Raw genomic sequence first — 50,976 nt, forward strand, 5'->3', positions numbered from 1 at the left:
GCCCCACCCGGCCCCACCGGGCCCCATCCACCGCCCCTCCCTCAGGTCGCCGCCGCCTGAGCCCTACCCGGTGAGACCGTCTTCTCCAGGATGGTGATGAGCTCCATGGCGGCGGCGTGGCGGCTCCGGCGCCGGCGGGAGAAGGGAGGGGAAGGGGGGGGGGGGGGGGGAAAGCGGGGCGGGTCGGGGCCGGAGGAGGGGAGGGAGGGGAAGGGAAGAAAGACGGGGCCTGCCCCGCGGACGCGGCCGAGGGAGGGGTCCCGCGCGGAGGCCTGGCGGGGCGGGGGCGGCGGGCAGCGGCGGCGGCTCCTGCTGCTGCGGGCGGCGGAGGGAGAAAAGGGCCGCGCGAGCGGGGCGGGCGGGCGCGCGCGCGCACACACACACACACACGCGCGCACACACACACCGAGCGGAGCGGGCGGCGGAGGGATACCAGCCGCTACCCGCCGCCCCGCGCCGCCTCTCTCATTGGACGACGGTCCTCGGCGGCTCGCGTTTCCATTGGTGAAGAAGGCCGGGACGAGGCCATTGGCGGGTAAGTAGGGAGGAAAGTTGAAGGCGGGGCTTCCGGCGGCGGCGCTCGTTGATTGGGCGGTGCCGGGAAGGGCGCCCCGGTGGTGCTGGGGGTGGCGGCCACGTGGGGGCCGCGCCGCGGGCGGGAACCGGCACCGACGCGGCTCCGCCGGCGGTTCCCAGCGCCGCCCGGCCCGGGGGCGGCTCTGCCGGCGCAGCAGCCGTGGGGAAGCTCCTCCTGCACCCCCGGAGCCGACCCGGGGGGGGGGGAAGCCACGTGCTGAGCCCGGCCCGGGGAGCGGAACCCCGGGAGGAAACCGACCTTCGCGCCGGTGCCGCCCCCGCCGGTTCAGCGCAGCACCGCGTAAACCGGGGGGGGGGGGACGGGGACGGGGACGGCAGCGAGGGGTGCTGTCCGGCCGCGGCCCCGAAGAGCCGCGCTGGGACGGGTCCCCCGCAGGAGCTGGCAGTACCGGACACGGCTCGGTGCCGTGGGGTAGCGCAGGCCGGTGCCGGTAGCCGTGGGTGGAGGCGGCGGGGCTGGGAGGGGGCAGGCCCGCAGGCCGGGATGCTGCTGTGCAGCACCGGGCCCCGCGCTGGCAAAGGTGGAGCTGAATAATTAAAAAGGCCGGGAAAGGCAGTCTGTGTGACCGGCAGGGCTGCTCCCCGGGAGAGAGCAATTAGTAACTCAATCAGGGACTAAATAAATACAAAGGGCCAGAGGGAGAAGGGACAATTACCTGGCGACCCAGCCCCGTCCTCTCCTCCTGCGGGCAGGAGTCTCAGGAGGCAGGGAAGGACGCTACTGCCACCGGAGAGGCAAGCTCCGCTCCGGGCAGACGCGCCTTGCTCTGCCCTGGCACTCGTCCTTCTCCCGAATCATCATTGCGCTGAATATATTGCGGTTTCCTGGGAAAAGGACACGCTCCAGAAACGGGATCTGACCGAGTGCAGCTGTCTCTGAGCGGGTACAGAGGGGGGGGGGGGAGGTTTAGCCACCCGCAGCAGGGGAAGACTCTTTAGGAGTTGGAAATATTTGGGGATAAGTGACATCATCGGCGTGACAGGCTGTCCCGACAGCCCCGTCCCTGCAGCACACACAGTCCTGCAGCTAAAGGCACACCTTCACTGCAGTTGCAAACCACTGCATTTACCAACCGGCTGCAAGAAAGGGACATCACGTGTGAGCACCGCAGCACCTTCCAGGCTCCGGGTGCTCCACGACCTTCTCAAGCCCCGGCCACACAGAGGTGGCCAACATCACCCCGGGTGCTGAAGGCCGAGGCAGGCTGCTCTTCCCCTCTCCAGCTGAAAGTGAAAGCTGAGGAAAAGGAGCCTGAGCTCATCCTTGTGGTCTCCAGGCCTTCCCATCCCCCACTACCACTGGTTTCCCCCACGAACACAAGCCGTTGCCCGAGGAAAAGCTGCAGAGCAAAGCAAGGGCTGGCCCCTGAGGGCTGGTCTTACTCATTGCTGAGGGAGTGGAGTCACCCACAGCTGTGCAACACCAAAAAAGATTCATCATTCCCTAAAGAAATTCAGGTCACAGAGACAGACCCGGGCTCTGGGGCTCAGGAGACCGAGGTCCCATCCCTACCTTTGCCAGCGGCCTGCAGGAGACTCGGGGAAAACTTTTGTCTACCTGTGCCTCGAGCCTCAGATTTTAAAGTGGGTGTAAATCTGGATCAGCTTCTTTTGTAAAGTGCTTCGAGACCTCTGGATGAGGAGCACCACGTATCCCGCTGGCGGGTTGCACAGTTACAAGCAGGGCTAAAGAGCGTCCGTACGTCAGGATTTGAATCCCGTTTGTCCTGCTGCCGTCGCCTTGTTGCACGTCCTTACGGCGTCTTGCCTTGCATCTGTCTCGGCCACCGCAGCTGGAAAAACGAAGCTGAGACTAACCTCGGGAAGGTGGATGGGGACGGGGAAAGCTTTGAGATCTGGGAGGTAAGACGTGGAGGGAGCGAGGGATGGGGAAGCACGGCCCGAGGGGTGCTGCTCCCCGGTGAATCCGCCCCAGCGGAGGAGCCTGGGTGGGCAGAGTTGTAACCAGTTCACATCACTGCCTCCTTTAAGACCAATTACTATTTACAGCTTCACTCAGGGAACAGAACTACACGTTATTCAGCCTGAAGGGATGGAGCTCACTTCGTGTACAGCCCTCTGCCGCGCCGCAGCAGACCTCTGCTAAGTCAAAGTCGACTCACCCAGCAGCGTTTGGGTTGAAACCGGGTGAAATTTGCCCTCTTGCAGCTAATCTCCAGCAGGGAGGAGACAAGACGGGTAGAGAGGAGCCTGACAGGCAGCTGCAGTTTGCTGCTGGGGTTAGCTGAATACTGTCCTGCTCCAAACTGCCTCCCTGTTGCCCTCCCCACCCCTAAGCTCCAGGCCACAACCCAGAAGCACACGGCGCTGCAGCAAGCGCAGTTTCCCTGACGGTTACAACCCTTCCGTGTTGCTGACCAGGATGACTCTCCCGAGGGATCTGCTCCCGCAGGAAAGCCAGGGAGAGAGAGAGAGAGAGAGAACGATGAAAGGATTTTGTACAAATCTGGCCTTGGTAGCAATGAAAGCCCCCAAACCCAGTGTAAAATCAGGGTAAGTGAGACTGCAGAGTCAGCTCCCCCTGGTAGAGCTCGGGCTGGGGCTGTAAACTGGAGTTAAATGCAGTGTTTTGCTCCTCATTGCCATAAATGGCAACCTCAGCATTCACATTACAGAGGCTTATATCATCTCCTGCTTTCATAAACTGACTGCAGAAACTGGGAGAGAAACGCTGAAATGCTGCTGACTCTAGAGACGGGATTATTTCAGCGAGTGAAATGGTTGGAACAGGAACTCAAGTGACCAGGTTCCCCTTCCCGAGTCTATCGAGACTGCTCAGTACCTTCAGGTTTCTCAGAAAATCCTGCCTGAATTCCAAGGAACTGTCGGTGATTTTGTATCTATCCCGAGCTTGGAGTTCAGTGGAAACCACTAAGAGATCCCAGTGAACCAAGGGGAGGTTGGATGGTGCCAGGTTTAGGAAGTTCACTCGGGCACCCGGAATGAGACTGCTCAGACAAACGAGCACGTGCACCGACAGGACAAACACGTGCACCGGCGGCGGCCCTTCCTCCGCAGGAAGCCCAACGGTGAAGGCTGCTTAACTCAACGTTTCTCTACCCCCGAGCTGCAGCAAGACGGTGGGTTTCTGTGCACTCCAGCTCACCTCGCTGCAGCAGCCCCGAGGCTGACTTAGGTGCTGCGCGAAGATGCATTTTCCCAACAGGCAGGTGATGAAATCCAGTTTTGAAAAGCAAAAAAACCCAACCCAACCCCAAAAAAAACCCTGGATGAAATATCCAGCCGCCACAGCTGACTGAGTTACACAAGGCTGAGTAGAGACGCTCACCTGCTCTTCCTTGCTTAGAGAGAATCACGTCCAAGCACTTGGGTTATGTTCAGTCTTAAAATAACCTCATTTTTCTTTCCTGGTTTGGGTCCCTGTAAAAGAAAAGTTAATGAGTCCACCACATCAACCCAGTGAAGGCGCAGGGGAGCAGCACGCTATCCTCTTTGGCTCGGCGTTTTGGCACGTACGTGTGTTTTCCCCACACGTTTTCACTTGAACATGAATAATTTTAACCTTGTACCACACTTTTAGCACAGCAAATGGAGCTTTCCTGCAACGAAAGCCTGAGAGAGCCCAGATGGAGCTCCCTGAGCCAGCCAGGGCTCAGCTCGGTCCTGCCTCCACCGGGGTGGAAGGACGTGACGCTCGTGTCGACGTCGTCGCTGCAGGACAAGCCACCCACGATCCTCCTGCGCTGACCAGAGTCCGCTCGGTGACAGGACTTGACTCAAGCTGCTATCAGTCCTACGGCTGCCACGAGCCTTGTCCTGACCCTGGTGGCCAAGCCTCACGTGCCCAGCGCCTCTCACGGAGCGTTGTCACTCGCACGGGTATTTTTCCCCCAGAACCCGGGTGTCAAGCCTGTGAAACACAGCGACAAGCGGCTAATCACGGGGACAGCCAGCGGTGGGCAACACCGAGACCGCGCTGCAGCTCGTGGCCCTGCACAGAAACAAGTAGGTACATGTTAGGCGAGGATTTGGGAAATCAAGTTGAGGGTTTTGATGGGGTTTTGACTGTTTTTCAAAGGGTTCATGAAAAAAAAAAAAAAACTTTTTTTTTTTTTCGCTGTGCGCCATTTGATTTTACTCTCATTTAAAATACGGAGCATATTCTTAACCTGAGTATGGTTGGGAAAAGAGCCTGGCACTTGGGGAAGCAAATAGTCTTTCCAGATGCTGCAGTTCCACTTACGCTAGACAAAATTTTGGTCTGAAATCTGGGTATTTTTGGAGAGTAAACGGGATTCCAAAACTTTCTCTCCCAGCTGATTCCAATCCACCTGGCAAGCTTGTGCGTTTCCCTGACAGATTAAATATTATTCTATCCCATGTGTAAGAGTCTTGCAAATATCAAAGCAATGACTATATATAGGAATGTATATTTTTGTTATTACAAAACTCGCCTTTTCCCAATGGCTTTGGAGAGTTCACATGTGCAACTATTGTCTTCTAACTGGAGGGGACGCTTTCCCAGCAAACCTGGCTGTGGCGGGGGCAGGACTGGAGCTGCGTCAGCAGCGGCAGGGCAGGAAGCCACCAGTCCTCCACCCACCATAAGCATTCCCCAAAACAATTTAAAAAACTCCATTTCCAGCTTATTTGAAGCTCAGCATTTCGGTGTCGTGAGGCCAAACGCAGTGCAGGTGCCTGACCGTTCCATCCTGGCTCTGCATCAGCTTCCAGTCCCAACCAACACTGACTAGATTTCAGCTACTTCCATTATTTTTACTGCCCCTGCTAAGAAAAATGAACAAATGAACACGAGATTTCCTTAAAACTCAGATGCAATTATCTAAAGCTGATGGGGTAGAAAGAAAAAGGACGCATCTCCAACTGAAGATCCACCTAGCCAAGGCCGCTGCATCTAATCGTGACCAGTGCAAGATGATTAGGGACAGGATTTAGAACAAGGACAGGGAAAAAAACCCCACCTCTCCCCCAACCATGCCCCCTTCCTCCGAGCCCCCAACCATCTGCAGCACGGGGTTGTTACAGAAATTATTTTAAAGTAGGAATTAACCCTTTAATCCCAAGGCTAAACCAACAGGACACAAATCACTCGGGCATCCTCTGCTCAAGACCACGTAATTTGGTAAGTTTTTCCCCCTGTGAAGCGCTGCCTCCGTTCGCAGCCGGGCAGGAGGCAGCTCCCGCAGCACGGGCAGCCGCCGTCCCAAGGCCCGTCAGCTGAAATTCGAGTGAGCAGCTTCGGCACAGCAGGATCCAGCCTGCTGGGCAAGAGCCTGACCTGCACCCATCCCCGTTTTATCAGGCCGACGTTCACCTGAGCGGGAATCAAGCTCCTACTTCTCCTCAGGGGCATCTTTACGGCCAGGCAGCGGCTCAGCCAACCTGTCTGCAACAGAAACCGAAAGCATGGTCTGCAAGAAGTGCTGTTTCCTTAAGTTTACCTGAAACTGTGAAGAAAAAGAAGAGGGCAAGGTAACGGCAACACACATGGTTTATTTTGGAACAATTCTGCTGCCTCCTAGGCAGGGGGATGCTCACCAAAGCAAGCTTTTTGTGGTTTTGTTGGAGGGGGGATAGGGAGGAGAACAGAAGACAAAAGGACAAGGTTACTTGTAAATGCCAAGATTAAAGCCAGGGACTAGCGCTGTACCAGAAGATTAAGTTAAAGGAGCAACAACAAGGCGCGTGCAGCAAGTTTAATTGTTAACAAAACCTTTCTGTTCCGGATTATTAAAGGAGATTTTCACCCCAATGTTTTTGTGAGCAAGATTCAGTGCAGATTGTTGTCGTGCTGCAATCACCAGGACCCATCCCGACAGGACCACCTCGTTCCACCTGACAGGGACAGAAGAGACACGGAGGCAAACTCCTCCTGCTGCTGCTGGGAAAACTTGTCTTGCTTTTAGTTCCCTTATAAGGCTGTTCTAGGAACAAAGGACCCCACTGTTACCTACATAGTTTAGGTCTCCAAGACACAGAAACCAGTGAAACTGCCTGAGAGGGAAGCAGGAACAGAGCAAGGTTTCCCTCAACGTGCTGAACCCGAGCAGGTACAGCGCAGCCCTTGTCCAAAGTGAGTGTCTGTAGGGGGTAGGTACAGCCTGCACCCTCCGCAGCCCCTTCCGCCTCTTTCCTCACCCACATCAACTCCTGCTGTTCTTGTCCTGACCCTCTCCTGGGCATCCGTTCATCTCCAATGGAAAAAAAAAAAAAATTAAAATCTCATTAAGTGGACAAATCCCAAACTTACTTTCATGAAGAATTAAAATCTACTTTCTTTGCATGCAGAAGAGACTAGGACTAGTCAGTCTGCTGAGACTATTCAGTTTGTTCACTGACCACAAGCTTGTTATTTTTGTCACTCTCCTTCAACTGCTTGCATGTCATTTGCATTGTTTAAAGTCAAAACAAGATCACCTCAACTTGCAGCTACAGTACTTCTCATTTCATACATCACCAGTCATGCTGGAATCACAACTTTGCATGTTATTTTGTCAATGTGCAAGAAGCAGAAGAGAAACCAGCTTACTCTTCTGAAATGACATTGGCTCTGCAGTGCTGACAGCAGGAAAAAACATCAGTCAAGTTCACAGATATGACTCAGGATAAACAGAATTCCTGTTTCAGCCTCATTTCTGACCGTGCAGCCACACTAGCCCATGGGACACCAACCCACGCGATGGTGTTCGAGCTCCTCCACCAACTACAAACGCGCCCGTTCCTGGCGCACACCCCCGCCCCGGCTCATCGCGGTCGGCACCGGCCCCGTTGGCACAACACGATTCCCTCTCGCAAAGTCCCTCAACTTTTCAGGTGTTTAATAGAAATTGGCTTCTTCTACAATTCTTTTCCCTTTCCTTCCCCTTCCAAACTCGGTCCTGGTTAGTTCCTCAGACCTTGGCTACCGTCTCTATCGGATGACACAAGATCTACTCACGATCAGCGCTGGCTCAGCTGCCCTACCCCTAGCCCTGACAGCAGAGGAGAAGGCTGAGAGCAAGGGTTTGGTTAGAGACACACGGGGCTGTTAGAGACACACGAACTCCGCTGTTCCCTCGGGGGGTTCAGGTCCTTTGAAAGCAGCACCGCCCTTTCAGGCTTCCCACAGAACACAAGATCAGGACGTGACTTTCACATTGACATTTTTATTAACGCCAACTGTTTTAAATTTTTTTTTTTTTTTTTTTTTAAACAATAGCACAAAAATGTTTCAGGGAAGCAGTCTGACAGTTAGTCTGATGACCTTCTGAAATACAGTTAAGCCACACCAAATATGAATTCCTGCTAAAGAAAAAAAAAAATAAAAATAATAATAATGGAACTCCAACCTTTGTATTAGAGGGTGTTGTGTCTGGTTAGTAGACCACGCTGCTTTGTGAAGGAAACGATGGCACACAGCTTAGACTTCATCATCACGCCAGTCATCACTAATTTAAGGCTTCTGAATCAAATTACCATCAACATCACAGAAAGGAACGAAAAAGCTAGTGTTGCTACGGCCGTGAGGAGCTTGAACAAGCTGGATCTTTTAGACAAGTAACGGTGTCTTGAACAGAAGAGACCTGCCCTAACAGCAGCCAGGAGAACCAGTCACACAGTAGTTATCTCCTCATTTGCATGCATTTTGAGGGTGCAATTTAGTAAGGAAAAAAAAAATAATAAATTGCATGAATCTTTCTCTTATTTAATGTGGCTATGAGAGATGTTTCCTTACAATTCCGTTATCTCTAAGAAGGACATCAGCAAGTGGAACCAAGGAGAAAAACCGAAGAGCAACAGAACATTTTTCTTTTTGCTGAGAGGTAACACAAAAGGGAGGGAACCTACTATCCTCGGATTGGGGGGGGGGGTTTGCGGGAACATCTCCCCAAAACCTCGCACTTAGAATGATGCACAGACTCTATGTTATATCAGCTACCTGCCTTTCCGAGTGACCTGTTCCACACAACGCTCAGAGGCATTAACCCATTCCTGCCCCAGACTCTCCACAAAATTTCACTGACCTAGAAACCACTGGTTTCCTTTTCTTGGGGAGGGCCGGGGGAGGGTGTAAAAAACAGAACATCTGTCAATAAGAGTGTCAGGAGAGGGGTGTTAAATATTTTAACCACTGACAAGGCTTGAGGAAGTTTCACAGTTTTGTTATGCTCTATTTTATTACTATCATATTTACAGATTTTTCTTTCTTTCTTTCTCTTTTTTTTTTTTTTGCTGAATTGCTGATAATTTTAATAGAATTTAAATCTGGAGTGTGAGCAGGAACCAGTTAACTACATTCATTGTCCAATCCCCATTGGTTTGAGAAAAAGACTCCAAATTCTTGGCATATGAATCAGCTGTTGGGTAGCTCCTCCCTCTCCCCATGAGGCGGCAGCAGGACTGCAGCAGTGGCATGCACGGATTCACACCATGGCTGGCGGGGCCTTGCGCTGCAGGAAATATTGGTGGATGTTCTCGGCGTCCCGCTTCAGCCAAGCGGCGTTCAGCAGGATATTTTCACAGCACTGCTGGACAGTGCGTTCTGCCGACGGAGCCGGGTGGCTCTCAAAGAAGGCCTGCGTGAAAAGCACACAACCATCCATAAGGGGACAAACAGGCACAGGCACGATCGTATTTTTACGTGGCCGAATCCCCTCGGTTATAGAGATGCTCTTGTGAATTTGTTCCTTCTCTGACCACACCTCAGGCCATCTGCTCCCCGCCCCCCCCCGACCACAGGCAGGTCGCAGGGCGCTCGCCGAGCGCGCGAGGCAGGGAATCCCGGAGCGGGAACTGCAAAGCGCCGCCTTTTCTCGGCTGAAAGGAACCCAGGGCAGAGCCCCAACGCTGCCTCCTGCCCCGCCTTGCTCCTGCTGCCAGGGACGGCGAGCGGCACCCGAAGAGATTCGGTCAGTCCCTCGTTGGGAGGCAGCAAAGGAGCAGCAAACCAAGGGTGTGTTTCTGGACGCTCGGAAGACGACACTAACGGAAGCCCAAGGCCGTTTTGCAAAAGCATTTGTCTTGCTCGCAGACCCCTCAGCGTTCTACCTAGGCCTCTCTCCGAGCTGCGCAATGACCTCCGAGCAGCAGCAGCACTCAAGAGTTTGGCTGAACAGTCTCCCATTTCTTCCTCCAGAATCAACACTATCGATCCCCGGCGAAGAGCTGAAGAAACTGCACCAGCGGCTGCTGTGACTTTGCACTTTACAACTGGTTAAGGGGTGGAGTAAGCTGGCATAGCCCGGCGTCATCCCCACCTTCCTGCGAGCAGGCTTTTCCCGGCATTTGGCAGATCACCTCAGGCTAATGTACACCACAAGGTGACATCAAGACTCGGACACATTAACTACTCCCGCTAAAAGCCAGGTAGACTGTCCCAGGAAGTTCTCTTGGAAAGTATTTATGATTTAGTTATGGATGATGGTTCTGGTATATGTTTTCTTTAAGAAAAAAATTAACTATAGTGCAAGACTTCTCTGTAAAATCATTTAGGCTACTAAATTTTTTCTAAGAAGAGATCACTAGGTGATAAAAAAAGGGAAGATAGGGCTCATGCTCAGCTTAGCTTTGAAGTAAGAATTCCTCCTGAGCATTTTCCTAACAGGAAAGTGATAATTAAGGGCCATATATTTCAGTTTCTTCTTCCTGTGAAAGTGCGGGCAAAAAGTAAACAATAAAACCTAAACATATTCTCAAAACCCTGCCAAGACCGGGCCAAGTCGGAGGGGTGCTCGAGTCCCCTAATGACATCACATCACCTTCAGCCACCAACTTCAAGACAGACTCTCAAACCCATTAATCTCCTCGTGCCAAAGCCTTGCTCTTGGTGCACAGCACCAAGGACTGCAGGCAACTTGGAGCTGGAGGATGGAATTGAGCCAGTTTCTGCCGCGGGAATACCCCCAGGAGTCCCTGGGCGCTACTGCGGGCAGCCCCAACCATGCCCTATCAGTCCGAGGAGGAACAAAGCGCTGGCGTAAGCCTCAGCTTACTGTGGAAGCTGTAACTACTACAAATTTTTCTACAATTATCTTCAGAGGTTGTCTTTTGGAGAGCCTCGAAACCACTGCCACAAAGTGTGCTGGATTTTATGAAAGTTTAAACGAGTGAAACTAACAGAAATCACTAGAAGTTGCACATTACTTCTAGGGAAATGCTAATTTTAGACGTTTCAGTAAAATAACTCAACCTAAAGCAGAGCCATTCGGGCACTAGGCAGCAGTCAAATAGCCACAGGCAGAGCCACAGTTCAAAAACTGCACCGAAACTCACGGCTCTTCCAGCAGGTGCTTACAGTCTAGAGCACACAATGTTTGTCATAGAAGAAGTTAATCACTTCTTTAATTACAATTTCTTACCTTAACTTCTGCGGCCATTTTATCGTTTGCAAATCCGTCCACTGTTAGCTGAAGGGAAAAAAAAAACATTAACCAAGGGTAAGCATTTGGCATCCCACATGTAACAGTTCAGGTTTGGTCATGGATGTGAACAGGACTCTTCTCACCGCTGCACATACCTTTATTAGTCTGGATATTAAGAATCCACCTTGGTATCGATTATAAAGTTCCTCCCAATTGTCCCTTACAAATTTCCAAGCAGCTTTCCTCCCCTGCTTGCTGCCTCCAGCCACTCCACCAATAACAGATACCGTGTCCTGGGGACGTACCTCTTCCTGAAGAGGAAAAGGTGGACAAGGATTCAAGACTTTCACCAAACACAACACGTTGGCTTTAAACATTTCTATGCTGCCTTGGCTTTAGGCAGTTCTACACCGAATCTGTCAATGACGGGTTCCCCCCAACACCAAACTTTGAAGATCAACTCCAAGATTTTAAGATTACTGCCCCTACTCCAGCGCCTTGCGTGCGCACAGCGCTCTGAACTGCAGCAGCTCTTCCAATAACTTACTGAAAGTGCAAAGGTGAGAACTTTTTGAATCAGTTCTGGTTGAGAGATGGCTCCAAGGACGCGTTCAATTCGGTTCTTCTCCTCCTGCATGTCTGCTTGCTTGTGAAGCTTCAAAGCCAAAGTGAATAACATTAGCACAGGGTGTTGAATGCCAACCTCTTACCCAGCGCTACTGAACTCGCTCTGCAGAGCTGCTGGATTAGTCTTCAAGCCTAATATGTGACAAATTAAACTTGCTCATGCATCACCCTGCAGCTATCCACATTACGGACCTCATTACATACACCCCAGCAGAAATTACTGTTAGTAATAAACTGATCTTCACCGCTGTTTATATAAGGTCAAGTAGGACCGTGCCTCCAAGCAATGAAAAATAATCCTAAAACGAGATGCAGCAATCCACTAGGTGGCAATTTCACACTGCACGCGGGCTGAGGAACGCCAGAACGAAGCCCCAGCGTTGGCATCGTCCATAAAACACCGGATTTGAGCCCGTGTGCAGACAGACTGCGTCTTAGAGGAAACTTGGGAGGGTGGAATGGTTAGTTTTTCTTCGCATAAGCTGTCAGTGTTAACAGCAGAGCGTGCACTCACCTTCAGCATAGTGTCTAAAGTAGTACTATCTCCGTGCTTCAAAATAGTTACATATACCTAAGACAGAGCATAAACAAGGTCCTTCAAAAGCCACACTTTCAGAAAGGCAACAGTCAATTTCTACATATTCAGGGTGGGTTTCAGACAAGCGAACAGATCTGGAAGATACCGGCACTGAGCCCTTCTACCGTGTAAGACTGGATTTGAAAGATGCATCAACGCCTTTAGCTCTTCTTCAATTTCATCCCAATTTGGGTAACGTCAACCAGAACGAGAAGTCTTTGGGCCACACAACACCTAGCTAGCAAGTACCTCACGAAGGCTCGACCCACGTCCACCACAGTAAGACTTTGTGCTCTGCAGGGCCAAGCTGACATCGGCAGAGCTCTCCCACGATCCCTGCAGTGCTTTTAACCCTGGAGGACGTAGGTGGGTCACGGATGGATGTAAACGAGTAGGAGTCAGCTCGGGTTCGACACTGCACTCGAGCAGCCTCCAAAACCCAAAAAGCAACTCACTCTAGAGACCAGAGCTGGTCTGTGGCAGTCAGTGCGAGCACAGCTGAGCTTAGCAGTTATGACTAAGCGTCGGCCACAACAGACGAGGCTTACTCGAGTCAAGAAGCACGGGGATGTTTGTACCGTGCCCCCCCGTACAGTTTTCTTCATAACTGGACTTATCCAAGCTCCCGCCACCTCTGCCAAAACCAGTTGGTCTCATACCTCGACACTGGTTTCCTCTAGCTTCCCTATTCTTGGAAACACAAGAGTTCAGTGCTCACAGTGCTGAGTGAGCGGGGGCGGACTTTTGGGAAACAGAATTTACAATAACCTACAGGACTCCTCAGATCAGCTGACAGCACATGTTTGCCTTCCACGTGGTCCTTAAATCGGCGTCGGGCTTCTTCTAATGTTGCCTTGTGCCCAGCTTTTCCTAGTTTGCCCAAGACCAGACCTCTCAGAAGGGCATCTAGATGACCTAATGAGTGAGTAGGAGGGAAAAAAAAATTATTATTTGGAGATACAATTGAGCAATTAAGTGTTCTTCCATCTAGAGTGATCAGGGCGGAGCTGTATAACAATCCTTCCACGTGCTTGAGGATATCTAAAGAAACTAGGCCTTTTCTTACTCTCCTTGGTGCCAACTGGAGAACACGTTGATGTTTTTATGGCAAGAGGGTCAGGAGAAGACGATTCTGGCCCAAACACAACAGGCTCGGCCTGTAACTTGAGTTAAGTCAGTAATATTAACCATTTGCATCTGCCACAGGACTGACTAGGACAAGTAAACAGGCACGTCCACGGCTTTCCATCCTCGTAGTCTACTAAGTTCCATGCACTCCAACAGATGCAAAGCTCAAGCAGAAAGTTTTTATCAGTCAGTGACCAGGTAGGGAAAAGTTTTACCATTTTAAGTCGTGCCTGACAACAAAGGGTTGTTCTGGGTTTTGTGTTTGTCTGCCTGGTTTTAAGTACAAAACCACCCCTAAAAGCTTACTTCAGACTCCTCTTCCTCCCTTCTGTCCCCTTCCCCAGCTTCTTTACACATCAGTTTTCCAAAACCACTAATGGATTTCACAGCATAAGTTTCCTACCCTCTCCAGGTTTGGGGTCCCATCCCAGTCTCTCCCCTATTGGTGAAAAGACATCTTTCACGAACACCTGGATTTCCTCATAGAAGTCTGTGTGGGACAAGAGAGTTGAGAGAATCCCCAGGTTACAGCTGAGGTCGCTCCACACAGTATAATTGGGCTCATTCACAAAAGCTTCCATGACTTTTAGAACCTCTACAGTGCTAATGATTCCAGCTCGGGCCTGGGAGAGGAAAAGACACAGATTAATCTTACTTCCAAACCGAATTAAGACATTTAATAGCTCATCACATTATTCTACAGCGTTCCCTGTTCAGTTTGCACAGCCTGCATATAAACTCTGTTCTCTCTGTTGTGGGGTTCTGCCAAGGTGAGTTAACACCAGTGGAAGCACCTTAGCTGTCTGCTAACGGCACACAATGCTTTTTATACACAGGTAAGCACTTCACAAGGAGACAGCTACGTAATTGTAAGCACATTTTGCAAGCAAGAAACAGACAAGGAGATCAAGTGACTTAACAAAACGGCAGCACTGCTGGCAAGAAAAAGCAAACCCCCAGAGTTATTCTCAGCCAGATAAAATACCCACCAAAATCTTATTTTAACTAAAAATGGTGAAGATTTAGAGATTTAGTTTTTGCTTTCCATTAAATTGAGAGTGTAAAACCACAGAAGACATTTTTGCCTCCCGCTTCCCGTGCATTAGTACAAGAAGTATGGCCTTTCCACCTCTGCCAGGAAAATTTTACATTAACTGCTTCACAGAGTCCTGAAAACACTTCTGTGCTTAGTGCAGTTGCTAATACCTACAGTAGGTATCTCCAACCAGATTGCTCAGATTTTTGTTAATCTGGAACCAGACCAGTAATTTAAGGTACCGGAAAAGAGGTGAAGATCAATTTTTATTACCTAAGCTATATTCACCTATGAGGAAAAACATGATTAAAACTGAAACCAAAATAAACACAATGTTCCTATGGGTCTTAGTTGCTCAGTTTTTTGGTCCCATTAGTCTTGCACTATTTGGGAAATGACTCAGGCTACAGTTTGAAACCCCTTCAACCAAGCCGTGACAAGAGTCACAAGCTTTGAAGCTACAGGCACAGGGTATCAACCCCACGGTCCCGAAAGTTTCGATATACTTGTGGACTAGCAAGAATAAGAAAGTAAAATCTGAAATACAGAGCACAGTAACTAATTGTTCAGAGGTACCAACACCTGCTTTGGGGGTAATCCTTCGCTTTTAAACAGCAAGAATCCCCAACAGCCACCTCCCCCAGCGGAGGACAGCGATAACAAGCCCCACTGAATAAAGCACACGGTGCTGACAGTAGTGGATAAAGTCATCGAGGGGATCATCAAAATCTCCTTATTTTGACAACTTAAAGGAAGGCAAGTTCTCAAAACCATTCTGTGAAAAACACTACAGTACAACACACCCCTACAGAGAACAGTGCAGCAGGAGGTATGGACAGCCTGCTCCATAGCCTCTAAGTCTTATCCACAAGTTAGAACTCGTCCAGCTAATTAATAGCTGGATGTATGCAGTAATCCCAAAGGCACTTTGCCTCCAGAAACTGAGACTGACTCTTCAGACACCGATTTCTGCAGTTACTGCAGCCCTCATTATTAGACAGAGCAGCAAAGGGTTGCTTACCAGAGAGAAAAGATCATTCTGCAGGCCAAGCCTGTCCACAGGGGGTAGGGAGAGGTCTTTGATCGCTGGTATTAAACTCTCCAGCATGTCAGGGCTATACTGAGTGCGGTAAAACCCCACTGTTCCAAGGTTTAACTGAAAAGCACCAAAAGAGTAAAAGATTAAAAGTAAGGAACAAATAAGGAAATGCTTTTTTTATTTTTAGGACCGCTAGAAATTTCTCAAAGCATTGCGGCTTAGAGAAGGCGGTCACTATCATTTAAATAAAAAGAAAAAACAAGTCATAAGGGAGAAAGGCTACAGATTTCAAAGAAGAAATGCTCACTAAGAGGTACAGAAGATGAGAGAGAGCTGGCACAAGGGAACAGGCTAGAGTTAAAACGAGGAGCAAGGAGAAGAGAGAAACTTATCTTCTAGGGGTAAATCCTAAATTAGGTGTAAATCCTGAATTAAGTGTAGTCACGCACCAAGGAGACTGCAGGTGCTAGAATCTTAACTTTTGTGACCTCTCCCCCACAATCTGCTCCATTAATTTGTGACAGAACTATTTTCTTAAGAAAGAGCAAGCGCCTCCGCCCGGCGCAGTCGCAAGTCACGGTCGGTAAGCTTGATGATCTACACCAGCTACTCGCGACGAGCTACCAACATTTTCGTGTAGATGGTCAAATATTGTGGTTGGTTGAACAACAGCACCCGACATAAACCAAAAACGTTGCTGAGCTCATCAGGAAGTCACTCCCTTTGCTGCTGCCCTGATTTGGGTCAGTCCAATTGCCAGCCCTCAGGACTACGGCACTAACTGAAAACCTCACAGACTGAGAACCTTCGCAGCCAGCAGTCCCGTGAATTCACCTTGGGCTGCGCTCGACTGTTGCCTTCTCGGGCAGAAATCTCCAACTTTACCCTCATTTAGACAGGGCATTTTCAGAATTGTTCGTTTCGTGCCCCTCTGTTACCAGGGAGGACCTAGATATGGTGAGTCAAGAGAAGGCCTGACAGCTGGAATGCCCGTGTTAGTTAAATGGGAAGGTTTGATTAACATTCAGAGAGACTAACGAATATTCAGAGAGACTAACCCTTCATGTTCCTTCACAGTCACCTCTCAGAATACAGCTCCAGCTTAGAAACAATTACTTTTCAACCTCAGTAGCTTGTACAGCAAGAGACCCAGCCAGTTGCTGTCTTTCAGTTTTTAAATTCAGTTTGACTGTTGTCTGCAACAGACCTCAACAGCGATTTTTTTCTTCACTTACAGATTTGTCCTTGTCTGGCAATAGCCAGTAGAAAACTTTCACACTAATGAAAGATAAACAGGACTATTTTTGCTCAGGATGGACTTTAACTAAACTGTGGTTGCCATGGGATACCAAAAAAGCCACCGCATTTCAACTCAAAAGCTGCCTCTAATTGCACACTGTTTTTCCAGGCTTGGACTCCTAAAAGGTTCAAGTTTACATTGTCTAGCCTACCCTCGGAAGGCAAAGGACTTCACTGAGCAAGCGTTATAGAGAGCAGCCAATATTCAACAGCAGCACAGAGAGGCCCCTCCATAAGAAATACAAGAATGCAAGGGGGAAAGGAAAAAAAAAAGAAAAAAAAGGGAAGAAAATGACACGCAAGGGGACATTACAGTGTCAATCCAACTTGTTCCCAGTCATATGTTCTCCTTTGTGACAACTCACCTTCACCCACTGGTCTGGTTTGATGTCTTTCAACACCAAAGTGAGCTCTGGTTTGTCCATCAGTATCTGCATTTTGGCACAGGTGGGGTCATCGCTTGTACAAATACTGATGGGGACCATCCACATGGGGAAGTCCTCCCCTAAAAGAAGAAACGAGAAAAAGGCAGGCCTGAGGGAAAAACGGATGCACACAGCTCTGAGGAACTCTGCCTGACGTTCAAACAAGTTTCAGGAGCGCTTTAAGCGGGGCTACTGAAATTTAAACCTAAAAAGGCACAAATCTGAAGGGAATCGGTGGTTCTAGAATTAAACCCCACGAATCGATAAATCGCCTTTCAAGCCAAACATTTTCATTTCTATACGCACAGAAGATGGGTAGAATCTGTGATTTAAGACAGAGCTGGCTTCCACACGAGGCATTTTTGTTTCAGCACTACTATAAACCCGCCAGCTTGCAGAGCTCCTCAGGTGGCAGCACTGGCCTTAACTGGACGTCGGCGGAGGAGCAGCTTGGAATGGAAACTGCAGATGAATGCCGTTCTCCGTGCAAGGAGGACACGGAAACCACATGTGTGAGAGCGTTCAACCCCCGATTTTCTACAGATTTAACAAACACCTGAACCCGAGCAGGGCGCCTGCCTGCTCTGTGGTGCAGCTGTTCCATCTCTCAGAATTGCTGCCATCGCATGAAAAGCAACGAATGCTCCATTCCTGCTCGTAGCGCTCATCTTACCGGTATATGGTCCGCTGGCACAGAATTTCTTCTGGACTAACTTCAACACTTTGTCATCTTCTTGCTGAGGAAAGAAAAAAAAAAAAAGAAGAAAGAGAGAAAGAAATGATGAGAACATCTCATCTCAGCTTCGGTATATCACAATACATTCAGGTGCCCTCTGTTAAATGGAGTTACTTGTATTCTGCTCCAGAAAAAGCAGCTACCTCAGGAATCATTCCGATGCATGAATCGCTGTTAGTGTTAACACACACGTGCCCTATTTCTCGTTTGAATTTGTTGTCTGACTTCAGCTGCCAGCCAGTCACCCTGCAATCTTGTAGAATAAGCACAACTGAACAGGGTTGAGAAGCAAAACGTGCGGCAAGTGGAGCTAAGGCAGATATTCCCTCCCCCCGACACACAATTCCCACACAGAGGGCAAACGGGCTATGTCAGCAACCTCCAAGCACGTGATCTAGAGCGCTTGGGGAGTAACCCCACGCCACTCGCGCTAGGTTCCTCAAGTGAGCTGCGCTTCCCCTCCCTTCAGAAACAGACTTGTCACTAAACAGAGCACTTCCTCACTAAACAAAGCAACCTGCTGTACCGCCTCCTGATCAAAGAGAATTTTTAAAATAACTGGATGCTACTAAATTTGATCCTAAAAGTCATTTAAAGGCAGAACTTCTGATCCGATAGGCTGAAAACCACACAGTTATATTTACCTGTTCGGCTTCCACGTAAATGAGCGGAAATCCCATTTGTTTGGTCCATGTATTCATCACAGCAGCAATAGGTTTACCACTAGCTTTTTCCAGGCTGTCCCAGAGATCCTCTGCAGAAGAAAAGCCTGACTAAGGACTCCCAGAGTCTCGACATGTCAGATGTTACTAAGAACACTGTATGGGCACTGGAGGGCGGGAGGCTGTATTGTTACTCCAGGTGGCCCTTCACGTTTTGGGCTGTTTTTATCAACTTGTAACAGGTGATAGGCAAGAAAAAGGAAATTGTTTAAACCACTCATAGGGGCGAGAGGGGAGAAGGAAGCTGCTTTACTACTAAAAAAATGCAATCAGTACACACTGAAATGCACTATAATTTTTTTTAAAAAAGCATTAAATATTCAAAATGGTAACTAGAAGAAGCAATTCCTGAAGTTTTTCATCTGTTATGCCAGAAGAGCCAACCGAACAACACGGACCGTTTCTGGCTGATAGAGCGCGATGTTCCACGTCCGCATTTATGCCTGATACACAAAAAACGCTTCAATAAAGAAAGGGCTGTGAGGTGTTAGACAAGACTTGGAACTGTTTAATCACACAAACAGTCAGTAACTGCAAAAGGAACCTTGCAAAAGGCTTACCTGGCAAATCAACACACTCTTATTTCTAAATTAGATTACTAAGCAGATGTGGTTATTAATGGTAAATGCGGCCCTTTCGGGTTACCTCAGCCACGTACTCCTGAGAGCCCCCCTAGAGCATGCTGAATTCTGGCTGTGCAGGGGACAGGGTATGAAACTGGAAACAAGCCCATTATTTCCTTGCATTTCAGTTATCCCAGGTGGAAAACCAGCCATTTAAGGAACCACCACATTAGCACTGAAGAGTTTGTCTCCAGAAACCACTTTTCTTAAGCAAATAACAACCACCAGTTACCTGTAGCGGCGTTCTTCTGCTGGAACTTCGTTAAATACAAATTCATTCCTTTCCGAAAGTCCTGGGAACATACAATTGAATACATAATGGCACCAGAACGGAGGTCTTTCCCATCCTCCCTCTGTGCTGCATTTATAATCAAGAATCAGCCAAGGAATCCTAGGACCAGCATGTACATCTATAACTCCATCCGTATTTTCCCACTATCTTATTTCTCCCAGGTAAGTTCAAATAGAGCCCAAAGACAAATTGGAGAAAAGTTTTCAAAATGCAGAACACACAGATTTAATTGTTTTTTTAAAACAGTATTTTTAACTGTAAGAAGTTTTGGCAACCTACATTTGGCTTTTTAGCAACAATCTTTTTACCTCATCACCAATGTAGTCATGTAGCATTCGGATTACAGATGCTCCCTTGCTGTAAGAAATAGCATCGAATATTTCATCTACTTCGGAGGGATGGCCAACACTAACCTGCGGAAAACAGGATAATTAACAGCGAGAACTGTTTTAACTGCCATAAGATTTTGATTTTGCTCGTTCTAGTGTGCCAGGAGCTGACTTTTCTCACTGAAGCAAGCACGTGCACATCCATCCCTAGATTGTCTTAGTGGAACCTCTGCGCCCAGTCAATTAAACTTACATATGGCTGGGCTAGGATTGGTTTACATGTCAAACATACTTTAACTTAAACTTTGGTACTCAATCAAATAGACTTGGGGATCTTGCTTCAATCCTTTGGTTCAACACATACCCAAAAGCAAAAAAAAAAGACAAAACCCAGGGGAAGTTAATTCTGGGACAGCGAACAACGCACGCTCAGGAAACGTGCCCACGAGCAAGTCCCTCCCGAATGACCTGTCGTACGAAGCAAGGTCATTTTCCAACATCGATTACAGCAAACATCTCTTAAGCATTCAGAAAACTTTCCATGGAGGTCTCTAGGAATTACAAGGGAGTTTTCTTTCAGCACGGCTCCCAGTTTCGCTGTAACTGAGCTCGCTGCTGCTGCCTCGCCTCCAAAGCGGCAAGCCCAGCCGGATCCTACTTATTTCAAGACCGTCTGCAACACACAGTGCTGGGAGTACGACGCAGAGACACCTAAGGTGGCCTCAGATGGAAACTGGCACAAGCCCAGCAAAGTTTGGTAGCCTGGGCTCTGGGCTACGCTGCTCTTTGGTTTATGGTGTTGAGCACTGGAGTAAGTCAGTAGCTGCTTCCCTGTGCTCAAGGGCCAGAAAACCACCCACTTGGATCCAAAACCAAACCAACCCACAAATAATGGTGAGTTTTGATCACAACTTTGCCCTTTCAGGTCAGTAGAGCAGAAAAACTCCAGAAGGAGCCATCAGACCCTCAAACCTCACTTCTGAAATACTGATTCAAGGAGAGGAAAATCCACAAGGTGGAAACGCAACCTGAGATTTTCCTTTGCATCACGAACGACTGCAGCGTTCCCTTTTTGATTAATACAAAAAAGGCTTACACACAGCTGGTTGTCTCCCAAGCAAAAAAAGAGAACTCACTTCAATAGGATGACTGTTGTCTAAGGCATCAAGCTCTTGAGCTCGTGTGTAATCAGCAGAAACAAACTGAGTCCAGATATCGTACTCTGGGAAACAGTGATCTACACATAGGTACTCAATCCAGGAGGCAAATCCTTCATTCAGCCAGAGATGGGTCCACCATTCCTGGGAAGATGAGAAGGCAGGATAAAGAACAAAATCCCAGCAGCTTCATTTAACCAACAATAAGTTTGCAGCAAAGATATGCTGATAACGGCCCAGTTTAGTACAAAGCAGAGAAACGGGTAACACTCGTAAGCACAAACTCCTCTCTATAAAGAAGTCATCGGCCCAAGAACAGCATCAGCACCCAGTAAGTGGCTTCCCCTTGTCTTAAGTTTGAGAAACTCTGCATGGAGGAGAACTGTGTCAGGTACAAATGCCCAGAGACTAGACTAGAGGTCAGAGCAGAGCCGCTGAGGGGACAGCATGAACGTCACCCAGATTAGGGAAAAGAGTCAGCGACACACCGGGGCGGTAAGGCAGCAGAACCGCGGGCAACACGACGGCAGCGTCTTTTCCAAAGCGAAGAGCAGCTGCTGCAGGAGGCTGGCTTGGGTTTGGGTTTTTTTTTTGCTGAAGAGCACCCTCACATAAAGGGGAAAACCTGGAATCTGAAGAAGCGTTCTCGTCTACGGAAACCCAAAACCTAGTAAAGAGTTAAAAGCTGTTTCTCACCAGCCAAAGGCGGGCTTTGGTTTTTTAAGGTCAGAATGTTACACTGACATTTTAAAATTCTTCCTTTCACTTCTAATATTTAACTGCAGCAGGAGAGGTAAGGAAACAAGCTACGGCTGCTGCGGAAGAAAACACCTTTTTCCATCACTGCACTTACCAGCCATGCTTCAAATGGAAATGGGGCAGTTAACTCAGCAGAGCGTGGCTGTGGTGACACGGGCCCTTAAGTAGAAGAAACTCACCGGCATGTAGAATCAGGCCAGCGCAAAGAACTACTGCTTCTACTCCGAATGAAACATTTACCCCAGGGAGGGTGGAATTTCGATAAGGAAAGCTGTTACTGAAACTCTACACAGATAAGCCCTGCTTTATTTTTAGAGCGGAGACTATCCAATTTTCTTTTGCATTTCTGATCACGTCTGTTTCCAAGACAAGGTTCCAATCCGTACAGATTGGTGCCAAAGGATTAATTAATGCAACTGCAAAGTAGATTCCTGGGCAATTAAGCTGGACTTCTAAATCTTTCTACCTCCCTGTGCTTCTCCCTTATCCCTCCGACAACGTAATTGCTCACGAATCTATTTCTTCCTCTGGAAGTATTGTCATTTCATTTATCTTTGCTACAGAAGAACTACTGGCATACTGTGCTGGCCACTGAGATCTGGTACTGGCAAACTAAACCAGGGATGCTACTGAGGCTTTCTGCACCTCAGATTAGCGAGGAGAAAAAAAAAAGACTTTCTGGAAGTCGAGAAGCAACACTGGACCGTCTTTTCATATTCCACAGAACATGAAATAAAAACCAAAGAGAAAAAATTCTCTAAGAACGTTTTTGGAAGACCTAGAACTTCAAAAGGAAAATAAAAAGCTAATTCAATATGAATTTTCGAGGTTCTTGTAAGTGATCCTTTCTCAAGCTTACTGCCACGGTCTCAACGGGCAGAAGGACCACAAATGGTTCGTGGGACACTAATGGTCTCTGAGACACTTACTGGCGTCCTACAGTGTTGTCTAGTCACGTGACGCTGGCTCTCCTTGCTTCCAGCTGCTCAAGTGTACTAAAAGCTAAAAATATACTACTTTAATATTACTTTTCCATTCAAATATTGTTTTGCTGTCACATGGAAGCTGCTCGTGCTACCACAAACAGGAATGGACACAGTTGACTAGATTTTAAGAGGCACGGCGCTGTAGAAGAGTGTGGCAAACTTTAGTGTTGTAATTAATATTTACACTGGGGTTTTTCCTCCATCCACTCACAATTTAAGCAGCCAAAAAGCCAGAACAATGCAGGTTTGGCGCTCCAGAAGCCACACTTTTTTTTAACAAACACACCAGTTTCTTACTGCAAGAAACTTCCCAACCTAGGAAATATTTGGATTCAAGCGTCTGTTTGCAGGGTTTTGGGAAAAGCAATGTCGGATCTAATTAACAGAGTAAGCTGAAGCCATTTGTTACCAGCAGAAGTTCTGACAGATACAGCTTTCAGCACTAAACGGAATTTATTTACGGATTTCAGTCTTGCTGCCTCCTGTATGTTTTTATTCCCATCAAAATGACTTAAATATCAAACCATTCAGGCAGCCGGCTCCCCATATAGCCGAAGTAATTCGTAGGAGTTACTACCAAGCAACTTTTCAGCTACTGGACTAGAACAATTTGCAATGCTGAGCTGGTACCGATGCGCCTGCTTGGTATGAAAGCCTGATGAGTGAATCACGCCTATCCGAAAGGAAAACAGTGGATTATTCCTTCTAAGTAATCTGACTAGCCCAAGTCATCTCCATGGAGCACCTGCTCAACTCTACCTAGGACTATATTCAAACAACTGAACATCACTTCACATAGGAAAGATCTAGGAATACTTCTAAAGAACACACGAGCAAAGAAGAAAGTGGTAACACAGCGCCATTTAAATATTTCCTTTTTTTCTTTTAAAGATAGCACGCCTGCTATTAAGGGGCACTTGAACACACAGACGATACAAAGCACATGTCAAAGAACATTAGAACTTGTAACGGTTAGATACCATGGTCACAAGGTTTCCAAACCACTGATGAGCAAGTTCGTGTCCTACAACCAGAGCAACCCACTGGCGAGATGAAGAACAGGAATTTTTGGGGTCAATGAGCAACGCAGTCTCCCTGTATTTAAGAGAGAAAGATAACTGAACAGGGTGGTATAAGCCTAGGGAAAAAACACAGTCAAAAGCAGGTTAAATTACCTAAGCAAGCTAAAAAGTGATCAGTATAACTGAAAAAATCCAAAAGCTACTTCAGTTTAGACATTAAATTATTTCGGTAAGTTCCAGAGCTGTTGGAATGCTTTGGAGCAGTAATTCCTTATGGCATGCAAGAAGACAAGTGCAAAAACCCAGGCAGGAACAAGAAAGTTTATCCTTTATTTATAAAACAGCTCACCTACATAATCTAGGAACCTTAACTGTACCTCCCTTGGCACTGCACGCTGTGTGCACAGCGAGTCTTCTCTGCCTCCCTCCTCCCCAAAGGAATTCCAGCTCTTCCAAGCGCACACCCAGCCGTGTCACACTCGCCGCCGCAGCCGCACAAGATGCTCCACGCAGGGCACACGTGCACGCACGCACACACACATCCCCCCCCACAACCTGCCCCTATAAACACCCCTGCCACGATCAGGACCGAGTGGGTCCCTCAGAAAGGATTTCTGGACTGCTGCCACCCCAAGGGGGAAAACGTGCATCTCAAAACAGAGATGGTGCCTGCAGATTATGCCAACCTTCTGTCCCCAAAGGGCTAAAGCAAGCGTGCCAAACTGAGCATTAAGGGGGGGGAAAAAAAATGAACAGCACAATTAAGAAAGGCTTCCAAAAATTCTACTCATCCAGGACAAATGTTTTGTTGTTGTTGTTTTTTTTTTCCACAGGGAGTAAAATATCAGATTTCGTCAGAATTGCGATAAGCAGACAAGGAGATTTTAAACCTGGGCTCAAATTTCCATTTCAATTTTTTAAGGCCAAATTAAACGTTTAGCAGAAGAAATTCAAACTATTTCAGGATTTAAAGTCCAAAGCTTACAAGACCAATGTCGTACAAAATGAAGGAAAATCATTCTAACAATGAGCACAGATAATGTAATAATATCAAGCAAAAGTACAAAAGCTTGATCAGATGAAGAAAAAAACCAAAACCCAAACTGAAAAGGAAGGCAAGTTAATGATAATTTTGATTTACTCATATCCACATGATTGTACTGTGGTTGCTAAATTTACCAACTTGCCTACAACATAAAAGAAGGAACTCTTCCAGCTGTGTCAGTCAGTACGTAACTTTTACAGGGAAAAAAGGGGCCAAGAAAGTTCTCCTGTAGAACAGACAGTGCTGCCAGACACTTAAAAATCTCACGCCCTTGGACAGTAGCTGTAATGGCTCATTCTTGCCTTCCTAAGGGCTGTACAATAACGCACGCTGCTGCAGAAGTCAAAAATCACCCAAACCGAAGCAAGAATTGAAGGTATTTACTCTGTCTTATTTGGGATGAAACCCAATAATTACAGGTCCCTACAACTAATCCAATTACTTCCAAGAATTAGTGAACAAAGAGGGGGAAAGACAGTATTTTAACAGCATACCTATAAGTAACAAGGCCCCAGTTCTCCATGGCACCTTTATAAAATAAATACAAAGGTTTATTGATATTGATACACACCTCTTCCTAAACGTTTAAAATTCAAATAAAATACAGTTCATCAATAAAGTGAGTTACTTTACCAGCAGCAAAGTCTGCAATAGCTATGAGATCAATTTTAGGAAGAGGGTAAGGAACATTGAAGTAGTCCTTATAAAAAGGCAGAGTTTTAGCAGCAACCTGTAAGAAACAAGAGGAGAAATGTTACCTTGGAACAATTAGGATAACTTCAAGTTGGGATTTTTTTTTTAATTTTTGAAAAAATTCATGACTGAAACAAGCCTAAGGAAGCAGCACACACAAGATTTCTTCTAGAAGCCCCACTCCCGGCTTCCAGAGCACAAGGGTTTGGAAGATTTCCCCTCCTTTTTCTCCCCGTCTGTATCCGACCCTTCGGTACTTCCCATCACCTTTGCACTAAAGTCTACATCATCAAATCAGAACGGAATTAAACCGCCTGTTTTCGTTAATATAGACATCAGTTTGTCCACAACTGAAATCCTGTTTGCTATCAAGCCCGTTAAAGCAGAAAAGCAGCCCCGGGAGCTCTGCAGGGATGCAGGTGCCTGAGGAGAGGATCACACCCCGTCCAGCCTGCCGGGAACGGCTGCCGCAGGAACGGAGTCGCCCTGAGCGCATTTACCTCTAACGCAAACTTTCCTTGCTCCGCTTTGCCAACGGGAGTGTAAACACGCACTAAGACGCCGTCCAGGGACCGGGCCTCTACGAAGTCGTACTCTCCCACCACAAACGCTACGAGATACGTCGACATGACAGGGGTGCGAGCAAACTTCACTTCCACCAGGTTCTCATCATCTGGGTATGGCTTTCGGTCGATGACATTCTTTCAACATGAAAGGGACTCGGTTAGTTTCATGGAAGTGACACTCTGTCACACACTGCATTTGACTGACTAGTCCATCCTGAGGAGTCAGGCATTTAAGACAAACGCATTTCTTTTATGATTTTAAAAGACAGACCACAGCGTAGTTCCCCTCAGAACGCCCTATCACACACGGACGTGTACTTTTATAATATACAAGCGAATTTCCATCACTGCAAAGGCAGCTGAACACATCCGCTATCAGCTGCTGTCCTTCGGAGAGAGGATTACCCACATCCCCACAAGGCATCAGGCTTTCACTTTAAATTCTGAAACAGAAACCATCACCACGTGGTCAGCGGGCAAGGCCAGACTTTACGGGTAACTACGAAGTTAGCTACTGCAATAAAAAAAAAAAAAAAAAGTCTTTTTAAACTGACTTGCTCTTCTGCAGCAACATCATCGAGACATACGGGCGCTATATTTGAAGTAGCCACCTGAAAATGCCCACTTTATTCGCGACAGAGGTAGGTCTACTCGCACATTTTATCCCAGTTCTGGTCAGAAATTCTCTAGAGCAGAAACCACGTTTATTTATCTCAAGTGCTTATGGAGCTATAACAGCTACATAAACACACAAAGGTGGTGGGTTTTTTCCAGTCACTCTTAATCAAGAAGCACGTGGCTTGACATATGCTAAGACTTTTTTTTTTTTTCCTCTAAAGCAGCACCACGGCGGTTTGTACAACCTGTTTAGGTTTTGCACTAGCATCTGACATCACAATATCATCTTTTCAAAAGCTCTCTCAATTTCTGGCCGCTTAGTAATATCCCTAATTCTGTCTGTTACCGAGACACAGTATTAACTATCAAGTAACCAGCTGGCATTATTACAGTTTTACTTAAAACACTTTTTACTTGCACATCAAGAACTTACCATATTTGACAAAGCTACTCTGTCTTTAGGAACCACCAAAGAAATATCAAACGTTGCCTTAATAGCAGGCTCATCCCAGCAAGGGAAAGCTCGGCGAGCATCAGTAGCCTGAAGGAAAGAAAAGCATTAAACAAATCAATCACAAGAGATTGTGGCAATAAAACACACACAAGAATCCTGCCTATTTTACAGGCAAGAAGTCGGGTGAACGACAGGCAGTCATTGGTGTAGAGTCTTTTCATTGACACCCTCAACCTCTGCATTAGAGCATCTTAGACTTACTTATTTCACTCTTGGTTTAAATAAATAAAAAAAAGCATCTGAAAAGCATCTGAAAAGCACTCTGTGCTCTGGTGGAATTCTACAGTCTGAGCAAAATTTAGCAGAGTCATGACAGGAGCAAAGCTCAGTCATGTGAAAGCAGAGAGGGCACCCAGGCGTTCACAGACCGTACACACAAGACCACCTATTTATATTCCGTCAGCAGACTGCACCCAAGAAATGTTCTATTTGTACTGGGTAAGTACCCCACGTTTTTATGTAACCAGGCAGATCACTATGAAATTACAATATGGTGTAAAATTCTGTCATTATGTCCAGGGTTTACATAACACTTGAGACAGAATCTGGCTCACATTTTGGATGTCATTAAGACGCTGAGGTAAAGGCAGAGTGTCCTATTAAAAGAATTAATATACTTCATAAAGGGAAGTCTTACCGAGGTATTTGACCACCTCTAAGTAAGGAGTTGTTCTTAAACATTGCAGCTACCGCATATATATGATGCACCACACATCAGCACGATCCTTGGCTGGGGAATTTGCCAGATCCAGAATTTACTGACCTTGAAGTCACAACGTAAAGGCTGCTTTTAGCATTACCCATCCACACCAAGAGGAAGAAGCAAATAAATATGGATTTTTTTCAAATTTACCCAGAGGGCATAGCTAAAGCCAGGAAATCGTGTCTTTGCTTCTTCCAAGCACAAATCCCGTGTTACGAGTGACGTTCCCCGAAAACCAAACCCCAGCCCGTACCTCAAACTGAGTGACAGCAGCATAGCGTGTGTCTCCAGTAGGGGTGGTGTATTTACTTCGGTAAAAACCTTTCATTTTATCATTCAGCTCCCCTACAAAGTCTATCTTTAGCGTCCCTGTCCCTGTAACAGAAACAGATGGGACATTGTTATTCACATGCACCAAACAGAACATTTATTCCGTCCGGAGCTTCAGGCCGGGCCGCTCAGCTGGCCCCTGCCCTCCTGAAATAAGGTGGCCCGTCAGCTCCTCTCCACCCAGCGCTTTTTCGCCGGCCTCCCTCAGAGCCTTCGCTCTCCTTACACAAAACAAGCTCCAATGCAGGCAAAGCCAGACTCACCACAGCATTTTAGCATGGACTGGAGATCAGAGGCTGCTGCAGTGCGCGTTCTCATCTTCTAAACACAACCTACCTTAAGACATTCGAGAAGTCCAATCCTACAATTATTACTTTTTAGCAAAGTTTGCAAAAACATAGTATGGCTACTAAGTCATAAAAGCATCCTATGAAATCCACCACAAAAGCCAAGACGGAGCACTGGCTGCGTTGGAGCTTGTAAGTCAATTAGTTTCAGGATTTATTCTGCCCTCGATGTCTCAGTGTAAAAGGGGAAACCTGATCTTGATCGGAGAGGCAGCACGCCAATATCCCACAGAATGAAATGCTAAAGTTTTATCCCCCTAGAATCTTTATATTTGTATTTGTCAAGATGAAACAAAACTGCTTTATTCAAATTGAGGAGCCGAGTTTCAATCAACAAACTCCTCAAAGCAAAAAAACTGCAGCAGTTCCAAAAGGATTAGTACATTCACGCCTAGGAAAATATGGCAGTAATTCAGATTAGCCCATTCTCATTGAGAGGAAGACAGATCATCAGTAGCTTCTGAGCCTAACTCCCAAGAGCAGGTGAATAATTAGAGTCACCTCAGGTGTTGGAAGCAAACATCACCATTAGTGAAAAACCTTTTCAATTCCAGAGGCCCACAAAGCGACTTAAGAGTGGACAGGCTCCCTACGGAGCACTACGTTAGTTCAGTCAGACACTTCAGGGAAGACAGAGCTGTTCTACTCCAGCTTTTTTCAAGTGCAGAAAGCACGAAAATAGCTCTTACCTTTCTGGAGAGTACTGGGAAAGGAGAGAGTAACCTTTTCATCCTCATTTTGATAGTTGAACCCTGTGGCATGTACCTCTGAAACAGAAAAACAGACTACTTTGTTTGAAATAAGCCCCAGAGATGTTTCTGTAACTCACAAACATTTAAAATTAACTGACTCAGCTGAACGCAACAACATGCTGTCGTTACTGAACAAATCAATGAAGTCTTTGCACAACCCAGGACGATGTAAATGCAAGCAACCAAAGAAACGCCGCCCACTGTCAGAGTTCCACGTTATAATACCTTGCTTCAGACAAACAAATCTACCACACGTACATCAGACTACACAGCCCCAGACTCAAAGCACCACCTCCGTGCTCCTTCCACCTCTGCCATCCACCCTGTCCATCGGAACACCGTCCTCCTACACGGCAGGGAAGCCTCCTGCTGTGCCGGGTCCCGAAAGCTGCACGGTTAAGTCGTAAACTTGCAGTAAGAGCAGCACACTGCACCCGCCAGGAATGCAGGAACAGCTGCTACAATCCCGACAAACAGTAAAACACTGAACAAAACCTCCCCTCGATATCAAATGCTTACGTCAGCACAGCAGGATTCTTATTCATTATTCCAAACAGGACACTTATGATTCAGCTCAACATTGTGTTTTTCTGTGTGGTTAAAACCAAACAAAACCACCTTGCTGCAGATGTTAGTGTGCTTTTCAAAGCGAGATCCACAAATTAACGGAATTTTATTTGAAAATTGTCTTCAGAACCAGGGACCTGCCTTGGGAGTTTATGCACCGTCCAGCAAAGGCACCCAAAATCCACCAGGATTTTAAGCAGCACAGCACATAGCACCGGATCTATTTGCAGATGCAAACATCCAAACTATGAGGCCAAGCTGGATAGATGGGGGAGGGAATCGGCACACAGGAATTACACTGTCCTGCAGCTTAGGGGTAGCAGAGCCAAGAGGGAACACCTGGTGTTGCCTCTTCCTTCCCAATTCATCAAGTCCCACTTGCTGCATCCAAGGTGATGGACATCTACTCTCCTTCAACCAAAAAATATCTAAACCAGCTACGTAGGACCTCACTTCGCCAGTACCTATGTCACTCTAAACTCAACCGCTGCAATAACCAGCCGGCTTTAAGAAATGCAAACCTGCACCAAACCAACCGAGCAATGTTTTCTGCCCCATGTCAGCATCCTGAACTTCCAAACTTGGTAAGCCTGGACACACCGACACAGCTTTCCACGCAGACATACTGATGTATAATTCTTTATAACTACAATAAACGTCCAGCAGTTCTGTAGAGGTTTGAAAGAGATGGGAAGTGTACAGACCACTTTGAAGTAACAGCATTCCTAGTACGAGCTGCCTGTCCCATCCCACTTACATCACTGAAATCGAAGAGAAAACACACCCAGCACGTCGAAATGCTAGCAAGGGTCTAGCAACCTTTTCGGGTACTTTCAAAATTGACCTAGGAAGAAAGATTCAGTAAATAGCTCCAGTGAGCTACCAAAGTAGATGCTAGTTTTGAATGGTCACAGAATAAAGGACAAAAAGGAATACTGCAAAGTGCTGTGATACGTAAACATCCCAAAAGAAAAACGTACCACTGTATCCACCTCTTCATTACATGGAATTCTGAGTGACAAAGCTTGTCTGAAACAACAGTTTAATTTACGGAATGACCTGTATTCCACACTCAAGTATCACGACAAGAATCCAGGTATTTGGTTTCAGAGGCAGCCTAAGCACACTCACAAGACATTCGGCTAAGTTGTTCCATATGTGACAAAAGTAACTGGAAACATGTTTTTATTTCTATAAAATTTAAAGTGCTATTTATTCTGGAATAGTATGATTTCAGCTTTAAGTCAGAGTTAATACCAACCTCTGCTCACAGAGACGATAAATGCAGAAACTGCATGAATGCATTAGTCTTAACTACTGGTTTCACAGTGCTCTGCTCAGTGTTTAATCAGAGTTAACCACCACGGTAGGGTACCTAATACATAAATGCTTACAATAAAACAATTCCAGCTGTAAATATATATATATACACACATATATACATATATATACACACACACAGAGTACAGAAACAAATTCAAGAAAAAGAAATTCTTTACAGGATCGAGAAGAAGAACTTTAGACTACCAGTCTGTACTGTGGTGTTCCAAGATTTTGAAAATCAACTGCAAGAGGGATGAGATAGACCATTTAAACAGCAGACACGCCAAGGACATCAAAATGCCAGGAAGCGCTGGGCAATGAGCAACAAAAAGTAAAGGTTTAACTTTTCTTTGTATGACCGGGGAAGAGCGAGGCAGAAAAGGAGACACTGTAAGAGCTGCAGAGGAGATAGTCAGAGGAACAACGCTCACATACAACATCCTAGTCCGAAAATGGGCTTCCCAGCAACAGAGCGTAGAGCTGACTGCTGACTCCATCGTTCAGATCCAGGGAATTTTGACCCCAGCTATCTTTAGAGTCCAACAGACAGCAACCCTGTTGTTCTGCGATGGCATGTTAGTGACCTCGGTCAGGGGGGGAGGATGGGCTTGAATACCTGTCGGAAATTTATGTGAGCCTGCCTGGGAGGAATCCCGCTGCTGGACAACCTGCAGATGCTGAGCTGTCAGCCTGTGGTCAGAGGCTAAACGAAAACCTGAGAAACGCCTGATAAAGATCAGCACAAGAATGCAGAAACACCTCCCCCCCTGCAGTGTGTTTTAGAATGACCACAGCAAACCAAAAACATTTTTATCTTTTTACAACTTCTAATGGAAACAATCTGATACCGAAGACAAACAATACCATGACTTCAGGATCATGGTTCTAACCTACTGAAACTGAGAAATACAGAAGAATGCGTGTTATGCAGATCTTCTGCCAAAAGTCGACAATGAGTATCAAGTTTCCCCCTCCTCCTCTCCCAAATGTGAAGCCTTCCTAAGTGTATTTGAGTTCGTAGCTCCACTACTTTATAACCTCTCTAACCTGTACTAGGAAAGCCATAAGCAAACGTTACCAGTGCTAGAAGGTGCTGAAGACCTTCAGGGCTTTTTTTTTTTTCCCCCCTGCAACAGCCTGGGAAAGCACTGCAGAAAGCAACCTTCTTTGTTTGAAAGAACTTCTCAATCTTAATTTTAGAGGGTTAGATCCCACTTACCCTAAGGTTAGAAACACTGTTTACACAAGTTACGGTTTAAAGAGGCTGGAAGCAGCCATCTCCTGAGTGATGCTGTGCACTCCCCGCACATACTGATCACAATCTCCACCAAAGGAGGCCGAGAGAGTCTCCTGATGGCCCAGGACTGCCCTGCTTGCCATGACAACTAGCCTCTGAGGCACACTCAAAAGCAATGGCAAGAGTACCTCTCGAATGGAAGGTAACACTCATTTACAGTTTCACAAGAGGAGAACTCATCGAGGAGTTGGTGTTTAGAAGTGTCTGTCTTTCCATGCTCAATTTTCTGTAACTCTCAAATCTCTATCAATTTCTGAAACTGCAGAATGTAAATGAAAGATTCAAAGTTACTTCTTTTTTTTTTTTTTTTTAAACTATTCAGTGCCGATAATTTAATCCAGAGCAAAGGAACCATGGAAAACCATCAACAATACTTTTTGTTAAGAGTTTAAGAGGACTGCTTATAACAAAGATGTAATTGCAGTAAAAGGCTGTCTGAATTCCTAACAGTGCTGAATACAAAAGCTCCTGAAGAGAACAACACAATTTTGGCAGCCTACTAACTTTGGAGAGTTTGGCACTGCAAGGTTGCAAGTTAATCACTAGCACATTAGTACACAGTCTGGACCAAGTCGCATGAGAAAATAAAAAGCTGCTAGTGCTCCATGTCTTTGGAAAAAACGCATAAAAATCCCATCTAGCAACCTTCCCAAACTCGGAGCACTACATATCAAATTTTACAATAGCATTTTAAATAAATCACAGTGCTTCTACAGAGTCCTCCCTGAAATCGCCCAGTAACCACATGGGTACATCAATTAACGATCCCAATTTCTGTACTACATGCTTATAAACGTGGATCCTGGCCAAAGGTTTTAAGCAGTGTCAAATGGGCATGTATTTCACGGCGAAGACAAAGCCAAGTGCAAGAGATGGAATTTTTTCAAGTAGCCCTCATTCCATGGCATGGAGAAGTCACAGGCAATTAAGGTATGGTGGCTTAATGAACTCGCGTTCATCAACTGAGCTGCAGCGACTGCGTGCACTCTGCCTCCTCCCTCTGCAAATTAAACGCGTTAGCCTAAGCCACCGACGTGTCGACACAGCGTACACCGTCCTCCTCCAGCACCAGCCACTGAGCCACGCCGATGCGGTTCCCGAGAACCCTAACGCTTTCGAGCCCTTCCACATCTTTTCACGTGTTTCAAACCAGGAGTCATAAAAATCCTTCAAGGAGGCAGAAGTATTCTCGCCCATCAGACATCCCCACACTGGCCGTGCCAACACAGCCCAGGCCTCCTTAAGAATCCCTACCATTACAAATGCCGTCACATCGAGTCCTCTCCAGGAGAAAGGATGAAGATGAGCTTTTCCATAACAATGAAAGGTTTCACAACCGGCTTAAACAACTCTAGTCTGCCGCGGGCAGAGACCGTTGTCTCATTTTTCCCACCTGGCCCCAGCTGCATGTTCCCATTCCCTTCCTTCCTTCCACTGGCACTCGCACACAATCATCAGGATCAGGAAGATGATCTGTCTCCAAGTTGCCAGTGCAGTTTCCTGATCCACACGGCGGATCCACGAGCAGCAGGACGAAGGTGAACGCCAACAGAAGGGAGGGAGCGAGGACAAGCGCCGTGGCCCCTTCCCGCAGCAGCATGATCTCAGGCTGCCTTGTCATCGTCATGAAACGGCAGCGCTCCCAGGCCAAGGGACAGCACTGCTTAGATGCCCTTGGGTCACACTGCCCAGCCTTCCATAAGCACCAGTGAGCTTTCGTTGGTGGTTTCAAACATCAGCTGAGGCTCTGGTGTAACCAGCATCTAGCACTAGCATCCATGTCCCTACCATACTAGGAAGGAAAAGACTAAAGTAATGAGTTCTGGCCTCAAAATCTCTTAAAGGTTGAAGTACAAATCAAAGTTCACTGGATTATTTCTGCTAAACAAACATCACAACGGCTGCTTGTAACCTTCTATGTGAAATTGCCAACTACTACACTCCAAGCACCTCCAAATTTAAGAAGCTGCTTTAGATCCCCCAGCACATGGAAAGCTTTCCCATTTAAAGACAATGTAATTCACTGATGATGATTCCATCACAATTTTACAGCTTCTTAAAAAGAGAGATTCACAGGAAGCTCAAACTACTGAGTAAGTATGAAACTCAATCCCCTAAAACTTAAGAGCCAACTTGCTTAGGAATGCCTTTCAGTTCTTCGTTTAGCCGAGCAAAGTCAACCATTGGGCAAAGGTGATTCAACACATACACACCCCTGAACACTAAACATTTCACTACAAGCGCTAAAAAGTAGCTTCTGGAAAAAACAAACACACTTGCTCGATATGATTAGTGGCAGGAGCCACTCAGCAACCGAAAACTCAGTCTTTTCAGCAGTTTTGTTCCATGACAGCATACCTGGCACAAACAGCAAATCCACAACCTCCAGTTACAATCACTACACTGGTTTTATGATGAAACAGAGAACTTTTCTACTCCAAAGTATCACATAATCAATCTCTCCTATCATTATGACTCAGTTGTGGATTACGCAGCAAAATTTTTTACTTTGACTTTAAAGCTTCAGCGATCCTCCCTCAGCTTCCTGTCAAATATTGGGCAATAATCTGATTTCACTGCAAATCTGTATTAAAATTCCAAAGACCAAGTTCTTTCTACTTTCTTCTGTATCCATCTTTAGAAGAGTGAATAGGAGGGGAGAGAAAACACGGCCCACAGATCTAGCTACGATTTCTGATGTTGTACAAGCCACAGCGCAGCGGGCACTCGAGACTAACACGAGTTCTTAGGAGAAGAATAAACTCTCCTGCACAAAAGTCAACAGACCACTTCCATAAACCAGGGAAAGGTGTCTGTTGGACAAGAAGGTCTCTCTCTCACACAGCTACTTCTCGGAACAGAACCACACTTCAAAGAAGATAAGTGACCGATTATCTTTTGTCTCACATTTACAGACAAGCGCGAGACAAATTCTTCTCCCCTGAGGTATGGAACTAAAAAGAGGTAACGATTCCCCACCGGAGCCTTTAAAGGAGGAAACGTCACTAACTTCTCACTCCTTTTCAAACGTACTACACAGGCAGTTGGTACGAGGCTCACCTACATCACCAGATCCAAATGATCTGGCTGATACTTCTGTCGGTTCATTGGACTATATTTCGTACTCTGGTTTTGAGACCAGTTATACAATTACCATCCAAAAGCTGTGCACAATAGAAGCATTAGTAAGACTGACTTGATCTGTATCAACAGGTGCCAGCAAATAGTCTGCCAATTTCATGCAATTTTACTTCCAAAGCCATTACACTAGTTGGCAGTTCACCAAACTGAAAGATATGGTTTAACCCCGTGGAGCCCGAGTATAATTGGAGTAAACAGGCAACAAAGCTGCACCTCAAATATTTATGATTCAGCAGTTGGAGAGGCGAGTGCCTCTAACCTAGCCAGCGCACTGGACTCTGTGGGTCCAGAGTACCACGTTCAAGGCTATCTGAAAAATTAGAATGAAGGAATTTAAGCCACAGGATTTACTTGGGTTTAAGCCTCCGTTAAGCTCTACTATGAATACTTTGAAGTTACAAGGAGAGCGTATCGCTGTTAAAGAATAGAAAAATAGAGGGGAAAAACCAGCTCTGAAAACAACAAAGATCATACATTAAAACAGAGATCCTCTCTGTTCCACGTCTTTTTCCTGATTTGACTGGAAAGAGACTTTATTCCTCGGTGCCTTTTCCATTCATTTTCATTTTCTCCATGACAAAATAAAAAATTAATAGGTGGTTTGGGCCTATGGCACAGTGGTAGGTGGAACAGACTCCACACACGCTCTGCTATTACTACCACGGGCGTTATCACCTCATTGCTCAGTGCAGGAGCTCCGGGAGAGCTCGGCAGCACAGCCTGCCCCCCAAGCCCAGCTCAGCGCCGGCAGGAACGGAGCGCCAGGGCCCAGCCCGGGAGCCCGACCCAGGCCCGGAGGAAGCAGCGCTCTATTCTTTCGCTATCGACACTCGGTGGCCGGACTCCAAGCTCTTTGGTCATCCTCTTCTCTGCCGCCCTCTCTCGCCGCGACGGCCCTTCCTGCAGAGCTCTGCTTCTCCACCGCAGCCCCACCCCGCGCTGCCTCCCTAGGACAGTTCCCCATCCACCCAAGCACCGCCCGGCTGCTACGACTGCGCTTTTAAGCCCTCTGGTTTCTTTAATACTATATTAAGAACTTAAAAAGTCAAACCAATTTACATGCAAAGACTCACTGCAGACACTCCGCTTGCCACAGACAAATCTATTGGCCACAGGACAATGTCACTGCAACAAGAACTGAAATTGTCCAAATCTAGCCCAGAAAATTAAGATTTCTTTTCTTCTTTAGGCGTTCGGACAACCACAGTCCTTCTCTCCAGCACCCTTCAGCTGCTGCATAAGCATACCAGGGAGGGTTAAACCTAATCAGAGGAACACCCTTCTCCTATCCATCATCAAGAGGAGATTCCTTTAATTCACAATCATGGTTTTAACAAAGTGCTTCATGACATCATTGTGGCATTTTCCTTACAGAGAGCGAAGCTCCGCAGACCCTTTTGGCTTCTGAATGCCTTAAACACAGCGGACCAAACAGCTACTGTGCTTGAAACAGCAAAGGCTCCCTAAGAAAACCAGAAGGGCTTTGCACGCTGTTAGACGGTCTCTGTTTCAAGGAGCTTATTTTCCACACTTCAATCATTTCACGCTTCAATTGCTAAAACTTTTCTTGTTTCTGCTAAATCCGCTCACAATGAAATCGGAGAAGACATCAACGACTGTAACTGTGTGTTTCAAACAGGTACCGCTTCTCCGATTTCTCCAGTAGCTTCCAGCCTTTCACTGAACCAAATCCCAGTCATCGTCTCCTCCACACAATCACCTTTTTCCGTGTTGCCCTACACTCAGAACATCCTGCTAACTGTCAGTTAAGGGTCTTCTGTACTTTTTCAAATCCTTCCCAAGGAGTATTTCCTACTGCAGGCCGTTATTGATGCATTCTCTACCTAAGCCCTCGCCACAGATTTTGTCAATATTGCCAAGTCCACAGGTACAGACCTTGTTCTTACACAGTTACCCAGTATAAAGAGCAATAATGATGTAAAAAACAGTCAAACATCCTTTTGCCCACAACACTCAGGCGTGATGGAGTAGAACATAGATGTCACGGAAGCCTGAGGTACCGTTTTTGAACATAATGGTGGCGATGAGAAGAGAACGAACGTTAGATAATTCATTTTGTGCTTCTGGGGGTAGGTTAGCTTATCAAACTGTTACGTAAGATTGCAATCAAAGTTGTTAACTGTTGGCAAAGCACCTCGGGTCAGAAATGAAATGGATTAACACGGAAAAACTCCAGCAAAAAAGCAATCCTACCTTCGTCTCCTTGTGGCGCATAGGAAGCTGTAATAATGTCAATGTCAGCACAGTTCATCACAATTTGGTTGGTTGCCTGTTTCACCTGGAAGAGAAATTTTATGAGCATCAGGAAGAAATGGTGTTCCCTGCTCGCTTGAGCTCCCTTAGGTAGGCATTCCCACCTCCCTTTAATCTAAAAACCCCTCCATCATCGAGTGTTTGAAATAAAATTTAGCGCTCAAGAGTGGTAAAAGAGAAAAAAGCTATTCCAGTGACTGCTCTCATTTGTTCCGGAACATGCGCACTTGAATCACGTTCAAGCCATCTAGGCCTACTTATCAGCACTGTAAATTATTTAAGGGAATGAACTGCCTGTTAAAAATTGGTATGAAAGCTTGACAATAGGGCCCTTGTACATGCCTGGGAATCCAAGACCAATAAAAATAGACAGAGAGCCTGTAAGCTTCCTTTTAGAAGCGACCTACAGAAGACTATAGTGAAAGCCTTTGAACACAAACTTACATCTTTTGGAAATGATCGGAAAAACAACCTACGGGACTGTGTTCTCAACTGTCGATGCTATAAGAACTTCTTAGGGTAAAAACATCTGCCAAGAAATTCGCCTTTACATTTTCCTGAAAGCCTTCCTTCTGCCAGCTCTTGGCTACACACACTTTGCTTTATTTAACAAGTGGCCAGCTCCCAGCGTAGTAATAAACTGTCTCGCCGTGCCAGCTTTCTATTTGGATGCAAGAGCTTGAATGCAGAGGAATTCAAATTAAATATCAATTAATTACAAAGGGGTAAAATATTTGGGAATTAAACTAGGAATTATTTAGAAACTTATGGCTGAAACCACTGGAATCATCACACTGGATGGAGCTGGTAATCCTGCTAGTCCAGGATACAAGTCCTAGCAGTAGACAACGCCAGGTCTTCAAATAAAGGAGCAAGAATTTCTGCAACAGCCAACTAGGACAAAGGAACTGCTTCCTACCCCAAGGAGTAAGTTCCTTAAAGCATAAGAACTTACATCCCTTTCTTGGGTTTTCACTATTATAACCTTAAAATGCCCTACTAACACCAGTACCCATCACTCTACCCATATCTTCAACACAGCAGAAACCACCCGGACCTCTCTGTGATGGAAACTGGTTCCCAGGAAGCAAGAGCTCCTTCGTCCCTGCAGCCAAACCAGCGAAGCGCTCTGCAACGCGCGCGCCAGCTCTCGCCGATCAACCACCTGAGCCCACGCGCCTTCGTGACAAGGAACACCGAAAGAATAAGCTGAAGTGTCACAGCTGAAGCTGACACTTATCGCTGCCGCGGAGGAGCTGGTACCTACACGGGACGAGTAAACGGAAGCAGATCCTCAGGCCTAAGCTGCTCTACCTGGGCTCACTGAAAGAATGTTCCTTAGTCATTGTGTACATAAAAGGCAAATTAAAGTCTAGTCAGTGATAAGGAAGGCTCAAGAAACGTAAGTGTGTAACTCATGAGGTGTACCCACACCATAAGAATGGTCCATCCACTCTAATAATCTGTTAACCAAAGGGCTAATACGAGATAATCCAAGGAAAGCCAACCCCCCACAGCCGATGGGTAACGCAAGCCAAACCTAACTCAGAAGTTTCTTTCTAACCTCAGTCACCAACTGCACTTCTGAAGAAATGTCTACGGCTTATTCCTGTCAACAGACTTGTTTGTTTAATAAATTTTACGTAAGGGCTTACACTTTTTGACAGGCGTGACTACTAGTGACCCTCTCCGAATCCTGCTCGTCGGTCACCCTGCAGCGGTGTGCCGCGCAGAGCAGCGCAGAGGACCTGTGGTGTTTCCACCGCGTTGCCTCTTTATGGTAATAAAACCAAAACAATGTTACCTAATAAAACCTAACCTGAACCTCAAACCAACACGCTTCCAAAGCATAAAGTGAGAAAATGCAACAGCTGAAGTGACACAGGTTAGAGTTGATGCTTCTAGTAAAGATTTACAATGCAAAATCATTTTTGGTTTTGTTTTTGTTTTTTCAATTTGGTGCGCATGAAACTGAAGGATTACAACACTTCCCAAAACCCAAGATCAAAGCCCAACAATTTTCATCACAATATTAGGGTTTGGGGTTTTTCAAGGTCTTCTAAAATGCAGAAAAATCAGAATGAGAAAGCTTTTTAAAGTGTCCAGTAGAGACCTTTATTCAATCTACAAATCCAAATCTCTCTGGATTAAGAATTCAAGACGCATAAAGAGCTGTCCAAATTGCAGACAATACTGGGTTTAACAATAGGCTTGATCTCTAAAAAAAAAAAAAAAGTCTTCTGAGGACAGAAGCATTTTCAGTGCAGCACTGCGCCTGCAAAATAAGAAAGTTCAGGTTTCAGCAGAGACAACTTCAGAGGCTCCTTCGAAAGACAATTACTTATTTTTAGATTTTTTTTCTTACCTCCTACAAATCAAGCCAGTTTTACAAAAGAGTGCGACGTACCAGAAAACATTTAAAGGGACTGAGTGAACCGGTAGTCTAAAAAATATTTACCCTCCAACTCCCAAAAAAACCAAGGGCAAAATTCGGCAGGCAGCTACGGCGTACCGCACGGCACGCTTCCGAGGCTCTCCCAACTTAACTCCATGGGGAAAAAAAAAGTTTTCACGTTGGCACAACAGGCTCTAGCACGAGAGCCTCCTCCCTCTGATCCACTAAAAATAACGACGGGCAGGCACACCTGTAAGAACAAAACTATAAACTGCCCAGCACACTGCACTTAGGGGCCCTTTATCTCCCAAGAACCTACAGCCCAGTGCTGACGGACACCACGTGCACCGTGAAGATGAATGAGTGCGTTTTACTGTGAGGGATAGCAGAAATGTAAGAGCGGTTTCAAGGTAATACTGTGTTTTGGAAGACCGATATTCTGCTCATGCAGTGCTTTTCAAGAACGCAGTCGTATTAAAAGGCAAAAAAGCGTTTCACTGCGTAAGGTATAACCAACTACAAAGCTGTACACGTGCAAACTGTCACCCTGCTTTACCTCGCTCTATAATATAATAAATTTACTCTTCAACAAGAGGCAGCTAACCCAGGCAAGAGCAAGGTGGAAATGCCCTCAGCGAAAGTAGAGTTCACCATAAGGCTGACGTGGTTAAAAGCAGCAGATGAGCCAAGAGGAACATCTGGAATGAAGGAATGTTTCAAAACTTTAAACCTTTTCGTTTTTGGTGAAACTCTAGTAACATTAATTGGAATTCAAACACCTAGTGGGATGAGCCAGACCCAGATACCACGAGCAGGTCTGCCCTGCAATAAAACCACAGACCTTTAAGACGTTTTAACCGTGTCAGTAACCTGCCCTTAAACTGAGATGACACACACTTCCCAACCCCCTACACATCCACATTCGTGCTCAGCACTTCTTTCTGGGAAGGAAAATCTCACCCAGCAGAAGACAACAGCTTAAATTCCTCATGAAAAGTTTTCCAAGGTAGCATCACCTGAAGAAGAGCTAAAAAAGGCTAATTCCTTGGCTCTGCCAAACAGGAGTCAAAGGTGCTGTAAAGCTTTTGATTTTCACCGGTTATCAGAGCGGGAAAGGACTTGATGGAAAAGCCTTTTTAGGACATTAGAAACAAGAATTTGAATGGCTTCAGTAGAACCTGAAAGACAGGGTGAGGTACACCGAAAGACATCTTCTGTAGTTGAAACTAGCTCTCTAGAGCCATTCATACGGCGAGATAATTAAAATCTTGTCACTCGGCTTCAGAGTCCTTTTCTAAATGTAGCATTGTAACAAGCATGTATGTTTTTAGCATTTTACTCCCTAAAAATAGACAACTAAAATTACCTCAGCTGCGTTCTAGGAGGGATCTTTTCAAGAATTTCAAACTTCAACGAGAAACGGAATAAAGAGTTCTATCAACCTGCATCTCGAGCAAATGATGGTAGCCGGGTCGTAAAATCACCAATGCCACGACTAACCGGCCCACTGGAAAATTCACTTCATTCCAAAGAGCAGCAGCTACACTCCTCTGCAGCAGTCACACATACTTCAGAAGTGTCAAATTCACACAGACAAGTAAATCCCTTTGTAACTATGATCAATGTAATCATCTTAGCCTTATGAATTACAGAACTCCAAGAGGCCTTTTGGCGGGGGGGAAAGAGCAAAGGCATTCCTGGTCTTGAAGCCGATGGCATAAGGGTATGCAGAGCCCCGAGGTTCTGACTCTGAAGCACCAGATTTGAACACTCCGCGTGGTGCCTTTGATGCTCAAATTCAGATTGAATTTCATGTGCTGGAAACATAAGTTATAACGATGGTATATTTATACTGGGCAACTTTCCCCCCCAAAAAAAGGTACTGAGCACAAATACTACACCTACTAAGCTTAATTTTTCAAGGTTTACATACAAGAGCGTCACAATTAATCTTTAACTGGCACGCAGCAGGCCCAGAAGACTACACACTCCTTAGCCTAGTAGATAATGCATAATTAACCTACAAAAACCAACAGATACAGGTTAAACATTGCCAAATACAAGAGTATCCTTAAGGTATATTGAAGGGACTGCGAAAGGTATCGAAGAGAGCCATCTACCTCAGGTTGTAAATTCTCTACGGCAAAGGTAGGCGGCTTTGCAACCAAGAAACACCGCGCTGCAGTTTGCAATGAAAGAACCGAATCTCCACTCCACACTCGCCAAAAAGGGCTGTTTACACAGAGGTAGGTACCAGGGAGGCGGAAGACAACCGTGCACCTTCCCGGAGCTCTGCACCGCTACACCTGCGCCGGAGAGGTGACCGTCCGGAGCTGTGACAGCGCGAAGAGCTTCCATACAGAAGCTCAGAACAACCATCGAAGTTCAGGAGCCAGCTGTTTGTTTCTCTTGTGAGTTACTCATGTTTGCCTTTTCAGCACGATGCTGAAGAACAGAACGGCCACACATCCCCTCTTTGTTCCAGCCCTCCGTTAGGCCTCCCAGGAGTCAAAAGCAGAATGGAAAAAAGTTGACCTAGACACTGAGTAATACGAGTGTGCTGCGCTGATAACTGAACCCTGAGAATCAGGGTTATAACAATTAAATCTCCAGCTAACAGACGAATAAAGTAGATGAACCACTTCCACTGAAAAAAAACCCAACCCAAAATTTAAATTGTGCTCATTCAGAAACATCCCCACACCACCAACAAATCAACCGTTTAAAATGCTAAAAGATGACATAACTGACAGAGTGACCACAAGATTGTGAGCAGGAAACTCCAGTTCAGCTCCAGATCTGCCACCAACACGCGCTGTCCGACTCTCCCACAACCACGTTTCGTCCCAGCTGCGATAAGGGTCACTTGGGAAACACTCCCTTTAAGGATTTTTAGGTTTTTAACTATGAGAAATGGCAATTATACACTGTCAGCTTATATAACTGTTACAGAATTCTACAGACTTCAAAAATATTCGTATGACCACAAATTACATTATTTAAAAATCTTGAGTCACCGAACAAAACTTAATATACAGGTTATCAGATACTTAACAAGTGAAGGCTACAAAACTAAACTATCCAGAGACAGATTTCAGTGTCATTCCTTTATCAAGAAACAGCAAAAACTAGACAAGAGGGTCGATTCCCTAACCTGAACAGTAGAAGTGTCACAACAAACTACAGCCACGTATTGGGGTTTTTCAAGGCTTTGAAATCAACCTGGTCACTGCTGACACTGAAGCAACAGCCTTATCTTTTGAATCACAAAAGGCTTTCTCCTCCAAAAGCTTATGTGAAGGAGCTGTGTAAGTGTAACATTTATTATTGTGGCATAAAGACAAAATGTTATTCGTACGTACAAGAGCCAACACAAGGGGGCCGCCCCAAAGCCAAGACTGGAAGATGATTTAACATTTCTTCAGGGCTTGGTGCTCAAGTTGAAAGACTTACCAAAACCCTACACCGGGGCTGCCAAGTCCTGTGTAATGGCTGTGAGTGAGAAACACAAACGGACTGACCAAGTGTTTACTTGTAATATCTCGAGTAAACATCACAGCCTTCACTAATTCCAGTTTGCTATTAAAGATGCAAAATAACAAAGCAAACACTTTTGAGGTACATAATGAAAAGTTTTCCTAATTTTGTGATCAATCATGATTTTTTTTCTGGTGTTAAAGTTTCAGTACTCACCCTGCAGGTCAGAAAGCATCACTGCTTTAAGCACTCGATGTGGATTATTGCTTGCCCAGCCCAGTCATTACCACACTGGAATGGAGCAGAGGGACTAACAATTATTCTGGATTGGTTATAAACAATGATACCTGGATCTTCAAGAGAAGGCAGTGCATGTACTTCCCTACCCAAAATCTGGAAAATTCAAAGTTTGTGTCTTAACATAAAATCACTTTTATCTCAATGACTGTACTACGTACGCCAAAGCTCCCACGAACGCCGAAAACAGGACATCTCCCACGAGCCCCACCCCACCGTGTTACAGGGGGCCAACAGCAACGGCCAACAGGTCCTTCATGGAACCAACTGGATCCAAAAGCACACTAATGAGGTTTTATTTTCTAGATTCAATCCCAGCTCAGTAACGAACAACTGGTGAACGTTAGCATATTCTTAGGCAAACCATTCCCTCGTACAAAAAGCATCCTGTCCGCCCAGTACGGTAAGGCAAGCTGGTCATTCTTCTCTCCATCAAGGTGCAGAAGAGTGACCCTCTAACTCTCTGGAAAGTGCCTTTACTGTGCTTTGGGCACTGGCAGCCACAGCAAACCTCTCCAGATCTCGGAGCTCAAGACAAGCCTGCCAACACTCACCCCACACACCTTCCCGCACCTCTCCTGTACTTGCTCGCACGCAGCTGGGACGTGGCCTCATGATTCCTCGGTCTATGGTTGTTACAAGTTATTTAAAAATAAAGATAGATACTTTAGATATGTTTTAAGAACCTCGCCCTAAATTTTTTCAATTCTCTCCACTGTGGGAACATCAGATCAGCTCACCATGACGTGAACAAGAGTTTTTTTACAACGTTGAACCTGCCAGATCAGTGTTCTTCCTTAACACATGCCCTCAGCTGGTAGGAAAGTCCAGGATTTCGCATTGTCAGGTGGTATCCATTGCTCTAGGAATCCATTGAGCAATCCCCTGAACAGCAAACAATATTAAAAATATTTCAACAGGACTAAAATCTGCAAACCAACTACCAACTCTATGAGAAGGCTCCAAATCCTCGTTATTCCTGGATTTAGGCTAAGTTTCCAAGGCTGCTGTTCACTACTGCTCTCTCCTCAGCAGCAACGCTGGCTTAAAAAGCCACTACTCCCCTCCCCCCGAGTGTTATTTTTAACCTGGATGATTTCAGTGATCCCATTTACAGCACAGCCCCACAGCTGTAACAGGACTGAGGAGCAGCAACTTGGGTGCGAAGACAGGAATAGGTGGCTGGGATTAAGGCGGAAGAGATCGGGCATTTCCTAAGCCAGCGTTTGCCCCATCAAACCGAGACCCCACTGGTAGCAGCGGCCCGAGGACTTGAGCGACAACAAAATCCCCAAAGCGATTTACGTTTTCAATATTTCTTCCACACGACAAACTTACTCATCTCTGGTCGTCTTCCTCCAGGTCCCAAAAGTCACAAGGTTCACTATCATTCACAGCTTTTTGCCCTCCCCAACTTCCACAGCCACCACACACTCGCCCAGTGAGGCACTCGCTCTCTTCTGTACCTGTGCTTCAGGTGCAGCAGTTTTATTCCCCCGATGTCACCTCATTTTAAAACAAGGATTTAACCACCTCTTTAGACCAAGATTTAAATCTGTGCACATCTCAATATCTAAAATCTCCCTCAAATACTTTTGAGCTCTTGATACCGTCACCCCATTCTAAGAAAAAGTCCAGTAAGCCCTTACCATTCCGTATCTATTTCAAACCATTGCACAAGGAAAGACGTGAAAGCAAATTTAGGAAATCTTGGCACAGCAGCCTGAGAATGACTATGAGACTTCAGGGCTTTCATCAAACATTCTGGCTTTGAAGCATGAACACGGGGAAGCTTTTCCCTTTCAGAAAAGGCAGAAGACCCGGCGTTTGCAGCCTGCACACCCCTTCCCACTGTTAACCGAGCCTCCCGCTTCACTGGCTTCAAGCTTCTCATGACACTGAGGCCTACCAGCTTACCGTACTACACCGGGGGAGTTCGTGTTTAACTGCATATGGGGTAGTTTGTCTTTCCAGCAAAATCCCGAGCCATCTGAATGGCTGGATAGAGATAAAAGCAGCACGCTGGAGGCTGAAAACAGGAACAGGGTGCTCACTACGGCTTCGGGGGAAGCCGGGGATACCAGCGAGGCAGACATCCGTGGCTCCCACCGCTCCACGCCTAACCTACATACAGACTTTCGCTAGCGGGGCCGTGCTGGCAGCAGGAGAAAAGCCGGGGGACGGTCCGAGCTGGGACTAAGGGGGGGGGGGGGGGGGACACACGATGGAGAGGGCCTGGCACCCCCCGCCCAGCCCGAGGGCCCCGGGGCGAGCCTTCCTCCCCCCCCTCTCCCAGCCCTTCCCCGGCCGCTCCCGCTCCTCTCGGGGGACGGAGCGGGGCAGGGCGGGGCCCGCGGGCTGCCCTCTCCCCTTCCCCGACGCCTGGCCGCGGGGAGGGGGGGGGTGTATATATACCTATAGACGTATAGGCTGAATGGAAAGGGAGGGTGGAGACCGCGGGGGGGGGGGGGGGGGGGGGGGGGCAGCTCCGTGCGGCCTCCCTGCACCTGCCCAGCCGGCTCCACCGCGCCGAGGGCCGGGCCCCGGCGGGTTGACGGGGGCGGGGAAGGCCCCTCAGGGCCCGGCGGCGAGGAGGGGAAGGGGAAAGGGGGAGGGGGGGGGGGATCGGGCCCCCGTGGGCTGCCAGGGCTCCCTCAGGGCTCGGCTGAGGGAGGGGAAAAAAAAAAAGGAGGGGGGGGGCTGGGCCCGGCGGGCTGCCGGGGCTTCCTCAGGGCCCGGCGGCGGGAGGAGCGGGCTGAGGGAAGGGTCCCCTCAGGGCCCGGCGGCGGCGGCGGGAGGAGGAGAAGGAGGAGGAGGGGCCGGGCCGAGGCCCTACCTGCACGGCGGCCTCCAGCTTGCCCTCGAAGGTGAAGTCGATGAGGTCGGGCTTGAGGCAGAGTCCGTAGTTGAGGGGGGACACGTCGGCGGGCAGCCGCTCGAAGGGCCGCTTCTCCGGCATGGCGGGGCGGCGGCAGGGGGTGCGGGGCTGCGCCCCCCCGCGGCGGGGCGGCGGGGGAGGAGGAAAGGGAGGAGGCGGGGGGGGGGGGGGCGGCGGCGGCGGCGGAGCGGCGGCGGTGGCGGGGGGGGGGCGGGAGCGGGAAGGCTTCCTGCCGGCGACGCGGCGGCCCCGCACCAACACACCGAGAGAGCGAGAGCGCGGGCGAGCGGCGGCGGCGGAGGAGGAGGGAGGGGCGGGGGCGCGCGCGCGCTCCCGGCACGAGGCGGCCGGTAGGGGGGTGTGGGGGGGGGGTGGTGGAAGAAGAGGAGGAGGAGGAGGAGGAGGAACAGCGCGTGCGCGTGCGCGCGGTGGTGGTGGTGGTGGCGACGGCGGCGGCGGCGCCACGCGGCCGCGCACGTAGAGCGGCGCGAGCGCGTTGCGTAAGCGGCGCGGGCAGTGCGCGTGCGTCCCGCCCCGCCCCGCCCCGCCCCGCCCCGCCCCGCGCTCCCGGTGGTGCGGTCTGCCCGGGAGAGGGGCTCGCGCTGCGCCCGGCGCGTGCGTCGGAACCGGTCTCGGGGCGAGCGGGCCTGGAGCGGTGCAGGCCCTTAACGGGGGCTCCCGGTACAGAGCGGGCTGGCCCCCTGCAGCCCGTTAGCGGGGGCTCCCGGTACGGCCCGGGCTGGCCCCCTGCAGCCCGTTAACGGGGGCTCCCGGTACAGAGCGGGGTGGCACCCTGCAGCCCGTTAACGGAGGCTACCGGTACAGAGGGCCCTGGCCCCCTGCAGCCCGTTAGCGGGGGCTCCCGGTACGGCCCGGGCTGGCCCCCTGCAGCCCGTTAACGGGGGCTCCCGGTGCAGAAGGGCCTGGCACGGTGCAGCCTGTTAATGGGGACTCCGAGTGCAGAGGGGTCCTGGCCCCCTGCAGCCCGGTAGTGGGGGCTCCCGGTACAGAGTGGGCTGGCACCCTGCAGCCCATTAACGGGGGCTCCCGGTACAGAAGGGCCTGGCACGGTGCAGCCCGTTAACAGGGACTCCCGGTACAGAGGGCCCTGGCCCCCTGCAGCCTGTTAACAAGGGCTCCCGGTACAGCCCAGGCTGGCCCCCTGCAGCCCGTTAGCGGGGGCTCCCGGTACAGAAGGGCCTGGCACGGTGCAGCACGTTAACGGGGGCTCCCGGTACAGTAGGGCCTGGCACGGTGCAGCCCGTTAACGGGTCTCCCGGGGCAGCCGGTACGGGGGCAGCTGTCACGGTGCACCCCTTGACGCTGCTCTGAGGGGCTGCACGGGGCTCCCTGTGCGCTCAGCGTGGAGCAGCCCGGCAGCCCCGGGAGGGCCCCGCGCTTGCACTGGCACTCAGGGCTCCCGGGGGTGGCGGTGGGTGACCCTGCGGGGGGGGGACGACACACAGACGGACACTCCAGCCCGGTGCCCCCGGGGCAGAGAGGGCTGGGACGGTCCCCTGGTCCCCCGGTGCTCGCATCCAGCGTGGCCCTGGGTCACAGCGGGGCAGGGCCGGGTCTCCTCACGGCACCCATGGGTGCAGCCAGCGGCCGCGCAGAATCTGTTGGGTCCCAGGTGACCCGGGGAACGCCTCCAGCCCCGGCCTTGCCCCCACCAGAAAAATACGGAGTAATTTTTTTCCTGGATTACAGTTTTCCCGGCACCGAGCAGCCGGCGGGGCCTGCTCGTCGCCCCCTCCGATCCTCCCAGCGCCCACCCAGCCTCTGGCCCTTGGATCTGGAGGACGCAGGTCCCTTTCTCCGGGGGTTCCGTCACTTCCCCGCTCCCCGGGTCCGGATAACGCAGCGCTGCTCGCGGAGCTTGGGGTAGAACTCACATCGCTAACCTCCAGCGCCCAAAAAAATCGTGAAATCAGCTTAAACCTTTTGGATTTTGCAGCAAAAATACTGCCATGTGCAGAGAGAGCAGAGAGGAGGTATCCTGTCCTCCAGGCTCGCTTCACCCGTCCGGACAGCTACGTGGGGTTGCTTTGCTCCCCACCCCGTGCTACTGGCCGTGCTCTTCCTCCTCCTCGTGCTTAAACCGCAGCGTCGAGGTGAAACCCGGGGGTCGCAGGGTTCCCGGTAAAACCCCAGGGCTGTGTGCGTGGCCCTTCGTGGCCAGGCTCACGTCCCCGTAAGTCAAAACAAAATACTCTGAAGCTCTTGAGCAGAAAGGGGCTTCTCTGCCGTTTCCCACGGCCAAGCAGCCGCTGCTGCCCACCCCGGGGTACCGCAGCCCTTTTCGGGGCTTTCCCTGCTCGCCCGGGGTCGGCAGCGCTGCGGAGCATCGCTGGGGCCCGTGGATGATGCTATGTGAGGAATCCGGCTTGGAAAGCGACGTACACAATGCAGCGAACGGTATTTACGGGGTAATAAATGTCCCAAGTGGGTGATGTTGGATGAATGTTTGGGTTTGTGACAAACACCAGCAGGAAGTTTAAAAATTCTTAATAAAGACTTTATATGGGAAAAAAAAAAAAGCGAAAAATTGAATTCCCCTGGAAGAAGGGAGCCTGCTCTGGTGGACACGGTGGCTTTCCCCACACCCAGCTCGTAGCCCAGCGCTGCTCTCGGCCTCGGGACCTGCCAGGGCAATCTTGGATCCAGCGGCTCGGCCGTACGGCGTTAAACAGGGACGTGATTATGTCTCAGCCCCCCCGAAGGAAGCGTGCCGTGTCTTTGCGGGTGCCACAACCTCCCTCATTCTAAGAAGGAAGCACAGCTCGCAGAGGCAGGAAATCATTAATTGCCTTCCCCCGCTAGAAACTGCAATCGCTCTTTCTTTTTTTCCTTCCCCCCCCTGCTCCCCAAAAAGATGTGCTTTTGCTAAAAGTGATACCTCGCTGTTTAAAATATGAGTTAGCGCCGGGCGAGAGAGGGAGCGGGGGAGTCGCTGAGACCTGGAGGAGCCGGCGGCACGAACTGGGGCGCGGAGAAAGTACGGGCGGCTCTTCGCACGTCGTTATAAAAACCAAAAGGCTGATGAGCCTGGGTTCATCTGGGGCTTCTGCGGGGCCGCATTGTGCTGCAGAGCCCCGAGGAGAGGAAGGGAGACAAGGGAACAGCAGGAGCCACGCGCAGCAGGGGGAAGGTTTGGGCAGCTGCCGCCCTCCCCTTGTTCCTGCCACCACGCCTTGGTGGGGTGCGAAGCCCCGCGGGATGCGCGGACCGACCGTGGGGTGCGGGACGTGTCGGTGCTGGGACCTGGGGCCGGGGAAAGTTTCATCGCCGCCGGCGAGCTCACGCCTGCGATGGCAGCGGGGTGCCGGGGAGAAAGTCCCGTCTCCCCCACGGCGAGGGAAGGGCCGGAGCGGTGACCCCGCGGTTCGGCGTGGGTTGGGTGGGGAGCTGCCGTGCGTGATTTGCAGCCGGAGGAGCCACGCTGGGGGTCCCCTGAGGCCACCGCGGCTGGATGGTGGGGCGAAGCAGCCCAGCCGTGGCACGGACGTGCCGAGAGACCGGAGCAAAGAGCCCTTCTCCTCCCGCCTCGCCTCCGCTGTCGATGCCCTGGCACTGCTCGTGGCCGTGGGTGACTCTCCCCGGGGCAGAGCCGCAGCTGGGCAGGCAGCAAGGTCAGGGGCAGGATAAACCTATTCCTGGAGCAGAGCTGCTCGCCACGGCGGGAGGGAAGCGGAGGGGATTGTCTCCTCTGAGCTTTAATTCCCGTCCTCGATGGCTACGCGGGTCACCGGGTGCCCTCCCGGTGTGTGCCCGGCTCTGGGGGCAGCGAGGGGGCTCAGTGGCCACGCTGGCCGTGGGGCTCGTGCTCGCCAAAGGGCTCCGGGTGCTTTCTGCGGCTGCTGGTCCGTGCAGGAGATATTGTGAGATGACAGATGCTGCTGTCAGCAAGAATCCAGCGAGAAAGAAAGGAAGAAAGAGCGAACCTCCACCGAGAAAGCCGGGGGGAAGCCGCCTCCTCCACCGTGTCCCGACCAAACCGGGCTCTCCTGCAGTGCCAGACTGGGGAGGGCCTGGGGACAAACGGATGGGGTCGAAGCCAGG

At 48.4% G+C, this 50,976-nt stretch overlaps 2 protein-coding genes across 2 annotated transcripts in view; both read right to left on the reverse strand.

The window, feature by feature from the left end:
* KPNB1 (karyopherin subunit beta 1) overlaps positions 1-107 on the reverse strand; it is a 23,467-nt gene extending 23,360 nt beyond the window's left edge. The window contains exon 1 of the mRNA XM_086477840.1: positions 68-107. Coding sequence (XP_086333966.1) covers positions 68-107 — 40 coding nt within the window. The remainder of the gene's footprint in view (positions 1-67) is intronic.
* A 7,618-nt stretch (positions 108-7,725) lies between these two features.
* On the reverse strand, positions 7,726-46,995 carry NPEPPS (aminopeptidase puromycin sensitive). The gene is made up of 23 exons (XM_086477872.1): positions 46,873-46,995; positions 37,808-37,892; positions 29,203-29,280; positions 28,090-28,211; positions 27,053-27,160; positions 25,936-26,136; positions 25,376-25,472; positions 25,237-25,270; positions 23,656-23,770; positions 20,910-21,074; positions 19,753-19,857; positions 19,385-19,445; positions 18,452-18,561; positions 17,745-17,808; positions 17,012-17,151; positions 15,330-15,464; positions 13,676-13,895; positions 12,917-13,059; positions 12,082-12,138; positions 11,488-11,595; positions 11,096-11,251; positions 10,938-10,985; positions 7,726-9,155 (listed from the first exon to the last, which is right to left on the reverse strand). Exons 1-23 carry the CDS (start codon positions 46,993-46,995, stop codon positions 9,003-9,005), a joined length of 2,628 nt encoding a protein of 875 aa, XP_086333998.1. The 3' UTR covers positions 7,726-9,002.
* Between the last annotated feature and the right edge of the window lie 3,981 nt (positions 46,996-50,976).

Source organism: Leptosomus discolor, chromosome 25, assembly GCF_034619465.1.
Source record: "Leptosomus discolor isolate bLepDis1 chromosome 25, bLepDis1.hap2, whole genome shotgun sequence".
In the NCBI taxonomy this organism is placed as follows: domain Eukaryota; kingdom Metazoa; phylum Chordata; class Aves; order Leptosomiformes; family Leptosomidae; genus Leptosomus; species Leptosomus discolor.

Excerpts from the sequence above, each read along its gene's own strand:
- NPEPPS (XM_086477872.1), bottom strand. The coding sequence starts at position 46,995 with ATGCCGGAGAAGCGGCCCTTCGAGCGGCTGCCCGCCGACGTGTCCCCC. Across the intron at positions 19,858-20,909 it reads ACAACAGTCATCCTATTGAA|GTTAGTGTTGGCCATCCCTC; the intron begins GTGAGTTCTCTT and ends TGTTTTCCGCAG. Across the intron at positions 12,139-12,916 it reads CAGCTGATCTGAGGAGTCCT|GTATATGTAACTATTTTGAA; the intron begins GTAGGTTATTGT and ends GCTCTGTCTTAG.